Source organism: Tachysurus vachellii, chromosome 4 (genome assembly GCF_030014155.1).
Source record: "Tachysurus vachellii isolate PV-2020 chromosome 4, HZAU_Pvac_v1, whole genome shotgun sequence".
In the NCBI taxonomy this organism is placed as follows: domain Eukaryota; kingdom Metazoa; phylum Chordata; class Actinopteri; order Siluriformes; family Bagridae; genus Tachysurus; species Tachysurus vachellii.
The window spans coordinates 15,464,459-15,536,091 of record NC_083463.1 but is presented as its reverse complement, the minus strand read 5'-3'; the positions used below and the strand labels follow the sequence as shown (position 1 = coordinate 15,536,091).

Genomic DNA, 71,633 nt, shown 5'->3' with positions numbered 1-71,633 from the left:
TGACATTCAAAGGCACTCATTGGCTGTGACTGAATTCCACATTCTTACTTAGTGCCCCATATTTGTCAGTGTTGTCAGATTTTGCAAATAATATTTTTGGGATAGTTCAGTATATTATACCCATAGTGCACTGTAAATTGACTGTTTGTACAATCAGTGCACTACTTGCACTATGCCACAATGCATTGCCATTTCTTTTAGTGTAAACACTATACTTCTAAGGATGGATAGCTAACTTGTGTGTAAACATGAATAAAAACAATGTTTTATAACCAATAATGGCATCAGGTAGTGTAGTGGTGTATTTAATACACAAAACTCTGCTTTTAGTTTGATTTTAATTGGGAACATTCAGCTTGTTTATATAAATGCAAAGCACAATGATGTGTGTTCATTCTATTCATTGTCCCTGCTGCCCTTTACAGTGCTCTATAGACCTCTTTTCTTTATAGGTGAACAGTGATCAGGTGAGTGATGAAGCAATCAGAGACAAAGTGTCTATTTCTCTCACTACCCAGGGATGTCGTCTATAATCTTTCACCTCATGCACACTGATTATTCTCTCATTATTTTTCTATTAGATGTCACAATTTCCCACTTAATCAGCTGCTAATTAAACTAACTTCAAAAGCCCTTCTGGAGTTTATTTCCCCAGAAAACCCACACAGATTTTTATATCACATCTAATGAAGGTCTAATCTGTCAACTCAATTGGTGTACTATTTGGTCTAATTTAATGTCTTGAGTGTCAGCCTCAGCGGAAATGTCTTAGTGTGAAGAGGAATCTGCCACGTACTTCCCATCTCACGTGCTGTATAAAGACAAGCACTTATTTTCCATGGAAATTAAAATTTTCCTAAATAGGTTGGAGTGCCGGGGGGCACGGTGGCTTAGTGGTTAGCACGTTTGCCTCACACCTCCAGGGTTGGGGGTTCGATTCCCGTCTCTGCCTTGTGTGTGTGGAGTTTGCATGTTCTCCCCGTGCCTCGGGGGTTTCCTCCGGGTACTCCGGTTTCCTCCCCCGGTCCAAAGATATGCATGGTAGGTTGATTGGCATTTCTGGAAAATTGTCCGTAGTGTGTGATTGCGTGAGTGAATGAGAGTGTGTGTGCCCTGCGATGGGTTGGCACTCCGTCCAGGGTGTATCCTGCCTTGATGCCCGATGACGCCTGAGATAGGCACAGGCTCCCCGTGACCCGAGGTAGTTCGGATAAGTGGTAGAAAATGAGAGAGAGAGGTTGGAGTGCCCACTTCTCTGGTTGTTGGCCATATATTATAGTCAGTGTTGAATTCAGAACTAAACCACAAAATTAACATTCTATATGTGATATGCTATTAGGTACATTATACATTATTAGAACTTCTTAAACCACAGCAGTATGTTGTGTTGAATGCATAATTAATTTTACATGAGCTTGTTTATCATCACCATGGCTAAATTGCAGGGTTTGCCTATATGTTGTAGGGTAGCGGATCACAACGCCTGTGTCTGGTCTCAGGTTGTCATGGTAATGGGTATGAATGGCCGGATTTTCAGCGTTTGATGAAGGCTTAGCAGAAGTGGAGCATGGGTGAAATGCTGCACCAACATTTATGAAGAATATGGATGAAGAGCTCTAGTCATTTAACGTTGTTAAATATAATCATGTCGTTTACTTAATTTGCTCTTGGAGATCTCCATAACAGATTATTTATATGCTTTTCTTGTCTGATATAATGAAAATAAAAATACTGCATTTTCACTTCATACATATACAAGCAACAGAGCATTAACACTTTTTGGCCTGAATTATATTATATAGTTTCTATCTGGGGGGGGCACGGTGGCTTAGTGGTTAGCACGTTTGCCTCACACCTCCAGGGTCGGGGTTCGATTCCCGCCTCCACCTTGTGTGTGTGGAGTTTGCATGTTCTCCCCGTGCCTCGGGGGTTTCCTCCGGGTACTCCAGTTTCCTCCCCCGGTCCAAAGACATGCATGGTAGGTTGATTGGCATCTCTGGAAAATTGTCCATAGTGTGTGTGTGTGTGTGAGTGAATGAGAGTGTGTGTGCCCTGCGATGGGTTGGCACTCCGTCCAGGGTGTATCCTGCCTTGATGCCCGATGCCTGAGATAGGCACAGGCTCCCTGTGACTCGAGGTAGTTCGGATAAGCGGTAGAAGATGAGTGAGTTTCTATCTGGGTAAAGAATGTAAGGTAGATAGATCCTTATAATATTAAGGTTGAGAATTACTGTCGCATTCATCCAAAATAATATTGTTAATACATTTTCCAATGCACAGATCTGAACAACTTCTCTGAGTCATGTCCATTATAATTACCACATTATACTAAACTATGCACTAATTACTATATAAGTATTTAGATAATATGCCATGAAATGACATAAATTTCTTTGCCTATCAAGTTAAAGGTTTTGCCAGTGTGGCTTGATTACTAAACAAATGTTTTATGGTTATCTCTGAAAGAACACAGGAGATAAGACCCATTATTATTTGAAATCTGTTTAATTGGCAAAGTTGTCCAAATATAATTCACTGACTTGGCCACGGGAAACTAAACATAGAGATTATTGATATGACATAAATATATACTAAAGCCTGCAGCACTTTAAACAAAACCTTAAAGCTAAGTTTTTTCCTACCAAATAGTTAACTGGAGGCCAATGAAAAGATGTTGGCCCTCAAGATATTAAATTGTGTCCAACAATCCAACTTACATTTATGGCATATGGCAGACACCATTATCCAAAGTGACTTACATTTTTATCTCATTTTATGCAACTGAAAGTTAAGGGCCTTGCTCAGGGGCCCAGCAGTGGCAGCTTGATGGACCTGGGATTCAACCTCACAACCGTCTAATCGGTAGTCCAACACCTTAACCACTAATCTACCACATCCCCTGCTTTTCCTGATAATAACAGAGTTACCATTTGCATTACAAGTAAATGCTAAACATTCTTAGATGTTAGAAATATTAGATGTTTTTTGGTTGCACAGGCTGTAAGAGCTAAATAATTAAGATTGTTTCTATATTATGCTGTATAACTTCATAAGCATAAAAAAACTAAATATTTTTATTGATTATCACCAAGAAGTGTATTTATAGACATGATTTCCACAGTAGAACAAGCATTCTCCCAGAATCACAGTTCAGTCATATAGTCTAATATTGTAATACATTATGTTTTTTTGTGAAATATTTTTCTAAATACAACAATGAAATGCAGTTTGAATATGAGAATCCCTATAAATAGCTTATACTTTCTTTCTATGTTTAGATGGATTTTATAGAGGGTTTTACAGGCTTTATAGACACCTAACAGCATTATTGAGGCAGACATTCAAAGACAGTCGTAAAGACCTCTGTGTGTAAACAAACTGCCTTCATAAGACACTCTGTTTACTTGGCTACCAAATTCAGAAGGAATAACAACAGAAGGCTCTGCTTTCAAATGTGCTCTCTGGATTCAAAAAGTTGGAACCCATCTTGGCCCTGCAAATGATCTCCATGCCCCAGTCTCAAGTGCAGGTGTCTTAGCCAACATAATTAGCATACACCCATTACATCTTTTTTCTTTTTCGACTCCATAATACAGAACATTGTAAACACAAAAAGTGAATAAAGCTGGAATTTTTAAAACAGGGTTTCAGTAAAGATTAATCATTGCATTTTAGCAGAAACAAAGTCCCAATGTGCCAACGCCTCCTCCAGTCTGGCAGCATGGCCTGCCAGACACTTTAATCCGTGTTTTGATCTCCTAAACCCTGTGATGCCTGGTACTGAGTAAGGCCCCAGAGATCAGTAGCACAATGCAGAGGAAACCTAGAGTTCAGCAGCATGGTGAGAGGTGTAACTTTGAACCTCATCTTCTTGTCAAGGGAATGGCACAAAGATGAGAGAGAAGCCTTTTCCTTTGTAAAGACTGGGCTGTTAGGACACTTTTACACTAAATGCTTCAGCTTATAGAGCTGTCCTAAAGTAGACTAGCGAGAGCATACAGTAGGAATTACAGTGTAGAGTATAGGGCTATGTGAATTTTAAATTACAATAAATTCATTTTAAGCATTTAAGCAACTATTTAAGCATAAACAAGAATCCCATGGTGGCATTTCTAACAACATCTAAAAAAAAATTAAAGCTTCTCAGTAGTAGCAACAATAAACACATTCTGTGTCTAATCTATTCCATACTATGGTATTATAGATCCACAGGCAAATGAAATATTAAAAGTTACAACCACATTTACAGCTATCTTGCATTCCTGGAATATACAAGGAATATAGTAAGGTGAAGAGTGGGCATAAGACTTCACCTAACACCAACCCTCAGGCCACAAGCCCTTTATCAGGACTGCCTGATATCCTGTCTTCCCATGGTTGGAGCTACTAATAATGCTAACTGGCATACTGACATGTTGCTGATTGCTGCAGAGCTTAGAAAATGAATGGAGAGAGCAGTCAGTCACTGACTATTAAAAACTGACTTTAAAAAGTACTTAATAAAGCCAGAGGAAAGAAGTAAAATCACTTGAGGCTGCAGAATTTGCTGACAAAGCAGCACAGAGACAATAGGAGCACATGTGGCTTTTCTGAAAAGCTGATATTGGCCCAGATGCACCTGTGGTCTGTGACCCTGGAGAAATCTCCATAAATCATGAATATAATTGCTGCTATCTACAAATAATCAATAATCCATTCACTTATAGATACTGTATGGATTTTCCACAAGGGAACCTAGATCTGATTTGAGTCTGAGTCCTTCTTAATTCTTCTTATTAAAAATAAAACTCCACCCAGAAATAGTTGTTTTTATTGAAATGTTTCTTATGTGCTTAGTGTTTTGGGTGCTTATTTGTTGGTTGGTGCCATATTATCACTGTTCCTATGAGACGACAGTGGTAGTGTGATGCATACATCGATAGTGAAGTTATGACTCCATTTAATAGGAGAAGGTTTTTAAATGCTTTCAAACAAGTAAAAACCAAAAGCATCTTTTCTTTCTCATTCCCCACCTCAATTCAATTTCTTATTAATAAGAGATTCATCATAGTGGTGAAGAAATCAAAGGTTGGACTCCAATTTCTAGAAGGCAATTCAGTTATATGAACCTGGTTTGCTGATTTACTACAACATTAACATGAAAGTTGAAGATTTGGAACTGTTTGTGTTTGAGGTTGAATATACACATGAAGTGAGAGTACTGGATAGACTAAAGGATTAAAGAGCAGCTGCACCAATCTGTATAGGTAAAGACTAATTCCCTCAGGCATTGGGTATTTTGTATAATGCTCCAAAGCCAAAACAGACCAGCTTATTGATGAATGCTGTTTAAAACAATAAAGTATGCTTAAAATGCAATCATAAAAGAAATCTTTTGCACAATTGAAGATCACATATTGATCATAAATATTATTTTTCCTCTAGGTTGGTGAGAGTGCTATTCATGGTAAAAGTTCACTATTCATGTAAAAATCTATTTTGCCCTGTGAATGAACTGTATTCTTGTGGTATTGTTTTAAGATGACAGAACAAAACCTGTTTAATGTGTAGATAAGGGCACACAATCTCGCTCACTGCCTGTGTTCTGCTCACAGTACCTTCAAATGATTTAATGTTTCTTTTCTGAGGTTTTTATGACATGTATTGTGTATTCCAACACAAGTGCTAACTGGGCTACAATATAGCTAAATAACAGCCTGTGGGTGTATGATAGTAGTTACTGACTTTTCAATCTCCAAACAGCTCTGTCTTTAACCCTGATGCACTAGACTGTGTCTATGTGTTGTTCTTAATAACTGTAATAACTGTGAGGAATTGTTATGTGTCGTACGCTGTAAGCTCATCCATCTGAATTTATACGCATGGCTTTGCTGTCATACAATGTGGAGAGCAAATTTGAAAATGGAGCTTCAAAAGATCTAGATTAAACCCTTCCAGTGTTTTATCCATTACCGCATGTCATTACATTCTAAGATGTAGTTTTATAAGATTTGAGACTGTATTAACAACATTATTCACATGTCCACTTTATAAAAATGTTCATACGACAATAACGCAGGCACAGTAATGCAGATAAATAGGATTGTTGTGAATAATACCACTTGGAGACCATGGAGGTGTCTTTGGACTGCTTTGCCACGGCCGGGTCTATGTTATTGAACATTTGGTGGCTTTTTCATTAGGGATAAGTGTAAAGTTAAATTTTAATCTTTATCATTTTTGTTCCACTGTTATAAGTGTTATACAAAAAACATTAGATTGAACTGAAATTGTTCAGCTGCTATCAGAAGTGTAATATGTAAATGCATAGAACTAGGCATGAACTCCTGCTGGTCAGACCAGACCTGTATTACAGATGTTCATGTGTTAGAGACTATTGTATTATTGTTGGTCTGTCTTTTTGGAAAGTATAGTTATCTCCCACACATATCGCCTACAAACTTAATAGCAATGTTATGAACTTGATTCTAAATGCTGCCAACCAATGTTAGCGATGATAAAACTTACCCTGGAAATGGGTTCAGTTGGAATCCCAGTGAGTGTGTTCATATGCAAATTAATATCCAATCACATTAACAATTGGTTTAGGCTGTTTATTTAAGTTCTCATGTAAATTGCATCATCTTATTTAGTAAATCAAATTAAAGTCATTACTGCTTTTTTGAGTCATGTGAGTTTTAACCTAGTAAACTGGTTATTCAGCATATGTGTATATTGGTTGGATGCCTTCTGGTTTTCTACATTTTCTACATTGGTAAACTTGGAGAGAGGGACAAAACTTGTCTCCGCCACGTGCTCCAACCCACCAGAAATTCATAATCAGTATATAAATTAGCATAAAAACTAACTAGTCAGAAATGTAAACTAATACATTCACTACCAGTAAAGTACTATGTTGTTGTTTACTTTGTTTTGTTTTTCACTGTGGTTGGGGTATGGGGCAATGCAGTATACTAGATAGGATAAATAATCCAATTATATGTAGTTTATGTGGATTGAATAAGAAGCCATTGATGAATAAAAAAAGAAAAAAAAAAAACAATATAGTTTATGATAAAATTGTAACCAGATTCTTGTGAACAGGTTCTTGCAACAGTTTTCATCTTTAAAGGTTTAAAATTGTACAGTTCTTTCACAGAGTAGTGATGGATTCTTCCCTATTATGAAGTATATCATTTTAATTACATGAGTTGAAATTATTCTTGATTCATGATTCATTCAGTTTAAATTATTCTTGACTAGTTCCGATTCATTTATATTGAGCCTCATCACCACTGCTTGTTCTAAAATCTTTAATTCTTTGTAACGCATAATGTGCTGCTTGAGTAGTGTAAGAAAAATGATTACTAAATTGTTTATGAATGCATTAATTGAATCATTGCCAAAATCTTGCTATCGCATTAGTTTGTACATATAAATATTAGCTCTGGTTCATGGGACCTTATATAGAACATCTACTGATCAGTCAAGACAGCAATAACATGTTTTTATGACAAAGGTTCTTTTTATAACAAAGGTTCTTATTACATGTAATACAACTATAAAAAATAGATTTAGTTAAAAAATAGATTTGTTTAAACAAAAATAACAGTCAATCATTGGCATCTACATTATAATTGCAGCATCTTATATCGTAAAACATCCCTTATGTGCCTTTTTCTGCAATCTTGCTTTTCACCTGGTGCAATAAGAACTGCTGAACATTTACTGTATGTTTGTGACTAATTTATTAGTTTAATTGAGAAGAGAAAGAGGCATGGTGCCCCAAGCTTTTTTTATATGTTTCAAAAGGCTCAAAGGTTTTGTCTAGTTGAGTGTTCATAACCCAAAGGCAAAAGCAAGTCATTTAAATGCACAGTTTTAAGTAGACTGATAGAGTGGGATTTTTGTGGTGTTTTTTTTTTTTTGGTGTTTTAGATGGTGTTTTTGAGTATCACCATTGAACTTTCCTGTGCAATGCAACAATAGAATCCCCCTTGGGAGACACAAAGAAATAACACCCACGCAGTCCTCGCGAGAGTCACAAATGCTTTCAGACAATGCTAATCAAACAGTGCCTGCCCTCTATGCTATATCTTTTTATGAGGTCTTTATTTGTGTGAGCATTATAGCCTAAGGAATTGTACTGTTCACCACAAGAAGAGTCAGAAAATGTATACACAGCAACACTGCATATATAAACTAGGACACACAGAAATGAAAGAGCCAGTGTTATTGTGCCTGGAAGGACACACTGATACCGTGTAAGAAATTCAAATTGATATGCAGGTGGAGGTTTTTATATGGAGAATCAATACCAAGCTCTAATCAATAGCCGCTTCAAAAATGCAGGCCTAAATATAGCCGATCAATGTTCAATAAGGTTCAGTAGAATTGAAATTCTGAACTCTATGGGACTTATAGTGTGTGGCATCGTCTAAATCTCGCTAAATATGTCTTTATCCCATGCTGTGCTTGACTAAGTCACCTACAGAGCATGCAAAGTGTGAGACAGCAGCTGTGTGTACATGCTGCAGCTCCAAACTCCAAATCTATGGCTTCCTCTGCTCAGGCATGACGTAGAGATCTGGAAAACATCATAGAACCAGCCCTGGAGCTCCTACACAGCCAGCCATAAAGGAAGAAGTGAGCTTGATGCCATGTAGCTGTAAGGCTGTATGAAATAACATCCACCCAAGACCACCCCACCCCCCGGTGTGAGAATATGATGTAGCATCAATCATGATATTGCTCCACTGCTGAGTTATTGCCCCTGGAAATAGGGTTAAGAGTAATCTCATCAAGTCTGCAATCGGTCACCGCATTCTAAGATGTCAGGCAGCCTTTTCCTTAGCCCTGGCTTCCTGCTGTAATGGGCTGAAGTAGACTAGCTTTAGATTTATTCTGCCCAGGTTGAAATTTTAAGACTTCATTCAAACAAAGATAAATTTTTAGAGGCCGTTTAGTAAGAGCATAATGTGCGACTGTGTGACAAACTTCATATTACTTTTGTGCAATGTTCCAGAGTAAAAGTCACACTCTCTGATATTTGGTAGTCTTGAAAATGCTTTTTAATTAAAGGAGAAACTCACAGTATCTTTTCTTATATTACCATGGACAGTGTCTGAATGTAGCTTTTGTGGCATTAGAATATGTATTGTCATTTTAGTTAAAGTATTTGTAATATAGAAAATTATTGTCCCACTTTAAAATAAGATTTAACAAATTTAAACAAAATAAATAGATGAATGTAATATAAAATTCTGATATTAAACTGAACAGTTTATTCAGAAATCCTGCTGAAGCAGTAGAAAACTGTGGTTAGAGATAGAGGGCTGATATGAGACAGGCTGCAGAATCAAACACTAGGAATAACACCAGGATACATCATTTCCTTGATAATGGTAATTAGCAAATGATGAAGTTATACGTTTCTGCTCAATTTAATGTATAATGCTCAATACTTCAGTAAGTCTGCTTAAGCGTTGTGTAACACCTCTTTATTTCCCACAACTTACAGCATGGCAATGCTGCAGCTACATGATGCAATAAAAAGTGATAAATAACTTCAAAATATGCAGAGAGGTAAAACAAGTCTTAAATATTTTAGGAGACTCAGCTAGATGAAAATCATTGGGAAACAAGAGAGGTAAAAGCTCAACCCTATATAATGTGCAGATGTTTCCTTAACACATAAATTCAACTTGAAAGACCCCTAGCAATGTGAGCAGGAGGGATTTTGAGAATGTTAAAAAAAAAAAGTCTCTCAAATAATAAAAGCCAACATAATGAAAGGGCTTGAGGATGATGAAAATAATTTTTAAATGGACTTTCAATTTGAGCAACAGTCAATGCTGCCAAAGCGGGGTTGATGTTTTAGCTCTGTAGCTGATTTTTACAACACCATTTTACGAGGCTTGAGGATTTAAAGTTTGCTGCGAAACCACCAGTGTATTTTTATAATACATGTGTACAGATATGAACTAACAAAAGAACAGTACCATTTTTCAATATCGTCAGTATTGAATGATAATATCACTTGGGAGCTGAGACAGATGTTAAACTTTGCTTTTAGATTTAAAGCAAGTAAGAGGGAAGTAGGACTACTGACTACTGTGCTATTACTCCCCAGACTTTAACTAAAAATGCAATTGTTATGATAAATAAAATAAAGAAACTCACTTGTGCATAAATTAATAAACTTTTTCTTGAATAATTTCTTCATTCAAATACTAAATGAATAAAGAAATAGGCTAAATGAATTAAAATTGAGTAATGTAGTTTTTTGAGTTTGATTGTTAGAGATACTGTGTATGTAACGTGACAGCAATGTGCTAACCATTACATGAATAACACATTGCACACTTCCACTGTTCTTAGTTATATTTAATGTTATGGGACATCTGCAAGACCTGAGTTTTCAGGACAGAATAAACTGCACTTTCTCCAGTTTCTCCTTAACATGACATTCAGTGGGTTATTTTGTCATTATGTTTAAGAGAAGCTATGGAGATAACAACTATAATGCAAACAATAATAATAACAAATATGATATTATTAATATGTTCAAGCATATTGACAGCTACAGTGGCTTGGTGGTTGGTTTGGTGGATTCATTCCCACCTCGTGTGTGTAGTGTTCACATGTTCTCCCTGTGCCTCAGGGGTTTCCTCCCACAGTCCAAAGACATGCATTGTAGGCTGAACGGCATCTCTAAATTGTCCATGGAGTGTGAATGTGTGTGCAATTGTGCCCTGTGATAAACTGCCTTGTGCCCCAAGTCTTCTGGGATAGGCTTCAGGTTCCCTGTGGCCCAGTAGGATAAGCAGTGTAGACGATGGATAACATAATAAGTTATCCATCTTATAATTATATGATAAGCATAATATAATAATGGGTTTCCTAATGCAAATCTTTTTTGTTATATATACAATTTAATAGGTAATCCAGAAACTTTGCTAAAAGAAAAATTACTTCAGTATTATTTGATTGTGATGTCATAGCGCATGCTACATCCACGCTGCTTAATATTCACCAAGTAAAACAGCTCACTTTACAACTATAGAGAAGGGACTACAATAACAATTGCCTGAAAACAAAGTCATCGATTTGCTACTGCTGAAGAGGTAAAAATGTTCTAATTTGTTATGGTTTATTAAAAAACTTGTTAAACAATCAATGTTTGGAAAATTAAACACTCGTAAAATGACCTACTGAAATGTTCTTTTTAAAAAAGGATTCAAATTGTCACTTTGATTCACTCACAGTTTTACTTTGTCTGCTTCACAATAACATGTGGTTATGGTTTTTGCAACAGATGTTTTAAGACTGTGTGCCGTATGGCTATCTTGTGCTGTTCTGTGCTTCGGCTTGAACAAATGTGTGTTTATATCATTCCCTAAATGTTTAAACAAATAAAGATGCCACTTTAAAATGTGTTTTATTTTCTATTTTTTATGATCTTTATAAAGATCATGTCATTTTCATATAATTTCGTATATTATGCATAATATAATATAATATAATATAATATAATATAATATAATATAATATAATATAATATAATATAATATAATATGCATATTAGTGAGTATTAGCATTCATTTCACATACAGGAATTACAAAAGATCAGGAACCAATGAGAGTAAAACTACATATAATTTATTGTCAGTTTATTATTCAAAACATATGCTCTACATATTTACATTTTCCTTTAAACTCTGTGCACTTTCTCTGCTGCTGTATGATGTTTTTGCAGATTTTGCTCAACACATTCTCACTGGTTCCTGACATATGCATGTATATATATATACTGTATTATATACTGTATACACAGACATGGGAAAAAGAAAATTTGCCCTCCTAATTCTATTTTTTTTTTATCAGGGACTAAATAACAATTGTGTGTCCCTCACCAGATGTGAGGCCAGGTGACAAGAAAATAACACAAAATATTTCTATATGTAGTCATTTTTTAAAGAAAATAAGCATATAATACATACCACCAAGTTTAGCAAAAACCAAAAACAGTGTATCACTACAAACACGTCATAATAAGCTTGGCGGTGGACAGGTGATAATTAGGGTTTTGCAGCCACAGGACCTGAGAAACTTGCCTAGTTTCTGAATGTTGTTTTACTTTTTGGTAAAACTGACTACATATTCAAATCTGTTGTGTTTTCTGTGCCCTGAGGTAATTTGTTTGTGTATAGAAGATGCTGAGGACTACAATTATTACTTCAGCTCTGATAAAAACACAGAATTGAAGAATATAATAATAATAATGTTGTAATTGGAATTATGGAATGTGGAAAGGTCAGACTGATGTATAATTAATTACTGTGAACTCTTTCTTCCTTTTCTATTGGTCCACCTAATACTACAAAGATTGGCTGAATGATTTGAAAATCAGAAGACAAAGAAAAAGAAGAGGAAGAATCTCTCTCAATATAAATACAGTGTGTATACATATTATAAATATATATTGAACATATTGTCAAGAGGAAAATGAGAAACAAAAGACCAAAAAATGCAGATGAGCTGAAGGCCACTGTCAAAGAAACCTGGGCTTTCATACCACCACAGACTGGTCACCTCCATGCCATGCCAAATTTGCTAATACACAGATTGGCTGAACAGTTTGAAAATCAGAAGACGAAGAAAAAGAAGAAGAAGAATGCATAACTCATGTCTCTCTCTATAAATATATACAGTGTATATATATATATATATATATATATATATATATATATATATATATATATATATATATATATATATATATATAGAATATACATTTTTACTGTTTGCAAGGTACAATGTCAAGCGGTACTTCGTGCTCATGTCCTAACAAGCTTGTGGTGCACACAATATTGCATAAGACAGAAAAGATTTGTTTTCAAAAGATATGCTATTTTTTAAAGGTTTAGAAAATGTGCATTAAAAGCAGAATTCCAAGTTTGAATGGAGCTTGCCAAGTATTTTAGATTCATGAAACTGTGTGGATAAGTACCCTCTACATAATTCCCCAATTCCTCTAGCACATCCTAGTCTCACATCCATGCACACAGCACCCTGAAGAAGAGTTGAGAGGTCTGTCATTAATATCTCTGCGGTCTACTCTCCCTAGCAAAGCCATCAGTCAATTAGCATGCTTCCTAATACCTATAGCTGAGGAGAGCCATGTGTCCTTCTCCCCAGGTTGCCACCTTTGCATTATTAATTGGAAAGTTCAAAGTAAATAATTACATCTCATTATCAAAACCAGGGAATCTATGCTGGAGGCTCCATCTCTCTCTGTCTCTCTCTGTCTCTCTCTGTCTCTCTCTGTCTCTCTCTCTCTCTCTCTCTCTCTCTCTCTGTCTGTCAAGATGAGGTGGCTGAGAGCATGAAACCAGAGCTGTCACTGGCAGAGATTCAGCAGAAGATAAAGCAGTATACTGCTCAGATAAACAGCAACCTCTTCATGTCTCTAGTAAGGACGCTCTCTATCTCTTTCTCTCTCTCTCTCTCTCTCTCTCTCTCTCTCTCTCTCTCTCTCTCTCTCTCTCTGTCTCTCTCTCTCTCTCTCTGTCCCACTCACACTCTCCTGCTTTTTTTCTTCGCACTCGAACTGTCTCTCTTCCCCTTTCTATAATAAGTTTTTGAGCTGCCTCATTTTTGCAACGTTAGAATGAGGCAACACCTTGCAGGCTGTGGCATGCTACATGCTGAAACCAGAAACAATGTGAACGGCGCAATCCATATGTCGCATCTGTATATACATAGGTGAAATAACTGAGGGAATATTGGCCAAAAAACTTTTTTGTCGTCTAGTTTATTTGGTTCTACAAATTCATGGGATTAGCTCTATCACTGTAACTGAGGAAACAAAAAAGTCCCATACACTCTGACAGATATAAGTCACCAACAGCATGTAAAAGCCATGGTTAGTTCTCTATTGTGCAATGAATGATTTTTTCATTTAGAAACAGCACGAGGTGTATAGATGCAAGATCTCCCACAATGCAATTCTGTGAAATGAAAGGCCCTTGGCAAATCACTTATTGCACTCCTCATTCATATCTGAACATGAACTGCATTTGAATGAGAAGCCTGAATGCCCCCTTGCACTTCTCTAATTTTTTTGGATCATGGATTTGCTGATCTTTTACAGCTGAAATGTAGATATTTGTTCTTAAATTTAACTGTGAAGACCTCTGAAGATCTTTGAAGATTTCATTTGATTTGAATCATATGATTTTGCCTAAAGCTCACTGTTGTTTTATTTTAATGTTGCCTTACTGTGTCATCTGTTTCTCTGTGTGCAGATTGAAAGTGCGATTAAATGAATTATAGAAATGCTTTGTGTGAGACTGATTCCAGTGGCCTTAGGAAGGTGTGTTCTTTCACACTTTCTTTCACAGACACTTGCCATGACATGCTCTTCATGCTGTACAAGGACTCTATCAGATGCTCCATGTGATATCAAAGACAGTGCCTTTGTACTGGCTTAAGAGTAGAATAGTTGGTCTTTGATTGTGAGATGCCTTAATTCATAAATGATCAAAAACATCACACATTGCTGTGATCCAAAAGTATGAATTAATCTGAATTAATGCCAAAGGCAGAGTAACGGGAATACTGCACACTATAAAAAGTAGAGAAGATTTAGCAATGGGTCAGCAATGTTTTGTCTAGAAGGAGAGAGCAATTCAATTCTTATTCCTATCAATAAGGAATATAGCAGGCAATAAGTTAGCTGCGTGTTCATGTAGAGGAGTTCTCCTCTGTCCCAGTTGAAGCATTCAGTATCACAGTGTAGCTGGCAGGATGAATACATGCTTATGCAGGATTCATGCACATTAGACGATGCAGGTGTCAAACATGACAGGACAACTGATATAAAACAGTCAAGATATTTATAAGGATGAATGCTCTGTGAATACATACATTTAGGAGGAAAAATGGATATGAACAATAACAGAGTTTCTTCACATCTTTTTTGTAAGGCATCATGCTCAATTTGAACACAAAATCTTTTTTAGTCTTTTCATGTGTCATTTCTATCTGATGTGCCTCATTTGCAGTGCGGCATCTTCAGACACCATCAAAAGCATTTTAGGTGAAACGTGTGGTCCCTTTTATCACTTGTTTGTCAATGCACTGCCAGCTCACTGTTATGCTTTGTACAGTAACTAAGCATTCATTGCAAAGAACTTTCTTAAAATATGCTTTTCCTTGTCAAGCACATTTGAAATCAGCTGAAAACATGCAGTTGAACAAACAGACCTATTGAAGAGAAGAGAGCTTTGGATGTAATTGCAAACAAAGCCTGTGGTTTGCCTTCCAAATCCAAAAAACTAATGATACAAGAAGCAGACTTAATGGGTAGGGTCAAGCCTAATGGGTTCATACCCAGAAACCAACAAACCCATGAACCCTCAGCAACCACCCAAAATGAGCCAATGCAAAATGCACATCAGACAAAGGGTCCATTTATTTGGTTTTAGAGGCTACATTTGTAACATCACCTATCCAAAATAACGGCAAAGATGCCTTGCATTTGTGTGAGCACAGGGCAGTGAGTGGGTTTGCTCTTTACTCCATCTCTACTCCTGGGCTGTCATGTCTCTTACATGTCATTATTTCCTCAGACTAACATGTGTTTCAGCTCTGCCTATACTCAAGAGCAGAACATGTAGAAAAGGCTAGGATGGCCAATATAAGCATGCACATGAACATAAATGCACAAGTGAGTTTACAGCTTCTAAATATTGTATATCCAATGCAGAGCACCACATTAAGAAAATGGGATAGCCTAAATTTCAAAGGAAATGTTACTGGTTTTAGCTCACATTAGAGTCTGTAAAACTTTGGCTTTGTTTATGAACTTTGTTCTCTGCTAATAGGCTCTTTAATGTTTTAATCAAGTTCATGGAGTTATTTGTTGAACTAATGGTGATAGTATTTTCCTGCTGTAAACTCTCAGGCTTTGTGTGTGTATGTGTGTGTGTGTGTGTGTGTGTGTGTGTGTGTGTGTGTGTGTGTGTGTGTGTGTGTGTGTGTGTGTGTGTGTGTGTTGACAAGATTTTTGAGAGGAAAATGATTTCAAAGCATCATTGTCTGTAATAATCAGAGCAACCAACAAACCACTTGAGAAACCAAACAAAATCCTTCAGGTATGATGCACATTGACTCATCTCTGCTGACTATTACACAATTTTATTAACAATGATTCGTTCATTCAGAAGGATTAAGTGTAGAAAGACATAATTTCACCATGGATTTAAAAGCTTCAGTTAAATAAGCAGGTGTAAGAAAATAGACTTACAGGCTTGGGGTGTGAAGACAAGGAAAGAGTGAGAGAACTTCACATTCTGATGGGTGAGTGATGAGACTGAAGGAGCAACAGGAGATTGCACTACTGCTTAAAATATAAGTGTCACCCAAGTAACCTAAGCAACTGTTCAAACACTAGTTTTATTGTCTTTCTTTTTTAGAGTCATAGCTCATTTCAAACGTATGCACATTTCATTGAATACTGTGTTAAATAGCATAAAATATTTAGTGTTCTATGAGTAAAGGATCAGTGAGCAGATGGTCTCGGCCTGGGTGAACGTGATTGAGATGTGTTAGTGAGGTGCTCGTTTCAATGGAATATTTACACATTTGACAGATGTTTTTATCCAAAGTAAATTACAGTTGAACTTAAAGATTATAGTCTTGCGCAAAGGCCAAGCAGTGCAACTATCCGATCTTACAACCTTTTGATCAGCAGTCCAGAGCCTTCAATTCAGTTCAACTGCATTTGTATAATGAGATCTTTTTTGAATACATGTGGACCTTTATGACAAAAAATTCCTTAAGCTTGTAAACTCTGTCATTAATAAGCATTTACAACACGGTAGCATGGCAAGTTAATCAGGCCAATTCTCTATTATTAAGAGCTGGCCTGCTGAATGTTTAATGATGTGATTCAAACAGGGTTTCAGTTTGAGTCTGAACTTGGGTTCCTGTCTGTGCAGTTTCACATGTTCTCTCCATTCCAATGTCTCTCCATTCCCTCCTAAAAACATGCCTACAGGATAGACTCCTGAGCAACTGGATAAAGTGGTTACTGAAGATAGAAGATGAATGGATGAATGAATGAATGAATGAATGAATGAATGAATGAATGAATGAATGACCGGATGGATGGATGGATGCATGGATGGATGGATGGATGGATGGATGGATGGATGGATGGATGGATGGAAAGATGGGTTTATAGAAAGATGTGTGGATAGATAGATGAATGAATGAATGAATGAATGAATGAATGAATGAATGAATGAATGAACAGATGACCAGATGGATGGATGGATGGATGGATGGATGGATGGATGGATGGATGGATGGGTGGATGGATGGATGCATGGATGGATGGAAAGATGGGTTTATAGAAAGATGGGTGGATAGATAGTTGAATGAATGAATGAATGAATGAATGAAATGTTGAATAGTCTAACTGATGTGGGGACATTGATGAAATGTTGAATAGTCTAACTGCAGTGGGGAAATTGATGAACAGTCTTATATTTTTTATGCACTGATCTATAAGACAGTATAGGCAAAGTAATTGTGTAAAGATTCAATGTCACACTACCCCACCTGGGTCTAGTCAGTAAGTAACAGCATAATGGCAGAACATCATAAAAAGTTTTAGCTACAGAGTTCTGATCTCTTGAACTGATCCCTCAAGTGCTCATAAATATCTATTACCCAGAGGTTTTGATATATCGTTTTGTCAGACAATCAATTTAATTTCATTGGATTTATTTCTCATCCAGCTGTATTGCTCACTTGGCTTCCAATCTCATTATGATTACTGTAACTTGCCTAAAAGCAAGCAGAAGTCATAGTCTGCATTCAAATCAGTGCAAACCACACCCCAGTCAGCCTGATGCAGTCCTCTCTATATTAAATAATACTTGATCCTTATGTGGACCCATAAAAAATTGATTGAGAAGTAAAGAGTGAAATGCTTTTCAGCATTTTGGCTGCAGTTGAGTTGACAGAGTACAGTAGCTGTACTCAGTCATCAATAATAAATGTCAGATGTGTAGATAGGGCATGTGTTAAAGACAAAAAGCAATTCATCTATGCCATTTTCAAAATAGTACCATATTAAAAATTATTAATATAGCATTAGGTACACCTAAAATGTTTGATCTGTGTATGCATCAGGAAAATAAAACAAGATCTGTGTTCAATTCCCTTAGCCATATGTTTCTTTCTCTCCTCTCAGGGGATGCCTTCTTACCTAAGAGGGAGTATTATTGGAGAAACAACTCAACAAAATCAGTTTAATAAAAAGCAGTTTTAATAAATTAATAAATTAATCAAAAATGTTTTAATGTCCATGCTTTTTACATTTTAGTACAGAGAACTTTCACAAACTTTGCACACTTGGACAACAAGTGTGAACATTTCTAATTCATTATTCATTTGAATTGAAGCAATAAGGTCACTCAAGTCATTTTTCACTGTCCAGCATAAGCTTTAATCAAGACCATATGCTCCTGAGTGCCAAAACGCTTCAGCATCTGTAGCAGCGGAAAACAGACTCAATTGACTCAAATGTAGATAAGCTATGAACATGTACTGTAAATGTACATGTTCTCTTTCGCTCAGTCTTCACCCTGTTGTCTCAACATGTTTCGGGAATCCCTATGTGAACATTCTTGCAACAGTAGGTTTTCACACCCTATCATCCTCTCATCTATTCATTCACTATTTATTTCAAACTAAACAGATCAGTCCAACATAACCCATGATTCACCCATAGAGTTCTTCTGCACAGATACCAAACCCTGATGCAGGATTACCCCCTGTCCTGGACAAATTAGTGTTTTCCCTGTTCTAGCACACCCGATTCAGTTAAAGTGGGTGTGAGCAGAACAGGGGGTTCAACAGGCCCAGGTTTACATACCTGTCTTTTATTGCTATGATGAAACACTATAAAACCTGTTGAAAACGAGGATGTAAGATGTTTGTTGATTTTAGATTTAAACTAAATTAGATTTAGATTTATTATTTCAATGTGTATTTTCATGCTCTACCAGTATAGATCTACATTTATTACATATTTACAAATTAGCCTATTTCTAAAGCAACCGTACATATAATACTACTTTTCTGCTTTCCTTTGAATTTTGGAAAAGCTTTTCCAGGGCCATTGGGTTCGTATAGTACCACTGAATATACGATGCATCAAGAATGATATATTTACTGCCTATTAAACACATGCATGTGTTGGATTTCAAAGTTGACACAATTGGCACTTACCTGTGGTCTGTGGCTTGTGCGGTTTCAGTTCACAACTTAAACCAAGCGTCTGTTAATAGATATTTGTTGCTTTCTTGCCGTCGATTTCCCAGAAAGAAGAGAAGAAGAAAAAAAGACAAAACCCGGTTCGATCAGGGCAACTATAAGAAAAGCTGTTGCGCTGTCCAAAACAGAGGTGCTGAAAAAAGCCGTCTAAGACTATCGTTCTCCGTGTCTCTCTATCTCTCTCTCTCAGTCCCTTTCTTTCTCCTCTTCTTCCAGTCCGTCTGCATTCGCTCGAGACCGAACCGTCGCTGAGTCGCGCTGATCCGAATCCCGTGCAGTGAGGATGACTAATGTTAAGCAGCAGGACCGTTAATGCACACACTCACTGTACAGGAGTAACACGGAATTTTGTTGCGTTCAGCGCCCCCCAACACACACGCGCACGCGCACGCACGCACACACACACACACACACACACACACACACACACACAGGCATGGGCACAACGACACACACCACACACCAAATGAAAAAGTTTCTATGCGCACGCGGATTATAATAAAACCTGCTGTTTTGTTTAATTTGGTGCACACACCTTTGTGCCTGGAACAATTTCTAAATTATATAGCCAATTTTATTTCTCCTTGGGAAATACTACTGTTCTCCTACTGTTTTGCTTCTACTTCATCCAGTCAAACCTTTAATATGTGATTCATGGTTTTCCAACAATTAATTTCATATTCACACACAATATGCTATATACAGCACCACAGAGTAGCTAACATAGAGCAGGGGCAAAAAGAACCTCAGTCAAAAAGAGCAAAACATCATTTTTATTTTAAGGTTACTGCTACAGTTAGGAATCTCCAAAAGCAGATGCTTTTGCTGCAAATGATTAGCTTTTGGGTAAGCTCCAGGTTTTGTGAAATCCAGGACCTATGAGAATAAACAAGCACGTCAGGTTGCGTGCTCTATCTTAGTTATCTGTTGCCATCTACTGGTGTATCTGTTTAGAATAATTGCTTCTAGTGCAAGTGCAAATGATAATCATTAAAAAAAAAATTTGTCATTAGACAGAATCTGAAAGAATTTTCATCCAAGCGGAGTGCTTAATTCAATTCAATTCAAATTTGTTTGTATGGTGCTTTTTACAATTGACATCTCAAAGCAGCTTTACAGAAGTAAATATAAAACAAACGGTTAATAAAGAATATTAAATATTAATATAATAAAAAAATCAAGATCAATATTAGATATATTTAAATGTATTCATATTTATCCCCAATGAGCAAGTCTGAGGTGACTCAGGTGGCAGTAGCAAGGGAAAACTCCCTTAGATGGTAAAGGAAGAAACCTTGAGTGGAATTTACTAAAGATTCCACAATAATCTGGTACAATTCAAGAACTGACACAACCAACAACATGGAAACCATTTATTGTGAGTGGGTGAATAAAATATTTCCAGACACTGAAGTGAATGCACATGAGAAAAGGTCAAGCTTGAATACTTAAACAGGTGACTGACAGAACATACATATATATGACAAAGAAATGACAGAACAGGTTTATTGGAAATTTGAAGAAACAAAAATAAATAAATGAATACAAATAAAATCATAATCTATGTCATTTTCTTACCAGCTTGTCTGAACAGTGTGTTCCAGAAAAAGGCTGGATATTAAAAGCCTAAGCAGTGGATTTTTAAGTTTCTTTTTTTTTGTCTTGTTTCTTTAATGCTGAAGATATTTCATCACTCATCCAAAGGGCTATCAGTTCAACTGAATAATTGGGAACTCCCTGGCATTTCTCACACTCAGTTGTACTAAAGACGTCCAGCGGATGAGATATAAGACATTTTCAACATTGCACAGCGAGTCCAGTCATGAACTTACTACAAAAAGGTTTAACTGACCTCGATAAGAAAAGAAAAAAAAAGAAAAAAAAGGAGTCTCATAGCCTATAGAAGGAAGAAAGGAAAAGTAGATTTAAAACTTCAACGGCAATGAAGTCAGGAGAGTCCTGTGTAGTCTCCATAGAAACACACTGTTCTATCTCGAGGACTCTCTACACTCACTCGAACAAATCACACACCATTCACAACAAGGTGTTCTATTTTCACTCGTCCATTTCCCAGTATGCTTTCGCTCTCAGTCACGACTCATTCTCTCCACGTACGCACATCTGGTGGCGTACCTGCATTTCCACACTCGTTCGCACTCTCTCGCACTCTCTCTCACACTAATCGCACTGATGCTAGTCCATATGGCTCGTTGGACATGGTGAAGACTGAGGCCTCCTACTGGCCACTCGTCAGTAAGACATGCCTTACAAAGTGATCAGCCAGGATTGGTGCTGACCAGAGCTTGCTGGATGCGATCATGAGCGAGTGCATAGCGCTGCATGATCTGCTTTACATGCTCCTCTTCCTCTCGCTTCAGAATGCGCATGAAATTCTGCAGCTCCGGCAGAGAAAATGCGTCCCACTGGGAGAAGAGCAAATAATAAAGTCAGCAATAAGCAACCATTTAATTAATAATTCATGTGAACATGATAGAATTTTGTATGTCAGGTCCCTCACTAGAAAGAGAAGAGAATCTCAAGGGAAAACTTAAAGGAATCCAGTCGACCTAACGGACAAGAATTATGTCTAAATTAGGTGTTTCTACTGATAAACTTGCTTTGCTTGCTTTTTAGACATGAAAGGAGCCTTTGTAGCAATTACTGAGTATCTCTAGTAAGAAACCTGAACAGGACAGGAGATTATATACAGAGGTAAAACTGAATCAGCAGATGTGCTATTCATGTGAGAATAGTGTAGGATATGGAAGGTTTTTCTTACATTGACCTCTCCCGTCTCATTCTCCTTTAACACCAGACTCATCGCTTTCTCATTTGGACCAGCACACAAACGTAGGAACAGTGGACACTCATCATCAGGCAGCTTCCTTAGGTACACTGAGAAAGAGAGAGAGAGTCAATCAATTTTACCAAATTAATCCTAGACAAAACATATCTTTATACCAAAAATGAAGTGTTGTATTAAGCAAATATTCAGTTCAATTCAAATGTATTTGTATAGCGCTTAACAATCGACATGTCTCAAAGCAGCTTTACAGAACATAAACATAAAACAAAAGGTCATTATAAAGAATAATATAAAGATTAATATAATACAAAAATTCAAGATTAATATTAGATATATTTAAATGGGTTTCTCTTTATCCCCAATGAACAAGTCTGAGGTGACTGAGGTGATTGTGGCAAGGAAAAACATCCTTGGATGATAAAGGAAGAAACCTTGAGGGGAACCAGACTCATATTCCTGTTAGTACAAGCTCAATCTTTTTAACAGGCAGAATTTTTTGAAGCAGAATGGTCACACTGTGCAACACAAACTTTGGCTGTGCAACTGTCCCATCATTTGTACTGTCAATAAAGCGCCTTAAACAAAAATTAACTATGCGCATATATGAGGCATATTAATAAAATCATAATGTACTGTATAACATCAACTTAAGAGAATGACTAGAAATCAGTCTACTAATTTATAGTAAAACAATGCAGCTGAAGTCACTAAATAAACGCCATTCCCATTTTGTCAAAATTCACTCAAACAGAACATGGCCATACCTTGGTCATGGCGCTCTGTGTGTTCAAACAGCGCAAACTTTGCAGGATTGTCGATAACTGTGAATTTCTTGAGCAGGGCCTGAATCACTTCCTGTGCACGAGTACGAGAGCTGATGTGCAGATGTTTGGCTGTGTCCTTTGGGAGGTAGAAGGACGTGCGCCTTTTTACTGCTCCTCCTCTCTTCCCTTTGGCTTGCTCCTGGGATGCAGTACCCTTTCGTGGTGGTGGAACAGACACAGGCCGTACCAGCTTCAGATGAACTTTGATGAAACCATCGTAGGTGCCATCTTTGTTCTGTGCAAGACAAACAATCAGGGATCAGATTAGTAAGGAATGTGATGGCTTAACATTAAGCAGCATAATATGAGAAACATGAGTTAACTAGAAAAACTGGGCATGAATGTGAAACCTTACCAAAGACATGAAGAGGTTACTGTTTATCTGAGCATTATACTCCTTTATCTTCTGCTGAAGCTCAGAATTTGACAGCTCCTGTTTCTTGCTCTCAGTCACCTCATCCTAACAGACAGACAGAGAAATAATTATCTTGGTTATTTCCTACTTTACAAACAACAACAGCAGGAAGTCCATTACTTCATGATTTACTTTAATGCTAGGTGTTTAATCAGCTGTCTAAATCTTATCCAGAAAACAGATTCATGCCATCACCTTAGGGAATAGAGGAAGTGCTCATAAAGCCAGTGAGAGAGTCACAGCATGAGTCACAAATTTGTGCATGACTGACCGGATGCGAGTTCATGTGGAGGGGGGATTAATGAAACAAGCATAGTGTTTCCAAGTATTTGAGTGAGTCACACTTCTTACAAAACGAAACAACAAGATTATCCCATATTCCTTTATTATACATTTTAACTGATCACTAAACCACACAGCTTCAGCTGAAACGCCATGATAAGCACTGTCATATGATAGTCAAATGTGCTGTTAGAGGTAGTTTCAGAAGCAGCCTCTTCATGCTGTGCATCAAACAGCTGGGAAAACAGCTGGAAACAACTGAGACACAATCAGTTCTTCTTACAGCCAACTGCACGATCTCCACCATGTCCACACGAATTCACAGGAGCAACTTTTACTACTACATTCTTTTCACCTATCACTATAAAATGTCTGTTCTAAAATCACCCACAAACATAAATAATGGATTTTATGAGTCTATATTGGATTTTATTAAACCGACTATAAATATAAAGAAGCATTATTGTGATTCGAATGCCAAACATGTGGACTTTAAATATTTATTTATTTTACTTCCGATATTAATAACCTGTTATAAAACTTGTTTTAATTTGATATTCTTTAAATCTATACTTTGAATCGAGTAAAAGAATCCACAGTTGTTTGAAAGTTACATCACCCTCTAAACGCTTCTTGTCACAGGGCAAAACCATGATGTCAGCACCAGCCAATCACAAACTTTGGTCCATCCCATTATTCAAGAGAATGAAAGTATGTGGACGGTTCCACCAGTCAGTCAGGCATGTTTTGGCTTTAAAGCTGGAATTCCTGTATCCGGTTAGAGCAAAAAATAGCCTCCTCTCCCCCCAGTTTCACACCATGGAAAGAAAGCTTCTTTTGTGTGCCTTGTTCACATGTGGGTGTCAGATGGTGTCATTTTTCAACAGCTACATCATCATTCCTGATGGGTGTATTACCACATCTTATCAGAAACAAGTTCCTCCACTAAAAGTGTGGATTGTGTGCATTAAATTCTCACACCAAATTTTTTCTTATACACTTGAAAATGTACTCAGGGCATTACAAAATTCAAATGCAAGTAGTAAAGTCCTTCATAAAATCAAAAAGTAGCCTTTAAAAAGAGAGACGATTCAACTTATTGGACTGGTTTAACTTGCTCATATGGCACCGCTGACATTAAATGTTCCAAGGTGAAAGAAACCTGATGATCCTAAAAGAACAGCATGTCTTACAGGCAAAACGTACAACTTCTTCAACAACTGTGTGTAACTCTAAGCACTCAGGTTTATTTAGTGATAGTTTGTTTAGATAAAATGATTAGATTAGATAAAAACAATATCTGTAAAGCTGGAAATTAGATTTTTATCTGTAAAGAATAACTAATCAGATGCAATGTCTGGTGCCGGTAGTCATACACACAAGAAAGTGCACAATAATTTAGTTTGTGGTTGCTAGCTTTTATCAGACTGAATGGGAAGTGGTTTCAAAATGAGCATTAACTCATTGTGTCACGAAGGACTGTATTCAGTTGTTTCTGCTTTTCTAATGAATCATCCCACTGTTAACATTTCTTCACTTCCTCTTTCCCACCCCGCCCTAAAAAATGTCTGAAGGCCGCCCTGTTCTTCCCAAAAAAGTCTTTTTTTTTTTTTTTTGCCAACTTTTACCAAAAAAAAATATATATTTGGTTAAATAAATAAAGAACACAGTAGAAACACTGGCTGCAGTTGATCAGTAAATAACACACATTATTTCTAAAGACAAACTTTGATTATTAAAAAATAAAGCAAGAAATAGAAATAAAATTTATTTTTAAAAAATACTAAATAAAAAAATAGGCTAAAAAATGATATTGTAATAAATCAAAAACCTTTCGGAGGTATTGTAAACATGGTAAAATAAAAGCAATGATTGACACAGACATGGGAAGAAGCAAGTGACACCGTTAGAAGAAAAATCTTTTGGTTTACATTTACAGCATTTAGCAGACACACTCTATCCAGAGTGACTATTTAATTTTATACACATGAGCAATTGAGAGGAGTTAAGGGTCTTGCTCAGGGGCCAAGCAGTGGCAGATTTTGGTGGTGGACCTGGGATTCGAACCCATGACTTTCTGGTCAGTCAACACTTTAACCACTAGTCTACCACATCTAGAGTTCAGCAGCTTAATGTACTGTTGTACTGAGTTACTTTGTGCAAGTTCCATAAATCTCACCTTTTGTTTTTGGGGTTTGTGAAAGAATGAAGTGCGCGCGGTGAAATACTGCTCGAGCTCCGAGTCCGAGTCGCTGCAGTAGCCGCTGCTCGTCGAGCTGCCCCATGTCTTCTCAAAAGACGGAGTCTGGTCCACACAACTGTCTCCACTCATCGCCAAAAAGTCCAAAAGTTGCTACTAAACCGCTATTTAATTAGGGGGAAATAACGAAATGTCGCTTTCTATTCAAACCAACAGTATTTATTCAGAAACCTGTAGACTTTGCTTGGGAATCTGGCTAACCGTATTGATGTACAAGGCGTAGATGAAGTATGATACCACGTTGCTCTTTGCCTTTACACCGGAAGCGCTCCGCCCTGGCTGTTAAAATTGGAAAATATACAACCCATGCTGACGCGCGCTGTGATTGGTTCAACAACGGAAGTTCCAACTCGACGATTACGACATCGCAATGCGCCATGTTTACTCGGGCTGAATCTCAAACGGCTCCCTGTTGGCCATATAGTGCACTACAATCCTAGAATCTATTAGTCCATATCACTAACTAGTGCACTTCTGTTGGGTACAGAAAGGGTTTTGGAATTCAAACCAAACCCTCAATTTCTGATATGTTGCCATGTCCGTTTTTTTCACCCCAGAACCCCCGACTAAAAGAGCTACTTTTGAATAATTTGTTTTCCCCCCCACACCGGATGGAAATGGGCGTGTTGTAAACATTAGCTCACTGATTCGTGAAGCAGATAATGGGTGTTTTTTTTTTTTATTTTGTTATGAACTAATAAATTTGACTGGTCAAATGAAATGAAATAAAAAAAGTGAGACTAAGTGATATTATATACACAGTGTCACCATGGTGTAATGACAAAAGCTGTGTCTCTGATGTGCAGACAAAATATTGTAAGCATTTGAATAGATTTACTTTCCTAAAATGAACTGATGTTGCTGATGGAGTCTGTGGAACTATTGTTTTTTTTTTTCACTTTGAGAACCTTGTCATTAGGTCACAGCTATATCATAAATATATAAATATATATTAAAAATGTATTTATTGTATGCTCAAGTCATACAATAACATCACAAAAACACTCAGAAACCACCCCCTTTAAAAAGAAATATATATACATTTTTAAGCATTTGTGGTCACAAGCTCTCACATCTCATACTGACCTTCTCACGCTATTTTCAACATACAGGCATCAAATTAAAGGTTAACAAATAAAAATATCTCTGCAATGGGGATTTTAGCTGATATGGTTTCAGTCCATTTTTCCTCTTAATTGTTGCTGCATATCAATGGAAGGCTATTTGGATTAATAACCATTATCCCATGATTAAACATTTCTCCCCTGATGTAATGGAGCTAATGGATGTTATGGATGGTTCTAGGATGACAATATCCGATTTATAATGCATAAAGTGTTTAAGAACAGACTAATAAAGCAAACACTAATGAAGTACAGGACAAGGCTGCATTTGTAACATGGCTGTTTACCCCATGGTATAAAATCAATATTCAGCATAATGGATTTATGTAATAGCTTCATTGTTTCTCTATGTTTTTTTTTTTTTTTACATTTACAGGATCTATTTACAGAGTTATACATCTGCAAGACAAAACTGATGACTGCTGTAAACATAAATAGAGTTCAGAGGAAACAGATGACCCCTAACGGGAAAAGCCAAAAGTAGAAGATGTGTAGGACCACACCCTTTCGATCTTCAAGTGAGTACCTGAGATTTGTTAGGGGGATTCCATACCAGAGCCAGACTGTTTAACAACGGCAATACATTACTGTGTCTTTGAGGTATTAAATGACATGTATTAACATATACTTTTGCTATTACTTTGCCGCTGAACACAAAGTCATGAAAAAAATCTATTGTGCTATCTAGTTAATCCATGTTTTAACAAAAAGTTAAAAATTCATAACTATACCAACCCTCAATTATATATCTTACCACATTGGTGTCAGTTTCAATGCTGTCCTGGACATCACTGGACTGATCGGTAGTAGAGACATCACCCTGATTACAGTTGAGTTTAATGAGAGCTCTACAGCGGTAATGGCAGGTGAACCTACAGTCTGGCAAACACATTAAGGTGGGAGATAATGCGAAATTTGTTATTGGTTCTGTCACTGGATATCAGAAATATCCAAATCATATTAAGTGGAGTAAAGTGCAATTCTGGTACATGCAAAAAATTAAGAGCATTAAATTGATGACAGTTAAATAACAGTGTCATTTATCATAATATAACTGAGTGTATTTAACAAGAGAAACAAAGCTGCATTGTGAGAACGTGAAGTGTAGAATAAATATAACAAATCTCACAGAATGTTGTTAATATTGTTCCTTTAAGTTAATTTAAGTGTTATTAAGCTCATCAACTCTTATTCAATCGAAAATTTGTTTCCATATTGTTCAGATACACAATCAATTAACATTGTGTAAGTGGGTAAGTATTCATATGTCAAACAACAGTAGATAATACTGAGTGATAAAATATGGTTAATTATGTACTCTTGAATGTATGGGAACAAAGAAACTTCCTGTCCTTATATACATATTTTGTGAATATTTTAAAGAATGATCACTTCCAAAATAATTTTTTTTATGAAGAAGCACAGTATTTTCAACTAAGCTTTATTTTGCTTAAATATTTTCTGATAACATTTTGATAAAATGCATGTGAACTTTGGCCAATGAACTTTGAAAAAGCCCCAGTAAAGCAAGTGAGGACGATTGACCATTAATATAATCATGTTTGCATAATATTTATTTATGTTATGATCTTTTCGTCATGTATTGCTGTTATCAAATTACACAATTACCTAAACCAATTAATGATGTATTTTAATATTGCTTATGAATATGTTTACAGTTAGGAAAACCAACTCCAATATGTATTATCTGTAAACATTCTATCATGTGGAATCTACAACCAGACAGTAAAATCTGGAAACAACAAAATGAATTCACTTCTGTTGGGTAGAGAAAAGTTCAACTAAGTAGAGAGGAATTCAACCAACCTCCAATTTCTGACATGTTGCCATACCCATGGTTTCCCCAAAAAATTAAGACACTTTTGAATTATTTATTTGTTTGTTATGGTTGTTGATGTCAGCACCGGATTGGAGTTGGGCGTGTCACAAACACTAGATTTGCAAAGCAGACAAGGGGTCTTTCCACTGTAAAGAAGTAAACATACAGACCTTATTCAGTCTAGACACATTCAGACAAGTTGACAGATATGTCTGAATGTAGGGAAATGTGTAGCGTCTTGTGATCCAATCCTTCAGGCCACTTGTGGCGGTGGTCTATTTGGCTCTATTGTTATTTGTATACGGAATACCAATGTGTCCTGATGCATCTCTGAGGACATCAGGACAGCACATGCTTGTTTATGAAACGTAATATTCTTCTCTTTTTTTATTTGTTTGCTTTGTTGAAAGCACAAGAAATGTAATTAGCTGAGCAGACAGTACACAATATGTGGCCCAGCCTGATGCTAGTATGAATACAGCTTTTATCTTTTTAATTAGGAATTGCCATCAGCTTAATATAAACACTTCATTCAAGTTATTTTTTTTCTATTGGTTTGTGTTTGGAGTAACAATAAATAAAAACAATATGCAGTGCATGGTACATGCGACAGTTCACTGTATTTCTTTAACAAGTAATATGTAATAACCTAATTGGATATTAGAGACTGTACAGTTCTTCAGTTCAAATGCACTTATCACACCAGAAAGCTGTAGTTATTTTATATGCTAGGTTATGTTTGATCCATTTCCATTTTCATTGAAAAAATGTCTATGCTGAATTCTAAATCCTTGGTTATCTGAACTTGGTAATGAAACTTTCTGGTGGAACAGCAAATCCAATACCATGGCATTTCCTTTTTGGATGTGACTCTGATTATAATGAAAATCTCTAAAGCAGTTATAAAGGAACAGAGACAAAAATATGTATAGACTATTACACACACACACACACACTCAGAACAAAGTACAAATGAAGGTCAGAAATAAACGTTCATCCTACAGTGAGCCTTTGAACCACAGTTAAAGAACAACAACCCACAGAAGGGAGTTTTTTGTCTGAAGACTGAAGAAGTTTTAGAATGTGAGTTTCCTCTTTAGTTAACCTTCCTGATTTACACATTATCTAAAGGAACTATAGTCAAAACATTTAAAACGTCTATTCAAAATGTACAACTGCCAGACAGTGCCAGTCAAAAAGAGAAGTGCATACATCCTGTTCAGGTAAAAGTCTAAGCAATGCAGCTTTGACATAAAATGGCAGCTGTTTCGTGTTTTCTCAGACAGAGCAGGCAGCATAGAAGCAGCTGAAATAGAAACCATATGTTGAGGCTTAAAAACCTGAACAGGATAGTGCAATAAAAAGCAGAAATTCCATGAGTGAAATCAAATCTAAAATGTTTTACAAAGAGTTAGACAAGAAAAAGGAGGGAAATGAAGCATTCATACACAGTAAGTACTGTACATAACCATCACAAGTGGGAGTGAGAGGTACTGTAGGGGCAAGAAACTGTAGGAGAGAAAGAAGGCAAAAAAATGGCTCAGCAGGAAACATGTTGAATTCATAAGTACAATTCTGTGGTTTTACAGCTAATTTGTTCCACACCCACATCTGTGCTCAAAACATACAGTCATGTATAGAATAATTCCATTCCCACAAACGGACATAACTCTGTCATCAGGCTCAAACAGTTATAAACAAGTTATATGGTTATGGATATATTTTCACTGCAATTAATCTTACATGTACATGTACAAATGAAAAGATTATCAATGAGCAGTGTCAGGACAACTGCCTATGTTTGGTGACAGAAGCAGACAATGTGAGAAATTTTGATTTATCATCATGCCATTAAGGGTTCCTCCAATGCGGAAACTATTTTCTAACAATAACATGGTAATATTCAAATGTCTATATCAACACACAGAGAAGGTTTATTACAATTTGGATAATTATAAACATGTTCAGCATTTAGTTTCTGAAAAGACGTTAAATGTTGTGAGCTCAGTTATGTGAGGGGACATGTGGAAGCCTAATGGCTAAGGTGTTGGACTACTGATCAGAATATTGTGAGTTCAAATCCCAGGTCCACCAATCTACCACCACCGGGTCCCTGAACATGACCCATAACCCTCAATTGCTTAGCTGTATAAAAAAATGTGCTAAAAAATGTGAGTTGCTCTGGATAAGGACATCTACCAAATGCCGTAAATGTTATGTGTCCATTCTTTCCATTTCAATCTCATCCTATTTATCACTATATAAAAGACACAAAAATATTCACTTATAGCATCATAAAGGTCAATGTCTAAAATGGAAAAATATTTATGAATTTTCAAACAGCTCAGTTAGGTTGTCACTAAAAATCCACAGTCAATTAAGAATGGAAAATATGTTCAAAGGTTAAGTATGACACCAGATCTAATCCACCAAACCTACTGTCAAGATCCGACTAGAGAAATTTTAAATACCTGGTCGTGCAAAGAGCAATAGTACAGATAAGATGGTTGTGTTCTAAAAGTTCCAAAAGTGGTTGAAAGCAATATAGAAAGTTCTCAGACAGTAATGTCTAAGTGGGACCTTGTGCTTTAACTCCAACTTCCTAACAAATTAGAATATGAAAATTGGCATACACTTTACTGCATGCAAATATGTGATATTAATGGCTTTCTAATTCTATCAGCATGAACAACTTTCAACCCACTGTTTCAATATCAGTATATCATGGTATCTGTTGGGACTTTTTGTTTTTACTGATAACATTCTTGGACTTTTTTTTTAAATAATTGTAACTTTAAAGTAATTATTTTAAAGTAATTACTTCATTAATTACTTTAAAATAAATTCTGAAGTAATTCTTTTGGACATTACTGTCTATTGTAGCATATTTCTTCAGTCATCTTTAGTCACTCCTTTATCCTGGTCAGGGTCATTGTAAATCTCAAGCCAATCCTGAAACACTGGGACTACACCCCAGATATACTAGACACCCCTTAATTTACACCCAGGGGCAACTTCGAGTAACCAATACACTGGCATGTTTTCAGGAGGTGGAAAGAAACCGAAGAACCCATCAAAAAGCCATATGATTACAGAGCGAATGAAAAGTGGTCACACTACCTGCTGCTTCACTGTCCCACCCCTGTGGCAGTATAACCTAATGTTATCTGTATAACTGTGTCAGATTTCACTTCATAATGGAATACTGTTATAGTTATACTTTGCATGTCGAATCACAAAACACTCATTCAAACCTATATGAATATACACGTATACGTATGTACTGGACATTATCCACTAGTTCAACACCATCTTGTTTTTCACATTAATCAGTAATTATTTATTCAGTAAATAATGTGTGATTAGTAAAAGTTATGTAGTTACAGTATGTGTGTTGAGAAATATATGTCTGGATGACACCTGTAAGTCTATGAGTTCAAATTTGAGCTTATAGCTTTACATGTATACTGTTATCACAGACAACACAATTTTCATTAATGACAAACACAGTATGCTACTATTCCAACCTCACAAAGAGACCCAACACTTACTGGCACAGCGCAGGCTTTGCTTGTACACCCCCCAGATGAAGTCTCCACACAAATCACACCAGGTGGGTTGAGCATGGCTACAGGGATGGAAGTCATGGCCTTCTCCTGTGTCCTCCACTAACTGCAGGCCCTTCATAGTGTCTCCCACGAGCCTGATTATCCGTACACGATTTAAGATCTCCGGGAATTTTCCTGGGCTTATTCTCAAGGCATTGACCCTCTCTAATCGAGGGGTCCGTGGTAGAAAAGAATCAGTAAGCTCAATTCGCTCATCAAGCTCCTCAAGCTCAATCAATTCCCCCAATGACATGATCTTCACAGCTTTATTATACACGTGTTGAAATAAACTGTCTTCCAGGTCTTTAGGTCATAGTATGCTGTCTGATTTGGATTCAACTGAGTGCAGTCTGTCTCCAGGCCAATTTAAGACTAACGTCTTAACGAAATGTCTAAGACCTTTCATTGTTTCACAACTTGAGGCAGTGAAGGTCTATCAGGTGATGAAGGTTTGGGTCAGTCACTGGCTTTGTGCTTCTGAAGGTAAAAACAACACAAAAACAAAAACATTATATAATTTGTCAGCTGATGTGAGATTATTGCAAAGATTCAGTTAACAAATACTTAAACTACTATTTAAAATACTGTTTTAGGATGAAAAAGGAGAATTGAGAAAGTCCATATATCAGATTACTGAATTCAATAGGGGTTATAAAACAAATGCAGACAGAAGATATATATTTAAAACGTGAATTTTGTAATGACCTACCTAACTGAAAAAGATCTTTCATTTCAACTCAATAGATCCCTTCACAAAAACTGCTTGATTTGAAAGATAAAAAAAACAACAAAAAAAACAAAAAAAAAAAACGGAAATGTCCAGAAAACCCCACACAAAGCACACAGCTCTACATCACAAAACCCGTCTGCGATATAATCCTCGGAGGTACAGTAAATAAGTGTGTGGAGTGAAAACCGAACGGTTCACTGACATCACTTTAACTGTTGGTAGAAAGTTGCAAGTGAACACGCCCTGAGTTCTTGACGAGTTTCCCTTAGATTGTCTTGGAGCCACATTTTGTTTAATCCAATGAGGTGTCAATTTCTGCCACATCTGCAAAAAAAAAAATCCCTTTATCGTTGCAGTGCAGAATCTTACGCAAAAGCGGAGTTTGAATCACTTCCTGAGATGGTGTGCGGGTTTATTCTGACGCTCCTCCTTGCTTTATTTACCCGGGACCCCCCCTTCTGCCCTTACCAATGACATGCAAATGTACATGAGTCTTTAAATTAGGCTGACATGCTTCAAATCAGTGAGCATGCACTTTCTGTTGGAGAGCCAGAATGTCTCTCTCTCTCTCTCTCTCTCTCTCTCTCTCTCAATTCATTTTAATTTTGTGCGCGCTTGTGTGTGTGTGTGTGTGTGAAGGGCTGTGCTTGATTCTGTTTAATATGGCTATATTCACACTAGAGCAATATGCCAGAAAACCAGAAAGATCTTCTAAAACATTTACATGTAAACAAGGCACAGAAAATGGCTGTTATACACACAATTTCCTTTTAATTTTTAAACAGAAAATTCAAAAGCTCAATATAAATTACTGCAGTTAATGCAGTCACACAGAGTCTCAGGTTACTACAATAAATTGTAGCTCCTCCTCTTCCTCAATTCCCAATTCCCATCAACACCATAGCAACCCAAGCAATAGGTCATTCAGACATTGACATTTATAGTCATTTTATCAGAGGTGGAAGTAAGTCACACATGTGCAAGTCACAAGTAAGTCTCAAGTCATGAATTTCAAGTCAAAGTCAAGTCGAGTCTTTTTTTAATATTTGTCAAGCAAGTCTCAAGTCTCAAATTTGCGACTTAAGTCGGACTCGAGTTAAGTCATATGACTCGAGTCCCCCATCTCTGCATTTTATTCCTCTGATCCCTGTAAGAGTGAAAATAAAGTCTTTGTCTCTTTCCTATCGGTAAGCTGGTGGAGGCCCTCAGGTCTTGATGTTGAGCTCCTTTTGTAGTTTCTCTGTGGCTTCTGCCATCATTTGGCATGCAAGTTTGTGCTTGGGCCAGTGCTTTACTTGGCATTCTCTGTGAAGAAACACATTTCTTCATTACAGAGTAATCTAGAGTTATATGAAGGTTAGTGTTTTCACAATTCTTGATGGTGGATAATGATTTAAATTTATAACAACAGTTAACACAAATGTTTTATTCATAATACATGTTACAATAATAAATGACATACTCATACTTTTTTGAAACTATTATTCTTTTTACTGAGTGTATTAAGCTGTGTATGATACCTGTTGCAGTACCACTCTCCCTGGCAGCGGGAGCAGCGCTTGGCCCCGGCCTCTCCACAAGCACCACACTTTGGTCTATCTGGGATGAGGCACTCAATAACATCAAGATTATAAGTCTCTGCCAGCCTGGTGAGCACACACACACACACACACACACACTCAATTAAGAAGTGTTAAAATGTGAAATGATACTGGATTGTAAAACTTTTTAAACTGGAAATGTTCTAAATGAATGTTTTACCTATTTGCTTGTGCTCTCAGCTCATTCTCAGATTGATTGAACACATTCTTCACTTGGTGTTTAGCTATGGCCTTCCACTTCCCAGAATTCTTTGCAAGAATCTCATTCCAGATCTCTGGTACCTACATGTATGTGGTGTATTAACCACAGAATGTGAAATGTAAAACGTAAATATTTACTCTGACAGATAATACATTTTATTTTTGTACACATAAATTCTGTGTGTGTATGCTACCTGCTCAAGGATAAGGTCTCTTTTTGGAACCGCAGGGTCTGTAAAAGCTAAGTGACTGAGGAAACGCTGAAGATCAGCAAGATTTGGCAGCTGATCGATAACAACCTCTGTCAAAAATCCACGCAGCTACAAACACCCAAACAAATACACATCCAAAAGAATTAATGATTATCATAAAAATACAAAAGTTATAATAGTAAATATATTTGCATGGGGTGTTTGCACAATGCACAACTGTATAAGGATCTTTAAATACACAAATAATAGAATAACAAGAGGTGAAAATATGACAACAGGATAAAGAGTGGAAACAGTGCTAAAAATAAAATACAGCAGCCCCACACATAGTGTTATACTTATCAGCATAAAAAATGATCAGATAAGACTTCAGTAGACAATGACTTGGCAGAGGATGAGTATAACATACAGACATCACATCCTGAAGGATGTTGATGATAGGACAAAGATAATAATGTTCAGTAGGACAAGAAGGGGTCACATTTACTCTCACCTTTCCAATATGGTATTATATAATATAGATTAAACAGTATAAGTGAACATTTTTAAATTTGATATGGATAAATTTATAAATGTATACAGTTGTTTATGGATAAAACCATATCATATAAATTTTTTTTGACTTGATATCATTATTTCTTACCAGTTTAATTAGATACATCTTTAATACTCCACATACGATACAAACTACAATGCGTGTTGGTGAGTGTGTGTGTACTTGTAAGGGGATAAGTCTTCTGCATAGCGCCACTCTTTCACCTGTCCATGAATTACCATGAATTACCATGAATTTATCATCTAGGACATAATTAAATTTGTACTCAAATGCGTGCCTTTAAGAGCTGGTTTTTGTTGTAATTGTTGAAGTCATATTTCTTCTGGCAGGCTGGTTTAAGCAGAAGATTCAGCAAAGCAATCCACACCTGCCCTTCCAGTTTTGTCATTTTATCCCTGTCCTCAGCAGGGATATCTCTCCACATCCCACCTTCATATTTCTGCAGCTTACCTACAGAGGGAGAACAAAGTCAAATAATCATGTAGTTTCGTTTTTGAAAGTAGATAGTGCCTTTTTTTAATGATGATATTTAAGTAGACTACGTTGTTATTTGTATGCTAGTGGAAATTTAGTAGAGCAGTGGATGTTTATTTGGGCCATTTTTTTTTTCCACCTGAGAATTTTCTTTGGAAACAGGTGGCATAGCCAGAAATCCCAAAAAGCACCTGCAATCACAGGCTTTATTGTCATATTTCCCATTTTCATTCTGCATTTTGGTTAAGGAAGTGGATTCAACGGCTTGCCTTGATTCTTTCTTTTTTTAACTAATAAGTTAATACACTTGTTAGAGCTAATACTTCTAGTATTTAACAATGGAACAGAACTATGGCTTGTTTTTCATGTTCGCATTGTTTCTTTGGATGCAAAACATAGCTGGTTCGTAAAATGCTTCACAGTTGTCAAATTTTCCCCCATTTTCTCAACCTCTTTCATGGCAGGATATCAAGACATGGAAGATGGATATAAAAACGCTCACATTGCATAGGATATGAGCAGCTCATCTGACTGCAGCACAATGCTGATAGCAACGTCAGAAATAGGCCTTGCAGACTACAGGAATACAGTTAAGTGAACAACAGACATGGCAGCAGAGACAATGAGGCAGACAACGTTAGCCGGAACAGAAACAGGAAGAATGCTCAGTTCCTCAGTGTAAACATTTCTAATGCATTGGAATGCAGAGCAGAAGAGGTGATAGCACAGCAGGCACGAGTTAAATTCAAGAGCTGACAGCAACAAAGCTACTGTATAATAAATTTTCAAAGAATTGTTGTATATCCATGTCACATATTTGATTAATAAGTCCACCTTAGGGAAGAGTGCTGAGTGATGGGAAGGTAATGCAGGAGTGCCGCTCAAGAGCAGCAGTAAATTAGTCATAAATCATAGAGTTTATGCACTCATCATTCACACACAAGAGAATTTTGTTTTTGTCTTTCTGATGAAATACTACCACTAGTTGACATAGATGCACCAGTTCACTTCTTACATTCTTATTCAAATGTAAATATGTTTAAATCATTAATGAAAATTGATGGACCTAGTGTCTTTTCCCCACCCTAAAGTCTCAAAAATTAAAATGAGCTACTGGCAAATCTTTCAATATTTAACCTTTAGAGCAATATGAAATGATAAATGATAATGATAAAAAGGTGTCAACAAACAGTCCACTATGACCCAATCAAAATAAATTCTGGAACAGATGAAAGACAATCAGTCCGGCTTATAAAGTATTTCTAAAGCTGTGCAACTCCAGTGTACCATAATGTGCTATTGTCTCCAAATCGAGGACATTTGGAACCGTCATGGACCATTGCAGAAGGGGTCAGGCTGAAAGACTCCTTTAAGAATGCATCCATGACTCACCCAAAAAGTCACAGAAGAACCAAATGAACATCTAAGGAACAGCAGGTGCTGCTCACCTCAGGTAAGTCAGCATTCATAATTCCACCATTAAAGAAATACTGGGTAAAAAAAGTATAAGCGAAAGTTCAATCAGTTAAGTTAAGGAGGCAATCACTTTTTCACATGGGCGATATTGGGGTTACATATCATTTTACAGAGAAAACATTGGAGATGGTGGTAGATTTTAGGAAGAACCAAGCCCCTCCCACACCTGCCACTCTGTTTGACTCACCTGTCACAACTGTGGACTCCTTCCCCTACCTGGGAAAAACCATTTGCCAGGGCCCCAAGTGGGAGTTGAACATAAACTCTCTAGTTAAAAAAGCACAGCAGTGGATACTTTCTGCAGCAGCTTCTACACCTCCATTGTTGAGTCTATACTCACCTCCTCCATCACCATTTGTTACTCAAAAACAAGAGCAGAATGCAAAGTGTCATTTGCTCTCCTGAGGAGGTGATCTGCTGCAATCTACAGTACCACCTCTTCAAGACCTGTACACTTCTAGGACACTGAAGCAGGGAAGTTAAGATTGTAGATGACCCCTCTCATCCTATACACAATCTCTTTAAGCCATTCCCTTCTGGCAGAAGGCTGCAGTCTATAAAGACTAAAACTTCACTCCACAAAAACCATTCTTTACATTTGCAACTGGCCTAATCAACAACATCAAGGACTCAGCATGGTCTGTTATTCGCCACCTTGGACATTAATAAACTACCCCACCACTGCTCAGATACATTACATTAATGTTCACAAATCGGTTATAATGCACCTTCCTTTCTTACACTGGTCCACTATTGTATATCCTGCACTAATGTACAGTTATTTTTTTCTTTCAGTTGTAATATATGTAACGTTTCTAATTGTACTGTACAATTAATTTTTTGTAAATCTTTATGTTTATGCTACTCTATTATTTCTATGTGCCAACACACCAAGCCAACACATGTAGACCCTACAATAAACCTGATTCTGATTCTGATTCTGATTTTTCCTTTATTTAAACATAATGACCATTTAAAAACTGTTTTGTGTTTCCTTATGTTGTCCAAGTCCTTTTTACTTTTTTATATTTTGATCTGAAACTATTTAGTGTGACACAAAATAAAGAATATCAGGAGGGGGCAAACACTTTTAAATGGTAGTGATGTTATATCCTATTTGACTGGTGACATGAATTGATATAAATTAATATAATGAATAAAAATATAATGAATATAAACCTTCATGACCCAAAATATTAGAGCTACAAATAAAGATGAATTGAATATTTTAATTAAAATGCCTAATATTTAATTAAAATGCCTAAAATTGACTAATATTGTTGTGCATCTATAAATAACAAGTCTATTAATTGAATACTTAAATTATGTTTATAAAATTATACCGAGTTGATACGTACTTACTGTTAAAATTAAAAATAAATTGTTGAGCCACTGCTACAGTGTTACTAACCTTGGGATTGACGGCTCCAGGGACTATGTTCTACAAATTGAACCAGCAAACAGGGCAGGTTATAAGTATTCACCATCCTTGTGATAACACTCAAACTGTGTTGGACAGAACAATAAGAAGCATCATCAGCCATTAGCAGTAGATTGTATATCATTTTGAACAAGCCTAAAAGCAATATCAGGGTCTCCCACCTCTCTTCATGATCCGTAATGTAGCGTAGCACAGACAGAGCCTTAAGAGAGAGTTCAAATTCTAAACATGTGATTTGATTTTGCAGATCCTGTAAAGATAACCAGGTAACCATAAAGATATTAATGTATTAGCGTGCACATAGATTTCAATTCACATTTATAATGTGTGAATTATCTAGAATGGTGAAGCAGGTCACGTTTCCTAGTCGTTGCAGTGTACAGTACAAGCTACTGTGTAAGTAAGGAATAATTCAGCTATGTTAAACCAAGCTGTGATTAAGATACAAAAAAATTAAGATGATTTTATTTTTTGTAACACAACTTTTGCCCCTTTACCTGAATACTGTTCATGTTTGACATTTCTGTGATTGAGGTTCCCGTCTCCTTGTGGATTTCTCCCCTTGCACAGCGCCCTGCCAGCAGAGTCAATTTACGATGGCAATAATCAACAAGGTCCACAACAGCATCCTCTGCTGCCTGACATGTTTCCTGCAACATCTCAAACCTTAATATATGCAACTTCAAATCTACTTTTAGTAACCTTGTTTTAAACACAACAGGCTACATCATAGTCTGTACAGATTTATGCATTGGTTCTTTTTGTTACATGTCTTTAACATTTAATTAATGCATATCTAAAATAAAATGAACACAATAACAAAAGGTAAATGAACGCAATGTCTTATTAAAAAGCAACTTACAGTTAAACAACAAAAAAAAGAACAAATCAGAACAAATAAAAAAGTATGTAGTTTAGAAAGAGTTAACACCCATTAAATATATTAGTTTTACTTAGTTCTTTGAGAAATGATTTATTTTATTCACAAATCATAATCATTCGGGTGTAAAAAGTTTTAGACTAGTGCAGATATGTTGCTGGAAAATATCCTCAAAAATAAAATCCCTCAAAAAAGTGTAATAAAATGAATCTAAACTGCTTACTTGATGATATAAGATCGTCTCCAACAGATTTAGGACTGTAGCTTCATGGTAAATCTAAGAACATCGAAAAAAATGTATTTTGCTATAATTAATTTTAATGTGAAATTTTATTTTTAAAAGTTTGGAAATGTGCACTTACCACCATATACAATGGAAAAGTGCTCTTAGGGCTAAAGTCCTGAAGCTTGCAGATGATAGGAAACACGTTATCCTTCCAAATTTCAACGAGTATCATTTCATGAACCAGTGTAGGAATCTGTACAAAAAATAATAATATTTCCAAATCCAAATATCACTTAATATTACCCTGTAACTGGGAACTATACAGAAATTTAGAACAGCCACCCTACTTGAGTTACCTTTCCAAGTGACACAAAAAGGTCTTTGATAAACTCCTCTTGATTAGCACTGGCATGAAGAATAGCTTGCATATTGAGTTTCTCAATGTATTCATGCTGTTGAAACCACCTATTGCAGAGAATATGTTTCAAATATAAGTAGCTACATAGCAAAATATATTCCTTTTACAATCTGACCGATAAGGGTTACATGAACATGCACTGCCCCAACAAATTACAACAGACAACAATATTTTGAAATAAATCTGTGTAAATTAAAAAAAACATAAAAAACATATTGTTGTGAGTAAAAATGTAAGAAATCATAAAATCAAATCAAAATTTCCTGAAGTCTGTAAATTCCTTTTAATAAATTAAATTAAAAATCACTCTAAATGATCCCCCCTTTTGTCATTTGGAGTCTAGATTTATTCCTAAACTTTTTGCTTGCTTTTTATACTAGAACTCCAGTTAATAATTGATCTATTTCCCATTTTCTTTCATTTCATAATAGCGAATAAGCATGTGTCTAAAATTAACCCACAGGAACAGTACTTCCAAATTCAGCTAATATACTGTATTTCATCAGAAATCTGGGAACAACAAAATATCATGGCTGAACTTGTTTTGTTAGCCCTGTGGTTCTTAAGGTGGGTCAGGGGACACACTATGTCTATGAAACATTGGCATGGGGAAACTGTATTTACTTTAGTCACAGTATAACAGGTTTATTGTAATTATTACACTGCTTGGTTGCTCATTTGAATGGGTTTCCTTCAAACCTCAGTATCAAAGTAAATAGTCCTATAAATAATGTCAACATGTGCTTAAGATGTTCTGTATGCGGACAGTTCAGGAGGTCTCTAAGGCTGTAAGAAATAGGCAGAATATTAGACATTTAAGTAATGTTTATGAGGTAACCCTATACTGATTGGGGTTAGTGGATTTTGTTATCATTGCTACCAAAATGTTTGAGAACTCCTGGGTTTGAAGACGTCTAGTGATCAAATATTACACGGTGAAACAATAACAAAACGAAAATATCCATTGTTGTGAAACCAAACTCCAACACAGGGCAAGAGGTTAAACATATCAGACCCAGCAACTGTAGTGTAAGCAGTAACTAGCTTTTATAGCTAAACCGCTGCTAAAGCTCACCTGTGAGTCCCAATGTCTCGCAGTTCTAGTCTCTCCAAACCTTGAATATAAGCTTCAGCCTCTCCGTGCAGAAGCAGAGTGTCCATAACCGCTGTTTAATGATACAGGGTAACAGAGGTGCCAAATAAGATAGCAGAAGATAGAACTTCTTTTCTACAACGCAGAACAGATCTGCTTACCGCAGCTAGCGTCGAAGCCTTGTTACTATAGCAACGAATACACAGACATGTGCGCGCACTCAACACCAAGACTAGTTTATACACTTTTGGTGCGTCTAAAAAGAGGAAATCTGGAAGGGAATCCCATCGCAGATACAAACGTGCTCACACACACACTATTTCTAGGTCACTATTAAGATGTAAGCATTGGTGTGATAATCACCATGGTAACCGAGTCTTATTACTTCCAGTGAAGCACGTGTTCAGACGACACGTTTCACAAACTTCTTTTCACTCGAGTTATTTGTGATAATATCATTTGTGATGAAAAGTTATGAAAAACAATACAAAACAGAAGCATTTTCACTAATGTTCACAGAATCTCTCCTCTCCCCCCTCCCCCTCTCTCCCTCTCTCTCCCTCTCTCTCATGTTTCTGCCTGTATATGTTTGTATATATTTGATACTGAGAATTAGGATTGATTTCATAGAGTTCTGCGCTGTCCTATTTAAATGCCCATAATTTTGCTGTTACCAGTTTAAAATAATTTGAAGAAAATTACTTAACAAATTAACCAAATTTCATTTACACCTGCTAATGTCGTCTGAATATATTTATTTAACATGTTTTTTCTCACATTTGTAGATTTCTTTGTATATACAAGTGCTGAAAAATTGCACATAATAGCACTTATAAAAACATATGAAATAAAATATCCTTGAAGTACTAGAATATTTTATTCCAAAAGCAAGTTGCTTTTCCAGGAAGTATAAGGTAATGGCTTTAAACATGCACACACACATCATCCCTAAAAAGTCTGAAAACTACTCACAGGAGAAATTTATTTGAAAACAAAAGTTTACTCCAAGGGTGACTATAATGCAATTAGAAATGAGTACAACAATTTTCTATTAAGAATGTGAATTAAACTTTATACAAAATGTGCAAAAACAAAAAACATCAAGTGAATGACTGCTCTTTTGGCAGCTTTGCCTTGTTTATCTGATAGGTCTCAGGAAAAAAAATCCAGATCGGTTCAATCCAAATATTAGGATATATTAACTCAAATAATCACTCTTTATAACTGTGTAACACATAAAACATCAAACCTTGATTTGGGGTACGACAGCAGAAGTCCTCATTGGGATCTGGCCATTTTGCTCTGACCTCTCTCATTAACATTTCCACAAAAAGAGCTCTAACATATTTTAGGGTTTTTTCCCCCCAGAGCATTCTGAATGAACTCTAAAGTTTGTTGTGTGTGAAAACCCCAGGAGATCATCAGTTTTTAAAATACTCCAACCACCCTGTCTAAGGTCAACCACCATGCCATAGTCAAAGTCAATGAGATGTTTCTAATAAAGTGCTCAGTGAGTGTGTACATAGAAGAATAAACCTAGTGTGCAACTGCAATCTGTTCTTTTTTGCAGATACAGTATTTTTGAATAAATTGAAGCAAGGTACACAAAGTTTCTGTTTTTAACAAACATTTTAAAAAATTGTTTTTAAACTCTTTGGTAAACTTAAAAAAATCTAGGAGCCGGAGTAGTTGTGGTTTTGTTAAACACTGTATATAATAAAGATTACATTTCTCTCAGATATCAGTGTGAGATTAAGTTAATAAATGACAAAACTATTTTTCCTTCCAGGAACATTTCTGCCCAACTTTTCCAAGGGTGGCAATAATTCTGGTGCTGACTTTATACATTCTTGGATTTTGGGTCAGAACCCATGTGCGTTTCAGGCTGTGGTCCCACTGAGTTCCTTACAGCACGACTGCGTATGTGGGTCTACTTCATCAGATAACTCACTCCACAAATCCATATTCAATATTGCATCACTTCCAGCAGATGGTAATATTAGGGTCATTTTCTAATCGCTCATCCAGCTCCTTGTAACTCATTCCTGCAAACATGGACAAAAATAAACATCAGTATTTCCTTTTCTTAAACCCTACTGCATTTTAGGTGAAAAAACAACAGAAGCACTTGCCAGTTTTGCAGCAGATCTCATCATAACTGTGGCAACCAGTATAAAGTTTTGGAGGATGACTCCTCTCATCCCGAACAATTTTAACTGGATATTTCTGCAACCGGCGAATCAGGCCCTTCATTAAACCAAACTGGATCAGCTTTCTACAATACACAGAGCATAAGCATTCAAGAATGGCTGTTAAGTTTACTAAAGTTTAAAAAAATATGTGTAAGGTCCAAATGAATCAACTGTAATCAGTCATCTACTAAGCATATTTTCACCAAGTAAGAAAAAAGGAAATGCACAGAACCATAATTCTTAGCAAAGGTTCTTAGCAAAATGATTGAAGAATGTAAATAAAGTCTGGAGCCTTTGACAGGTTCCAGGAGGACAAGGGTGCTGCCTTCATAAGCTATCAGAATTATCTTAAATGCATGTTTTCCCACTGCTGCACATAATTGTCTCCTCATGCTGTAATTACATCATTTTCAGATCATTGAGATCACATTGAGATCATTTTGAGGAGAGTTTCTGCACAATGTAAACCATGAAAGCTTCACTAAGTTATGTGAACTTTTCTTTTAACTCCAATTGAGATGAATGGTTTTGGATATTGAACTATTACAAGTTTATAGATTTTCCAAAATGAAACTTAATGTATGTAATCTATGGAAATGAACCCTTACATTTGAATTGAAGCAAAGCTTATCTTCAAGTTTTCTTTAAGTTCTCACGTTTTTAAAACAGCAGGTGAAATTTTGTTTCTAAGTTTAGCCAGCTTGAAATGTCTTAAGTGTACAAAATGGCAGGTTTTGTTCATTTTTCTAATTGCAGCTGATAGCACTTGCCACTTTGGTCATATTCAATTATGTGCATCAAGAAATATCCTACAAATGTTGTAAATTTTGACACTGTGGAAATAGCTTGTATTTGATCATAATTCCATTAGTCAAAATAAAAGTCACAATTTGTTCCTTTTAACAAAAAAAATACACTTTAATAAATCTTAATCACATACTACACAATTACTATATGTACCAATAAAGGGAAAAAGAAACGCTCACCTCTCATCTACCCGTTGTAGTTGCTGAGCATAACGGGAACATAAGTCACGCACTGTAGTTCCTGGTGTTAAACCACAATAAAGCTGGAAAACATCTCGGAGGCTCACTCGCTGTCCTGACGAGCCACGCACGCACACAAACACACACACACACAAATACTTGTAAAGACATACATATATATTAAAGGGGGAAATTTCTATTATACCAAGTCTAAATAACTCCAGACTAAAACACCAGGGACTATTTCAGATACCAAATTTAATAAACCGAGAGTTTAACTAGAGTTGGGTAAACATGACACTTTTAGTAGATCAGACTTCCCATGATCAAAGTTAACCCTATCCTAAGTGCTCCACATAGTCAACATAAAATTCCCTCATCAGTGCAGTGCAGTTTAACAGATAAGGATAAGACAAAAAAAAAAAACATTTGCATCAGAAGTGAAGCAAAAGTCTGAGTTTGCAGACTAGAATTGTGTCCCCAATCATATTTGAAAGATACATTTTTATCATCATATTTCATCCATCCTTAGTCAGCACTTTATTCTAGTCAGGGTTGCAATCTGGTTATCCCAGGAACAATGAACATTAAACACAATTCTCCTGAACTCTAAACATAACAATATGCACAAAATACAATACTTGAATTTTTGAAAACAGGGAACCCTGGCCCCTTTAAACACGCACTTTATTTTAATTTGATTAATTAAAGCATATTCATACAGTCCCTTGCTTACCAGGTTTATTGACATAATGAAGGCATTCTTCTTGAACAGCTTTGTCGTCTATCAGGCTCTGGACTTTAGGGGTTGGGCAGTAAACGTTAGAATACTACAAAAGTCATAGATAAGAGTTAGCATGAAAAAAATTACGGCCAACAGATTATTACTGTAATTGTTATAAATCAGTGGCACATACCTGAAATATTGACACTAGTGTTACAACTCCATAATACCTGTAAAAGAAAGTGTTTTTCTGCTCAGGAATTTCAGAAAAGTGTAATATGTCTAACTTTGGGTTTGCTGGTCAACAGGGAAGTACTCACAGTAAGTTCTGTATGGCAATTCGTACTAAGTTCAACTCAACATCAGCTTCAGCTGAAATCTTCTGTATATGTCGATATCCATCAATGTAAGGCAGAATCTACAACACAATCCAGTGGCATAACAGCAACGGTATGAGTACTGCTTAAAGAGTCTCATCATTTATACTGTCCTTATGCCCACATCATTATGAAGCAGCGTATCAGTTCATTCAGCTTACATTTGTGTTATTACTTTCCTTACATTTTAAAGTCATTTCTGAAAAAAGAAAAAAGAAAACAGACAAGAAAACACACCTGCTGTGTGGTGAGATCCCACTGTGATTTGATATAACGTTCCTTGGTTTGAGTGAAGACCGGAACGTCATACTCCTGAACGATGAGGGGATCTTTCCTCTGCTCTATCAGCTTCAGGTGAATCGTATTTGACTCATCTGTGTTAAAATAGTACAATAATAACAATAAATACTTAGTAAGTGTGGGTCATAATTCTAAACACTGTGTAAATAGAATCCTGGATTATCTGCTCATCATCTGTTCACACTGCTCATACTTTAGCAACAATTAATGCGGAGTATGTTAATGAAATGTCTGCTGTAGGTTTCTAAGCCCTGTCTTTACCTTCTTATGGGCATAACTGAGCTGTCATCAACCATGCTGCAGCTCTCTTTAAACAACTCACACACTTTCATATCAGTGAGAAAAACTGACAGGGCTGCTGTTCTGCACCCGAGACATTATTATTGTCTTTCACAGCTTTATAATTTTTAAGTTTGCTATGTATTTGACCAGGCGTTCTTGATATTTGATATTTTTTCAGTGTCAGTTAATTCATTTATGCTCTATTCTGGTTTTCATGTGATTTGAAAGACACTCAGTTTCTGCTTGGGTCTCTGTTACACAGCATCTAGCTATAAGGTTTGAACCCCAGATCATTTCATACAGTACGTGTTTAACACCTTTGCAGAGTTAACTACAAATTGAGGTGTCAAACACTGTTTCTAACACAACACTGTTTCTAAATATCCCATGTAAACTATTCCTCTACTCAACAATAATGCTATCTACTTTTAGTAGAGATGACAAATTGTCTAAGCGTGGGATTATTCCAGCATGAACCAGAACTTCAGCACAAATTCTGTGTTCAAAACAGAGTGTTATACACACCAATAGGGAGAGTGCAGGCTCCTGTGGCATTGAGCTCCTCAAGTAATGTCGACATGATGGGCAACAGCTTCTGTTTACTCTCCTCATTTGAAATAAAGCCACTTTCCAGCTAATAAAAAGAAATCTACGTTAACACACTCTCCAAAAAATTCAATTCAACTTCAGCACTTTAACGCTTACATTGTCCTCTGTTTTCAAATTAAAACTTCACCTCCAGAGTCGTGAGGTATTGTGAGAGTTTCTTCACTATGGGCTCAAGGGCACATGTCTTCGTCTGAGCATCACACACAAAACCCAAGTTGAAGAGTAAGGCGTTACGACTGTATTTTTTATGCTCTATGCACACCGGACATCCAATGAGCTTCTTATCCATTGCAGTCCTAGAAGAGTCAGAGACAACACACGTTTTCAGTGTGAAGTTCGTTATGTACAGACATTTATACCATAGAACTGTTGAATGCTTGAACAGAAGATGACTGATTATTGTTCTAAAACTGCTTGCATCAGATATCAGATAATAGTTTCAGCTGCTTAATCTATTCAGTCTTTCCTGGATGACTTGTTTTTGCATTCAGGGAAATGAACAAAAAAAGAAGAAAGCTCACATGACAACAGACATTCACTCAAAGACCTCTTCGGTTCAAGTGGATAGAACATGTGTACAGTTATCATAGAAAGTACCATAAAAAAGTTAGATAAAAGGCTGCTGCAATATCAAGTATTTCTGGTTGCAACAATTACAAATAATCTTGAACAAAGTCTTATCTGTTATCACTTTTATAGTAATGACTGACAGGGATTTGTACAGCAAACAGTTGACATAAAACGAATTATGTGGAGAACTGATAATAGGGTGGTTTGATATAGTCTCTGTGTTTATTTTGCATTCTCTCCAGTGTCAGTGCTTTGTAACTGAAAGAGTCTTCAGGACTTTTCTATTTCTCTGTAAAATGGCAAGCTGTTTTTTTTATTTATTTATTTATTTATTTTTGTCTTATTCACTTCAAGAGACAGAAAAAAGTAGAAGTGTTTTTGTTTCATGGCAGTAAACAAATATAAGGTGTCATTCATGAATTAATGAATTTTGCTGTAGGAGAAAAAGTAAACAAATACTAGGGGACGTGGTGGTTTTGGAGAACAGGCAGCTTGTTAAAGGGGTCACATCATGTTGTGATTATATTGTTAGTGCCAGTGTTAGAAAACAACAACCCTGTGTGAGCAAAAACATGAACACATACACTGTAATGAGTTTATTCTGTAGCTCGGGTTTGGTGATAATGTAAACCTGCACTGTATCAAACAACTCCCTTGATATATATTCTTCAGGAACCTGCAGTAAGAAAAAAAAACACCATTTAAACTCACTGTGACTGTAAATACACTGAAACACCACATTCATTTTCTCTGCACTGTTATTAAATGCACGTCTTCTCACCTGATAGGTAATTTTAGGTCCAAGAGTTGGATGAAATTCACTAAAAAACACACACTCTATTCTCTTGTTAGTGCCCATGATCGTTAGTCTGACGCAGGCTACAATATTGACGGATGCGGTTTGCAGGAAGCTCTCAGCATTCAGTATTTCAAAATAAAAGTCTCTGCTCAAACGTTCTATATTACGATGTCCTTATCCATGTTATATACACTAATGTTTGTGGTCTAAATGTGTACTTTTCTGTTTCAGATTAAGTGCCCCTGTTTGCTGTTATAATAACATACATTTTTTTTTGGGGGGGGGGGGGAGGCTTTCCTATAGAGTTTGGTGATTTAGCCATGAAAGTATTAATTAGGTTGTGCACTGATGTAGGATGAGGAAAGCTTGTTTACAATCCAGTCCTCTGTGCATGCCACTTTATTTCATCCACACCAACTTAACAAACCATGTGTTCATGGAGCTTGCTTTGTACACTAGGTTAATTCCAGGTATGAGAAATTGTTAATGCAATGTTAAAAAGAACAAAGACTTTATATACAATTGTGTGCTCACCAACTTTGTGGCAGAACCTGTGGTGATCTGGTGTTCACAAACTTTTAGCCATATGATATGGTATTATACAGAATCAAGTACCTGCAATAGAGTAATTCAAGCTAAATTACATTAACTTTTGAGTCAATATTTAAAATTGCTGTCAGGGTGTGAAATGTGTCACTGTGTGTTCTGAGACACCTGAACCATTGTGCCACAGATGGAAAAGTGTGTTTTCTATTTTACATGCCACTGATATAACAATTGTGTGAAAGGAATCAGTCTAAATTAATGAGACAATGTCGTTTTACTCACATCAATATTTTTTCAGATTTTTATAACAATTCTTTTTTTTTCATTTACAAAAGGAATAATTGCAAAAAATAATTACAAATTTAATTTTATTAAAGATTATAGCAATAAATAAATGTGTGTACTGCATTATATTTTTCTACACTTACAGTACAACCGCAACATTAAAGATGGTTTAAGTTTCAAAAACTTGGCACAATCACGTCGTCATATAATCCATGAAAAGCTTTTATTCTATAATTTTCAAATCACGTCATCATGACATAAATAAGTCAACCACACTTACTGTATGAGAAAGATACATAAAATTAGTAGTAAAATGGGTTGTGTGGTAGAAATTGGTGTATTTGATGTGGTTTTTTTTTTTTTATTTTGAGAGAGATAATTTGGAAAGTAATGAACAATATATTACACATATTATATTACATTAACAATATATTATACAGCTATTTATTATATTAGGAAAGTACTATACACAAAACAAAGTGGGCCCTTTGTAAACCAAGTCTGTCCCATTTTATGAATGATTTCAAGTTATACAGTACTCCTAAAAAACAAAAAAGCTCAGAAAACATGTAATATTTTAAAAGAATTACATTTTTTGTATTTTTTTTTCCTTTATTCCCTGGTAACCTATGTGACTGATACCTCTTGTTTATGTGGCATTGAACAAAATGTGTATTTTGTGTTTGATGTTATGCGATCACATATATATATATATATATATATATATATATATATATATATATATATATATATATATATATATATATATATATATACACTTTATAATAAATATATATATTTCTTTTCTTTTCTCTTTTGTATTATTCTCATATTTCATCAAACCTTAACCCGGAAATAATATTCTTATTATTATTCTTAATTTTTGTTATTTATTTATTTTTTTAGCGTGACACACAGTCATAGATATCCACCATAGATATATACATCTATGGATATCTACACACAGTAGACATCTATGACACAGAGTGATGGGCGTCATAAAGTTCACATGACCCGGAAGTTTTGATTAAGGAGTTCAGCATTAAAGCACGTGTAGCCGGTAGATTCTGTGACTGTTTGAATTGAATGTATATTTGTTTATTGACAGTTTGTTTATTGAGGCTTAATGTTCGTTTTCTTAATCGAAACATCTTGTGAGGAGCAAAAAAAAGAAACAAAGCAGTGATAGTAATATCTCTATAATAAGTGTGCTAAATCCCCATGTAGTAGCCAGATGTGCTATTGCTAATGAACCGTAGTACAAAATGAATATAGTTGATCACTGCACGCTGATATCTGTATCTGAGACCACTGTACTTAAAGGAATATCTGTACACAGACAGAAATGCTGCTCTGCCATCTTCTGACCATCACATCCTATATTCCACAGGGCAGAAATGGCAGGAGTGTGTGTGGATGAGGAGAACGAGGTGCTCCAGTCCCTCACGGTCACTATAGGAGCTACTGTTCCTACAGGCTTTGAACACACTGCAGCTGAGGAAGTGCAGGAAAAAATAGGAGCTACTGCCAGAATTAGCAAAGACCGAGGCAGAATATATTTCGAAATAACTACGGATCATCTGCATAAGGTTAGTGTACGAGCTCTGCACTTATGTGCTGTTTTTTTTCTTCTTTTTAGTAATCCTGACCCAATTCCCTTTATATAAAACAACAGCTGGGAATTTAAATGCGTACTTACTGTACTGTACTGAGTATCCTTAGTAACTGACTGGTCAGGGTAATATTTGTTTATCCCTTGGCAAAAAAAAAAATAAAAATGTATTTCAGAACCATTCCTTTACATTTCTGGCATTTAGAAGACACCTTTATCCAGAGTGACTTACAAGTTTATTTCAGTTTATACAACTGAGCGTTAAGGGCCTTGCTCAGGGGCCCAGCAGTGGCAACTTGGTGTACCTGGGATTCGAACTCATGACCTTCCAGTCTGACGTCTTAACCACTAGGCTACCACATCCCTTTAAGATTCCTGTAGAAACTGAGTAACTGTCTTATAAAACCACCATCTCTGAGGGTAAGAGGCAAGTGTACTACAAGACTCTTCTCTGTACTGGCACCAAGGTGGTGGAACGAACTTCCCCTAGAGGTCCGGACAGCTGAGTCACTGGCTATTTTCAAGCGGTGGTTGAAGACCTACTTATTCAGGAAACACTTCAACTAGCACTTCTTTCCTTATCTTTTGCATTAAAAAAAAAAAAAAAAAAAAACACACCTTTGACACTTTCATTGTAACTTTGAACAAATGTTTTAAACTCATGGTATCTTAAGTATGTAACTTAGTGAGCCAGCATTAATGTATTCAATGTTAGAGATTTAAGCACTTATGTACGTCGCTCTGGATAAGGGCATCTGCCAAATGCTGTAAATGTAAATGTAAAACATGACATCATAAAAATCCTTTTAGGAATACTAAAATATGTTGTTTTTTCCCTTAATCTCCAAAGTATATTTTAAAGAAAATGTCTACGTTTTTTAAAACTCCCAATGCACCGTCTGTAAGTTTCAATAACATTTCAATAACAAGACATTATTTTTTTATAAAATACAAGTTCCAACATATTTTTTGAGTGGCAGTAAGAATACAAAAACCTAATCGGATCCTTCAGGTCAAAGTGAAATTCCAACAGGATTTTCTGACAAGGAAATGTTTTGGAAGAGAACCAACTGGATTAGAAAATGCTATGGATGTGTACAAACACTAGCAACAAATAATGGAGCTGAGGTTGAGGACCTGTCAGGGCCAGAAGTTACAGCCCATGATTACATTGCTAAGGTTTCTTTCATTGGGCTTCTGTTTTTCAGTGTTTTCTGTTGTTTCCAGGCTCATGGAGGTAAAAAAAAAAAAATACCTTTCAGCCTAGGTCACACCCACATCTGATTATAACATGAATACAGATATGAGATATGATTTGGCACACTAAACTGATAAAGATGAAAACATCAAAGCTGTGTAGGAGTTTGAATCATATGTGAGGGGATGGAAACTGCAACAGGTCATTCATTGAATTGTTGGTTCTTCACATACAACATGCCGTTATCAGTGGAAGTTATCGGGGTTGAATGATAGCAAATTGGGCCGAAAATAAAGTAATTCAGTGCTGTATGTGAAACAGCATATGTGCATTAAATCTACACACTTGTTTGACATTACATAATAAATGGATAAGTGTATATTACACAAAAGATTTGGCTGGATGAGACGTCCAATACATATTAGCTACATTAGACTTATAACCTTTTGTGCTCCAGTGCCAAATTAGAGACGCATCATACACGTAATATGTGCTGTGAAGCCATACATATCTTCGTGCCTCAGAATGTTGCCATAAGTAACCCTTATGTGTCCTCAAACTTGACCATATTTGACTTCGCCTGCTCCTGTGTGTGTTTATTAACTGGCGTCAAAAACATACAATTTAAAGTGCTATTTTGTGAAAATATTTACAAATAGGATGGCTGTTTATTAATGAGGTTAAATGATTCCTGCTATAATAGTTAAAGTTTTGTGTACTTTTGTTTAAACTGCAAGAAATCCACTCAGAATAATTTTTTTGTCCTAATCAATATTATTACAAAGGAATGAGCTGTGTTTTATATTTTAGGTGCACCATTTGAAGTCTGTGGACAATTTGTTTGTCGTGGTTGAACATTATGACAATTATCAGTTTAAAGAAACAAAGGTAAGCATTTTATTGCTGTGATTTATATTACATGTGGTTATATCTAAAAGCAGGTTGACAAATATATATGAAATGTATGTTAAACAAAAACAGGTAATTTGTGTATGATGACAGGATGATGTGTTCTTCATTGACAAATACTTTGTTTCGATAGGAAGAAGCTTTATTAGACCTCCAGCAGCTTGCTCCTGTGTTGCCCTGGAACAGTGCTTTGGAGGTCTGGAAGATAAACAACTCTCTGAAGAAGAAGAGAAGTCGCAGGAGAGGAGCTGCAGCCCCCAAACCGAAGCCTAGCAACACTGCTGAACCTGAGAAACCTCAAGCCGAGCCTGATACGTCAGAGCTCAAAGAGAACCCGGGAAGTTCCTGTGCTGAGCAGGAGCCGGGTCCTGAAGGAGAACAGGACTCCGATATTCAGGAGACAGAAGCTAAGCCTTTGAAATTCCGTGTGACTTGTAATAGAGCTGGAGACAAGCACAGCTTTACTTCGAATGATGCAGCGCGGGACTTTGGTGGTGCTGTGCAAGATTTCTTTCAGTGGAAGGCAGACATGACCAGGTTTGATGTGGAAGTAAGCCTAAAAGTGCATCCATTACACTGCAGACTGTAGTGTTCTTGTTGTCTGACTAAGGAGGCTTTCATACTGGCAGTTTAGTCTGAAACAGAGCGATGAATAATTGAAAGCTTTGATGCTGAACGGCACGATGCCGGGACAACCTGTAGGAGGTGGTCTGAGTTCATTTGTACTGGAACTGTGCCGCACTTGTTCAGGAAGTAAGGTAACCTGTGCATGTGCTTTAATGACATATTAGAGTCCTATTGTGTTTCTTATGTGCTTTTGTGATGATGTAAGATAAACACAAATGCACCAGTGTTTGACAGAATCAAGCGAGTCTGAAACCAGATCAACGCTGCAGAGGCACCATGAACAATCACACTCAGTTTTGTACCAGCACAAACACAACTAGCGTGAAAACCTCCAAAGAAGTTACATTTGTTTGTAAATAATGATTATAAATCCATATTTGAATAATAAGGTATGATTAAGAGTAAGAAATGATTGAGATATCTCTTAATGACTTGTATAATGGCGTTTCAAGCAGGATTAGATTTGCATGGGTGACACTTGGTGATTGTATTTCTGTTCAGATTTGCAATGTCTGTATTGTTTTTACTTGTCCCATTTAATGACGAAATAAGGATAAGGAAATCAACAGTGTTCTGATCATTTTACAGTGCTTCCACACAGATTTTCTGAAATATGACACTTCTACTACCTGCCCAAGTAATTTTCCCTGCCGTATGTAGTCGTTTTTTGTCGTTCTTACAATCGAAAAATGGTGACTGCATAATGCCAGTAAGCCTCTAAAAACATATCTGCAGGTGGTCATATATATTTCCATGTTCCGTCTTCCCTGGGAGCTTGTTAAAGGAAAAAAAAGAAGTAATAAAAGGAAAGAACCCAACCTGCTCACTGATTGAATTGGCCTTCATAGTGACAGCTTGTATAAAGCTTTACCTTGTGTTCATATATGCCACAATATCAGGACTGTGGCGATCGTTCTTTAAGAAACAAATAAAACAGGAATTAAAGGTATTAATATAATTCCTGAATGACAGATCATTATTTTAATCTTTTTGTTTATCTTACATTTAATTTAATACATTGAATGTCCGTGAGACAAGTTAGTTCCTGTTTTCACTTTGCAGCTGTCTCTCTTTAAGTTTATAAAATAAACGTAAATTACACAGCTTGCATATTATAGATCAACCAGCACACTTGTCCCTGATTAAATCTTAACCGTCTTTATCAGAAAGGCGTACAAGAGTTTATTACAGATGTCATGCTTCAGATTTCAATCTCAACAGGGCTTTAGTCTGTCTCTGTAGTCACTTTTTTTTTTTTTTTTTTTTAAATACAAATGTTAGGTGCTGTTGAATATCCACAACAACGAGGTGGTGATTGGCATTGCTCTCACGGAGGAAAGTCTGCACAGAAGAAACATTACTCACTTTGGTCCCACCACTCTGCGCTCCACACTGGCTTACGGAATGCTAAGGTCTGACAAAATTAACAAATCTAACAAATCCAAAATAATAATACCAGGCATCAGTTACACTGAAACAATGGAATATCTGGTCTGACAGATTTAAGAAAAAATATTGAATTCTGTGTAGTTTACATGTCCCCTGATGGCCCAGCGGCAGGATCTGGGTTGATGCAGACACTGAAAGGCTAACTCTTAGTACCAGTCCAATCCAGATAAAATGGGAGGGTAAAATCAGGAAGGGCATCTGGCATAAATCCTGTTCCAAATCAAAAACCAGTCGATCAGCTGTGGTGACCCGGAACAGGGAACAGCCAAAAGATCAACAACAATTACATTATAGTTGACATGCAAATATTGTGTTTCTTAACAAAACCTGATTTCAGTTAACTTATCCTGAAAGTGTGTGATCACACAGAATGAACATAAACCAATTGCAAAGTGAAAATTCTTGGCACTGATGGGAAAAAAAATCAGTGATTTTTCACAGTGATTTTTCATCAGTGATCAGTGCAAAAATTGGCACTGATGGGAAAGATAACTGTAAGTTTACATTTAGGAAATTAAGACAAGAATGGTAGAGTAATGGAGTAGTGCTGTGTCTGTTGCAAAACACAAGTTTGTGGGTTTGATTCTCAGCTCCATTTTATTCAGGGCTTTGAGAATACATGCTCGAATCGTGTTGGATGTACGATGACTTGCTGTGTAATTCAGGTTAATCATGTGAATCTGATTTACACTTTTTTACTTAGTAAATTCACTCAGTTGTTTCTTGTCAGTGTACTTCAGTGTACATTACGGCAGCTCCTTTATTTAGAGTCTGTGAACGCTATGATATGTCTCTGTACACAACAGTGTAAACATTCTAGAATGTTGTAACTATCAATGTTGTTTTTTCTTTCTGTTTATAGACTTTGTAAACCACAAATATCAGACATCATAGTAGATCCCATGTGTGGCAGTGGAGCCATACCTTTAGAGGTGAGTAGTTCACCGAACTGTGGGTTTTGCAATAATGTTTTGTGATTCAAAAGACCTCATCATTTAAACCAGTCTGAACATCTTAGGGAGTCATCGAGTGGACAAATTCATTCTTCCTTTCCGGAGACAACAATGACATGGCCATCAGTCGAACAGTTAATAACATCAACCACATTGTAAAGAAAAAGCAAGATGGTGGCAGGTAAGCCTGTAAACACTACCCTTTCACATAGTGAAGATGATTGAAGTTCGGTGTGATGGAAGAAATCAGAAACCTAGGTGTTAGCTAGGAATCAGATATTAGTAGAAATATTATAATTTTCACATGACACTGTACAATAAAAGTAACGTGTAATGTGTCCCGTGTTTTCATTCAGCGCTTCTCCAGGATTATCTATAGACACTGTGCAGTGGGACTTGTGCCATTTACCCTTGAGGACCAGTTCTGTGGACATCATCACTACTGACATGCCCTTTGGAAAGAGGTAGAGTTATTCTATATTAAAATGTAACCCAAATCTATTTATGGTATTTTTATCTGTTTTATTTTATGTTACAGTAGTACAGTATGGTTTAATAAACAAGTTTTTTAAGTTGCTTAAACTGAGACACTGAGTTTTTTTTTTTGGAGACCTAAGTAGTCACTAGATTTAGTTTCTTATAAATCTATTTGAAACAAGTGGTGCATGGGAGTCAAGTCTTATCAGCAAAGGGATAGTGTGGGTGCAGGTTTTTATTCCAACCAAGCAGGAGCCACACCTGTGACTCGTGAAAGGTTAGATCAACTGATTAAATGTGTAGACTGCGGTGTGGCTTCTGCGTGATTGCATTGAAAACTTGCGCCCACACAGACCCTTTCCAGATAAGATCTAACACCACGGAGGTATTGATATCACGTTCTGGTACAGTAGTTAATTGATGAAATTTAGCAGCCACTTTAGAGAGGTCCAGCTTAGAAATCTACCCTGATAATAGCTACAACTGCATGCATTAATTGCTCATCATGTGTATTATAGCAACTGTTATAGTGCTTCTGTTCAAATAAATTTTTGTCACTATATATCCTAAATAAACAATAATCTATGGATTATCAGTTATGTATAATATATTATTCTAAAAGAATGGGCTCCAGGAAGAAGAACTGGAATCTATATCCGTCCTGTCTTCGTGAAATGGCACGTGTCTGCAGGCCAGGTACAGGACGGGCTGTATTGCTCACTCAGGACAAGAAATGCTTCACTAAGGTATGAGTAACAAACATGTTTGTACAGTTCAGACCTTAGGTTAACATACTTTGACTCAGGACATTCAAACTGAATTTTCCACACATTTCAGGTTACCAGACATTTATTGGCAATTCAGTCAGACTATTTAACTTTGATCACATTAACAATTGAATAAAGACAGATTCATTTAAGCTTTAATTATTTCAGTGAGCCAAATATTTAACTACACCAATCTCATTGTCTCTTAACAATTCCTTGTTTGATCCCTTACTACAGAAACAATAACTTTTAAGAATTGTGCACAATCATGTTAGAGCCAGAACTACTGTCCAAACCACACTGTTATACAAAAAGAACGAATATATCCTTCTGACCAATCAGATTTAAGTATTCATACCACACAGCCAGTGCATTGTTCAGGAAGGAGGATCACATCACCATGGAGTATTACAACAAGGAAGTAATGGAGGCCCCGTCTCAAAGACACACATGAAAATAAGTCCGACTGAAGTTTGCATATAAAAAAATTAAAATTAAAAAATGTAAAATAATTAAATGCTTAAATAATTGTGATTATTATTTATTATTTTGAAATGACTTATGGAAATAAGGTAGATAACTTGAATGGCTTAACACAGAAAGAGTATGGTAACCTTAAATGCATGGCGTTAAGGTTGAATGTCTTCAGAAGGTAGGTGTATGTAAAGTTTTGACCTCGGCTGTACATTTTCTGATAGACTGACAGAAACCTGACTGTTTGGTATGATGGTAACTTTATAAGGCACGTCATAATATCAGTAAATCTTGGGGAAAATAACAAGTTTCAGATTTCATGCCTACATGTTCCGGGAAAAAGACTGTCAATGTAATAAGGTTGAAATCAAAATTGGTTACTTAAACAAATATTTAGACTTTGCTACTGTGAGATAACTAAGAGTAAACTTTAAATAACATAAGCAGTCAAGAATGGTGTATGCAATAATGGTAATCCCATAGTGTGTACTTGTGTGTCTGTTTATCCTGAACAGGCCCTGTTGCAAATGGGAGGGCTGTGGAGGAAATCACACACGGTTTGGGTAAACGTAGGAGGGTTGCATGCTGGCGTGTTTGTGCTGCGCCGCACGGCAGCCCTTTTTGGCAGCACTCCAGATGTAAGAGAGCCTCTCGTGGGATGTGACTCACAAGAGATCAACATGGAGGAGAAGGTTCAGTCAGCAAGATCTGAATGAGATACTGTTCAAGTAACTGACAGTATATGATGCCTGTAAAAGTTTGACTCCACAGTTTGGTCATATTCAGTTAATACTGTTGGAATACAATTTTCTTTTCCCATATCAGCAACACATGTTGTCTTTGTTTGTGGAAAAATGAAACTATAGAAATTTCCATTGTATGTTGCTCTCAGACTGAAGTGCCAATCAATAACCAATAAATGTTGAATAACTTTCAAGTCAAACAGTTGTGTGTTTGTGCCCCAGCATTTCCATTGTATGTTGCTCTCAGACTGAAGTGCCAATCAATAACCAATAAATGTTGAATAACTTTCAAGTCAAACAGTTGTGTGTTTGTGCCCCAGCATTTCTCCCAAAGTCTCTGCACAGAATACAGGAAGTGGTCTTATTTACATAGTCATTTCTTCTCCCACACAATGTAAGATGATATCTTCCCCGCAAGATACGTCATTGTTTGGGTTTGTTTTTGGTGGTGGGAAACACTGACTCCATAAAAACAATAAAAAAGGATTAGTTTTAAATCATTATGAACAGTAAATTTGCCCTGATATCTTAAGCATTTAGAATTGGCTTTGTTAACAGATAAAATATGAGTGAATGATGGATGAATCTCTCTCTTATTCTTCCTCTGCTTTTCTGCATGTGTCTTTCATGACGTTATGTTCGTAATTATCTTATTTTCTTAATTAACGTTCTTAAAATGAATAAACTACAAACATATACATGACTTTTTTTTTTATTTACCTAAAATAATACATTTATTTAAACACATTCATATTTTAGGTATAATTTGTTTGTTTTAATAGCAGTGTGTATTTTTCAGAAATGCATCCTATTATATGTAATACAGTATTAAAGTACAGTATTAGTCATGACAATTTTATAACTAACCAACACTTGCTAGTTTCTTAACTTCAGATGTAAAGGTTGGGTGTAAAGTTTTGCTGCACCCCCATATAGGATGTATTATGTTAAAGAAGGTATACAGTAGTTCCACTCCACCCGTATAATCATGTATTTGGGCTTTTAATCATCTGTAATCTTTAGTATTTGATCTCTAGATCTTAATTTTTTACTCTTATTGGCTCTATTTACAAGTACACTTCAGAAAGGGCTACACATTAAGGGCTTTCCTTATTCAGAAAGGCTGTCTTAGAATGCGCAGCATGTGGAGAGATCAGGTGGATGAGGTAGAACAGCAGAAGACCATATGAGGTTAAAACAATATAAGGCTTAAAATAACTTGTGAATGTAAATGCATGTTGATCGATTTGAGTGATTTAAGTCTGCAAAAAGAAGGAAGTCAACTGACAGTATATGATGCCTGTAAAAGTTTGACTCCTCAGTTTGGTCATATTCAGTTAATACTGATGGAATACAGTTTTCTTTTCACATATCAGCAACACATGTTGTCTTTGTGGAAAAATGCAACTATAGAAATTTCCATTGTATGTTGCTCTCAGACTGAAGTGCCAATCAATAACCAATAAATGTTGAATAACTTTCAAGTCAAACAGTTGTGTGTTTGTGCCCCAGCATTTCTCCCAAAGTCTCTGCACAGAATAAAGGAAGTGGTCTTATTTACATAGTCATTTCTTCTCCCACACAATGTAAGATGATATCTTCCCCGCAAGATACGTCATTGTTTGGGTTTGGTTTTGGTGGTGGGAAACACTGACTCCATAAAAACAATAAAAAAGGATTAGTTTTAAATCATTATGAACAGTAAATTTGCCCTGATATCTTAAGCATTTAGAATTGGCTTTGTTAACAGATAAAATATGAGTGAATGATGGATGAATCTCTCTCTTATTCTTCCTCTGCTTTTCTGCATGTGTCTTTCATGACGTTATGTTCGTAATTATCTTATTTTCTTAATTAACGTTCTTAAAATGAATAAACTACAAACATATACATGACTTTTTTTTTTATTTACCTAAAATAATACATTTATTTAAACACATTCATATTTTAGGTATAATTTGTTTGTTTTAATAGCAGTGTGTATTTTTCAGAAATGCATCCTATTATATGTAATACAGTATTAAAGTACAGTATTAGTCATGACAATTTTATAACTAACCAACACTTGCTAGTTTCTTAACTTCAGATGTAAAGGTTGGGTGTAAAGTTTTGCTGCACCCCCATATAGGATGTATTATGTTAAAGAAGGTATACAGTAGTTCCACTCCACCCGTATAATCATGTATTTGGGCTTTTAATCATCTGTAATCTTTAGTATTTGATCTCTAGATCTTAATTTTTTACTCTTATTGGCTCTATTTACAAGTACACTTCAGAAAGGGCTACACATTAAGGGCTTTCCTTATTCAGAAAGGCTGTCTTAAAATGCACAGCATGTGGAGAGATCAGGTGGATGAGGTAGAACAGCAGAAGACCATATGAGGTTCCACTCCTTTAATTCAAGAACAAGAATCCCAGGCTACATTGTACACACACACATATAAAGATTTAGATCTAATCTACAAACGGAAACACTGCGTATCAATATAGAACACAAACCCCACCAATTATGTGATCTCACAAAATCTGAATTCACCCTGCACAATGCGCCCTAGACCTGTTTTACGCGTAATAACTGCGTAAATTGAACCTATGATTCCACATTCTTACATCTGTGATTGTTTCTGGTAGCCTGTGTGTTGGGTTAATTTAAATCTACGTCATTAATCAAGTGATCCTGGTCAAATGGGTTTTGGAACACGCCTTTGCACCGCGCACAATCCTCTCCATCGTGCGTTAAAGAAACAACAGTGACATATCTTCCGGTCTTGGACTCGAGCATATAAATCAGTGCAAGTTACCAGCAGTGGTTATATCTCCTACTCTCTCGTGTTTGTTACTACTCTCTCGTGTTTGTTGCTGAGGGACCGTCATGATTTGGACAATCCTTCTGCTACTCAACGGTATCCTGTTCTTTTATTTCCTTACTAATCGTACTCGGTGAGTCCTGAATCGTTTTTCTTGATCTTGTTTAAAAAGAACTGCAGTTTATATAATGATCATTTCTATATAATGATAATGATGTGAACTGAAATAGAGTATTTACCAGTGTATTTTTAAATGAACTCAAATATAAAGAACCTCAGATGAATTAAAACTCCATCCCTGATCACTGTGGTTCATACACCTAAATACATTTGTCTTTTAAACTTGATTTCTGCTGTAGGTTATTAAAGGAAAGTTATTATATTACATTGATAAGAGAATTCAGACTACACTGGAAAGAATTCCTCATGCACATCCCCCATTGATCTTATATCTATTGTTTTATTTCAATAACCTACATCAGGTTAAATGCAATGCTGCCATTTAAAAAACAATATAAGGCTTAAAATAACTAATGCACGTAAAAACATGTTGATCGATTTGAGTGATTTAAGTCTGCAAAAAGAAGGAATGGCAAAATAAAGAAAAAAATAATAATTTTTCTTCTTGGATTACGTGGTATATAGCATATAGCATTATAGAATGGTTTGACATAAAAGAAAAGTTTAGAATTTTATTAATGGTGGAAAAAACTGATTTTCCAACTTAAACTAAAATTGGTTCTGACTTCAGTTCCAAAAGAGAACCGCCTCTGGACAAAGGAGTTATCCCGTGGTTGGGACATGCATTGGATTTTGGAAAGGATGCTGCCAAATTTTTAACAAGAATGAAACAGAAACATGGAGACATATTTACGGTAATGCACAAACCTTTAAGCACATATTTGCCCTCTCACCATTCTAGCACCATTTTTAATACTTTTTTACATTTGAATATTCAACTTAATGCTGTGTGTTTAATGTACCTGCAAACAAGTTTCTCTCAATTTCATTGTAAGTTTCTATGATTTTCCAGGTTCGTGTTGCTGGACGTTACGTTACCATCTTACTGGATCCCAATTCCTATGACTCTGTACTTCATGACACAATGTCTCTAGACTTTTCAAGCTATGCTCAGGTGCTGATGGACCGGATTTTTAACTTGAGGCTCCCAAATTACAAACCTGACACAGAGAAGGCCATAATGAGAAGGTACAGCTATAGTTATTAATTCCTGTTTCATTTTTAGTCACTGTTCAGCATAAATCCTTGTTGTTCTTTCACTTACACATTCGATTCGAGAAATTCCCCGTTTCTAATAACCAGATTGCATATTGGGAAACCTCTTACTGTTATAGTTTATTATATTTGGTTGACATTCCTAATTCAGGGTTTGTGAGATTTCCCAGAAGTGACAAGTTTTGCATTTTTATCTGTATGAACACTGAAATTAATTCTCCAATTCATTTAAGGACACATTTTATGGTAAGACTGACATAATTATTTTAAATGTGCTCTAAAAAAAAATAAAATAAAATTCTTTGACATGAATGTAATCCATTTCATTACAAAATAAACATTGAGATAAAAGAGTTCAGAGCTATAGGTATTTCTCATTTGATATCAAATTGGGGAAAAAAACTTTATTTTCATCTCTATATGATGGGAAAAATGACAATATTATATATTTAAATTTTATGTCTGTGTAACAGCAGGCCAATTTAACATTATATGAATTATTATTCTTCTCCTTTTCTCTCATACCTTGACTGAATTCATTCATTATTTATGACTTACACTGTACTTTTCCTCTCAGTTTATCCCAGTCTGAAATGTGTTCATGGAAGCGTTAATGGTTGAATCTTGTGAAACTGAGGGAATTGTGTAACATTTGTCTAAATCACATCCATGAAGTGTGACCTTGCACAATCCAATGATTTTTTTTTTAACTGTGGCTGTGGTTTACTGGTAAGTGATTTAAATCTGGAGCTGCTACAACACCAGACAATTGGAGGGATGTTTTCCCAGCCCTAAACACCCACACTGATTGACTAGGCTACATTAAATTTGTTTGTACAATCATTCTGTCAGGAATTACTCATCTAAACATTTGCACATTAATAAATTACTCAGACTCAATAGCAGTACCATAGACATTGGCAACATAATCTAGGTGTTAAAAGTGACTGCTTAAGATAAATAAGAACTGATGTCTGTGGCAACAGTAAAAGATCTGCAAACTTCCATAAGATTATTATTGGATGTGAATGAAAACAAAACATTTTGTTGTTTTGTGCTGTTAGTAACTCGGACAGTGATGAATTCACAGCTAAATTTAGCAACATTGAGCTTATATGATGTCTTGATGCACATTTGTGACTGTAACATATAACTGGTAATTAAACTTAACTAATGTATACTGAATTGTATGTATTATATATACAGACTCTAGGCTCTAGACTCTAGGCTCACACAAGCAATATTATGAGGTTAGTTTTACCATTTTAAATATACTTAATGACGAGCTATTTGCCTACTGAAGGAATTCCTTATTGCTTTTATGAGTCTATTGTCTAATTACTTTGGCACTCTCACTTTGTTGTGGTATTTTTACGCATGCACCGAAGGTGTGCCCTATGACGAAATTCGTTTTTCAAAGTGCTTTCACCATTTGTTGTCTCCTAGCTGTTTTTCCCCATAGATAACATACAAATTTTCTAACATTATAGATAATGTTTTAGAACAATTGGATTTGGACATCGAACAGCAACATGTAATGCACATGTGATTTCCTAACATATCATATCAGGTGTGTTTAGCTTCCTAGGGTTACAGAAAACAAAATCCTCTTTCTATTTCGAGACCAAAGATGCAAATCAGGGAACATGAGCTGAAGTGTTTTTTTTTCAATTTCTTTGTGCACATTCCTCAAATCTTTAACACTTTGCTGTCTGTAGGCATTTCCAGGGCGAGAGCCTGTTATGCATGAACCACGTCATGGAGAACCACCTGCGAACACTGCTAACGTTGGAGACAAGGGCTCTAAACAAGTCTGACTGGAAAAAAGACGGGCTTTTCCACTTCTGCTACAGCCTGATGTTTAGGTATATCCCATGCCAGTAGTTAATACTAAACTGGACAAAACGGAAGACATAAAGCAACCTCCAATAAACAGTTTATACACACAGATTTTTTTCCACATTATACTGTTTGTAAATAGGGGACATGACGAATATGGGATGAGTTTTAAAAGAAACAAGTCATCAGAATGGAGAAGAGAACTTAGGACAGAGTTTACGTACTTTTTGTGAAGCCTATTAGATTTTTTTTTTTGTTAGTTTATTTAGTTGTGCTGTTATGGTCTGTGTCAATACCACATGTAAAATGTATGCTAATTTATAGTAAACTGCAAGACAGAAGAACAAACAGTGAAGCCGTTCAACCCTTAAGAAGATTAGCAGAAAAATTCATGACTACATTCTTCTATGGGAAAAGTTAAATAATTAAAGAACATCAAAAATATCTTCAATTTGTTTTCCATAAGTGTTCAATACAGGGTCCAACTAAAATGACAAAACGTCCCAACTAAAATGCTTACTAAAATATTGTACACACTAAAAACTATAGATACTATGCATTTAAATAACTATTTATGATCTTCGAAGGACACGGACACTTACTGAGGTTGCTATAATCATTTTTTTAACATTGTTCTTTCATGTTCACTCTCTCTTTTAGGGCTGGATATCTCACACTCTTTGGTGGAGAACAGAACAACAATTGCGCTGATGCTGCCAATGTATATACAGAATACCACAAATTTGATAGTCTCTTGATGAAGATGGCTCGCAGCACTCTAAAGTCCGGTCAGTTAAACTCTACTCCATCTGTTATCCTTAAATACCTTTATGTTGTTTGTTTGTAGGAATATAGTTTAAAGCTTTAACATGTGTAGTGGATTTTCTGTGGTTAGTGTTATCATTGTTAAGCTCACAACAGAATTAATTGTTTTCTAATGCTTGCATGGCAACCTTAATAAACATTACATGATGAATACGGCAATTTCTAAACATAGACAAAAGTCATGTCAATTTTAAGGAGTGCCACCATGTTCTCTAGACGATGTCGATCTGGGATGATGTCATCAAATATAGTTGTTTTTGTTTTGTTTCCATGGCATCTAAATGAATTCATTACAGAACGTAATACACTGTTACATGACACCAGCAGTAACACCCTATAAAGCAAAGCCACATTAGAAAGACTTTTCCCTACAGTTATACACTCACAATGATCTCAGTAAATTTATGTTTTTGATATGACTGTTGCTTCTATTCTGAGTAATGATATAACTAAGCAGTTATTATTAAGGGCTTTGCACCTGGACCTAACAGTGGCAGCTTGGTAGTGCTGGGATTTAAAGCTTTGAATGACTTTATAGCTCACAACCTTAAAAGTCACTACTACTGTTCTCAGATGTCTACAGTTTGCTCCCTGTTTGCTTTCCCTGTCATACTGAATAGATTATCTGGTTAAAATCTCGGCTGTGTCACTACAATCATTTCTGATCTTGACTCTATTATAAGGAGACAACCCAAACATTTTCTAACCTTCATGCCCACCCACTCAATTACATAACAGTCTGTTTTCTGGAAGTCTCTCTAAGCTAACCAAATGTCAGTCCATTAGTACATGACACAATGTTTTTTCAACCATCTCTTCAATTGTTCTTAAAGTCATCTCTGTCATCATTACTCTGTCATAATGACTCTGTCATAATGACTCTGTTACATTAATAGCTAAAGGCATAAACACAAAGTTGTTACTGCTTTTGGTTTGATCACAGTGTGTAGACAGTGTGTATTTTACCATAGATGCATCATGCTGCTGTTTCCTATCCAAACTATGAATCAGTTGTTTATAACTCAGAAACTTCCACTTGCTTTGTTAACTTTCTTTGTTAAGTCTCACTCTAGTCTTTCTCTCACCCTCACACACACTCTTAATCTCTGTAGGGGAGAAGCAGACTACAGGCGTGGCGAAGCAAAGGCTGTGGGATTTACTGGCACAAGCTGGATTGAGGCAAGACTCCAGTTTCTGGTTGCAGAGTTACAGACGTCACTTGCAGGCAGAGGGCGCTGATGAGGAGACACAGAGAAAGGCCATGCTGCTACAGCTTTGGGCCACACAGGTCAGTGAGGAACCATAACCAAAATCTTAACCCTAAATCTAACCACAACTAACAGGTGCAGCCATGATATCAATGTAAGCCTTGTTTAGCTGATGGCCCACAGAGTGTATGACATCTTTTCTTTATTTAGTTGGCCTCAACCTCAAACAAGAATATTTAAGTTGCACTGTGATTGGCTATAGACACTTGTGTATGACGTATACACGTCTACGTACACATTCAGCTGAACATTTTCAAAATAATTCAGAATTTCTAAAGACATGAGGTAGGAGCACTTCCTGGTTCCATCACACACACACACACACACACACACACACACACACACACACACACACACACACACACACACACACACACACACACACACCCACTCACACACAAAACTGCAGAGTTAACATTATCCATCAGGTCACATATTTTGCAATCTTTATTATTAACTATAATTATTTATTATTAACTATAATTAGTCTGAACTATAATTGTACTGTGTACATATAACCCAGGTGATGCCTGAGTTATTTTAAGCGTTTGTACAGACCTTTTGATGTGTGTAAGCCCTTTGTTTTCATGAATGCTCTGGGCCATTCTTCTTATTACACTTCTATTTGTAAGAAAGCACTGCAATATAAGCCACCCTAATGTCAGTAAAGCTGTCAGAGTCGGCATGCCACAGAATGCTTCATCAATCACAAACCACACCTAAAACGAACCCTGCAGAAGTGATGACGAGACTATGAGCACATTGCAGAATGAATGGCGCAAATGGAGCAAAAATAAAAAAAAGTATTTTAGAATTACACCAGTGTTACTGCACCCAGAAAATACCTGAGAGCATTAGGCTTGCCTTTGACAAATTAAGCTTAGATTTATTAAGAACTTTAAACACTGATTATTAAAGTCGATATTATCCCTATCAATATTATTTATTCTTTATATAGATTTATATAACTCATTCTTCCACACACTCTGAGGGAAATCAAGAAAGATGGGACAAATCTGTGTAGTTATATGTCCAGTGGGAACTACACAGATATCTCCTGTCTTTCTCTATATTTCTCAGGGAGAGAATGTGGTAGAAATGAGATACATAAATCTGAACAGGAGAGAGGGACCTTGCCAGAGGAGAGCAGTGTTGAACAATATTTCTTTATTTTCTTCTAGTTGAATTCAAGTGATATTTTACTCTGTTCATGCATTATATTACATCAATGTTTGTTAGTGCACTGCTGTATTAATCTTATATTATCCACTATATTCATTTATAAGCTATACTATTTTGTCCTTTTTTTTTAGCTTTACCATTGTCAATATGAGTTTGTCATTTAGTCCATACCTCCAACCAACAGTTCATAAATGCATAAAATGTCTTTACTATTCCACTAGTGGATGTACTGCCTGATTGAAATGATTTTTCTTGTTTAACCATAAACTTTTTTTCTCGTTTACAGTTAATATGTTGTAGTAAATCAGCCTTTGAAAGTCAGCTTTAATTTATTCATGGTCCATTTATCCAAGTGCTAGTAAAAAAAAGTGCTGGCCATAGTTATGTTCCATAATTTTAACATTCTGTCCTTCATTTGCTCTCAGTGGGCCTCCTTTTATAGTAAGCACTTTGACATTGGTGCTGTGAGGCTAACCAGATTTGAACACTACTGTAGATCATCCCCATTGTCCGAGGACACGTTCTTTTCCTGGCTCAACTTATTGCACTAGCTAATATACAGCATACTGTGCTTATCAGCTGTTAGCTTCCACTGTTAATACAAAGAGTGATTCAAATTGTCTTTGGTCTTATGTAATATACCTATACAGCTCAGTGTTACACTAGTTGAGGAGGACAAAAGCCAGAATGAAGTAATGAAAAAAGTGTTAATGATAGTTACTTAATGAAAAAGTCAAGAGAAGAGCTATAATGTTGCATTTTGTTTTCATGCTTTAGGGTAATGTAGGCCCTGCTGCATTCTGGCTCCTGGCCTTCCTGTTGACCCACACACAGGCCATGAGGGCAGTGAGAAAGGAATTTAATAGTGTCACAGTGCCTGGAACCAACACCCTCAACCCACAGGAGCAGACACCTGTATTTGGTAAGCCTTATTATAGTCTTTAGAAAAACAGGGATAGTGTTTGTTGGTCTGTTCTGAGTAAAGATTCAATTAAAGAAAATGCATATCTAATTATGTATTAAATGCCTTATTACTGAAGAACACAAACCACCTTCTGTGGTGGTTATTAACAAGTGATCAAGTCTAGCATTCTCTACCATGGTATCCTCTTTCCTCTGATTTGCTGCACTCAGTTTCTAAAATTACTGGAATAAGGAAGTACAATACAATAAGATACATGACGCTGTTGTAACAATGACGATAGCGCACCGTCATATCGCCCACACTACACAGCTCTAATGTGTCTCCAGGAGATTAACCTGAGGTACAGATTTAGCCTGCTCAGAAAAGAACAGTGCAAAAGCGTCTTCAAGGTCTGACTCATGTAAGACCAAAGGTTGCACCAGGCAAACACTAGAAAATAGTCTATTCAAGAGTGTCTGTCTGTCTGTTTGTAAAATAATATGTTGTATTTGTAGGGATTTAATACAATGCTTTGTTGTTTGAAGGTTGTATATTTATGATTGCTTTTTAAATGTTAATATAGACAGTGTGCTGGAGGAGACTCTCCGCTTGACTGCTGCCCCATTCATCACTCGGGAGGTCCTGCAGGACAAAACACTGCACATGGCAGATGGACAAGAATACGATTTAAGGAAGGGTGACCGCATCTGTCTGTTTCCTTTCATAAGTCCACAGATGGACCCAGAAATACATCTTGAACCTGAGGTACACATAGAGTCAAACATATAAACACAAGTATACTCATGCTGCAGATCACAAATAGAACTGTATCAGTAGCATTATTATATTCAAACAGCACTGCACTGACCCCTTCATTAAGAGTGACTACATGAATAGATACTGTTGTCATCACTTCATGCTTCAGAATAACTGAGAACGGCACTCACAATTTTCAGCGGTTACTAAATGAGCACTTTGAGCTGTTTCTTAGTGTAATTTAAACACACCATTGTGTCCAAAAGATTGTGAGTTTACACATTGTGAGACACATTGTGAGACTTTCTTATCATGGATTACCCTTTGGAAAGGTTTAACCCAGGACCCATGTGTCAGCCATTGGATTAACGTGCAGTGATAATAGAAAGACACTAATTGGTGGAAAAGCCTTGTTACATGTCTGCGTCATTGCGACTATTACCTTAACAAAGCTATCGGTTCGGAAAATCTCACCTGGTGTCAAATGTATTGACAATGTCTTGGGTATCTGACTGCAGTCCTAATTGATTTAACATGGAACATTTTGTCAAATGCTGATCTGTCACAGATTAGGGAGAGTGCTTGTGTGTGCAAATCCTTTCACTTACCTGTGTCTCTGCTATTTTCTTTACAGAATTTCAAGTATGACAGGTTTCTAAACGTAGATGGAACAGTAAAAAAAGACTTCTTTAAAGGTGGGAGGAGGCTGAAGTATTTCACCATGCCTTGGGGAGCAGGGACCAATGTGTGCGTGGGAAAACCATTTGCTGTTCAGTCCATCAGACAGTAAGTGTCCTGTATCCTCTGAGACAAAATGCATTCCCCAAAGCAAGGCAAAAACACCCTCACCTACTGCACCTAAACAAGGGCCACAGAGATTAAGGTTAATACACACACACACACACAGAGTGCAGGAAGGGGGACTCACTACTTATGATGATGTAAAGAGGCTAATCTAGCTATTTTACATGCAAAGGCCATTTAAAGAGTTATGCAACAATCCCACTGTAGGCAAACACGTCCCTACTTCTAAACTTGCATTTGAGTCAAACTTTTTAACCACGAAAAACTTTCCTTATGTATGCCATTTTGTCTCTGTATTATCCAGGTTTGTGTTTCTGGTCCTCTTCCATCTGGACATTGAGCTACATGAACCTGAAGCTCAAGTGCCTGAAGCAGATGTCAGTCGCTATGGTTTTGGAATGTTACAGCCGAATAAGGAGCTTCAGATCCGATTCAAACGCAGAGATCTACCTTGTTTCCTATAACAATACACCTGGACTAATTACCCAGCTCATCTATACATATTTATTTAACATTGTTTAATACTTTTTTTTACTTATGACTGTAAATAATTTTGTATATATTTGAAGACTTTGTATCTTATATTTTTTAAGGATCAACAAATGTGAAATTATTAAACAACCTGATTCTGGAAATAATGTAAAACCTTCCCCATGGCTGGTTTTAACACAAAGTTATATATTTATAACTATACTGCCAGTTCTCACCATACATAAAACACAAAAGTTTGATTAAATGCTTATCACAGAGCCGATGGTTCTAAAGCCTGTACCGTTTCAGTACAGTCTGTCACTGTGTCCTTGTAGGCACTAATCCTAAAGCTGCACTAAATAAGAACATGAGGATTCCCCAGTTAGACCATTGTCAAGATGTTTCTTGAATTATAGAGTTAAAATTAAAGAGTTTTAACAGAAACCAAAATGTTTCTTTAAACTTATACCTTCTTTATACATTCTTAAGCATACCTAAATTGAATTTGGTCTGGCCCTAATTACTGCCAAATATCAAACAACTGAATACTGCATTTGTACATATTTCTCTTTTTTGTTCCAGGATACCACAAACTGATTAAAAATGAAAGTTTTTCATTATATGTTTGTCAAGGTGCTTTATTCTTAAGTGCTCAGTTATAACCTGCCGTTAATTGCTGTGGATTAAAAAAAAATCATCAGCTAAATGGCATCAATGCAAAATTTTAAAATTATTTAGTAAGGAGGTTTCCCAAATAAAAGGTTTTTCATGCACATTTCAACACATTCAAAATCAAAAGAACATTAACACTGCAAAATAGATGAATCAATAGTACATCAGTGGTCCTCTGTGATTCAGTTGGG

General features: G+C 36.2%; 5 protein-coding genes across 7 annotated transcripts; 2 read left to right on the top strand and 3 right to left on the bottom strand.

Moving 5' to 3' along the window:
• Positions 1 to 20,691: 20,691 nt before the first annotated feature.
• On the bottom strand, positions 20,692 to 33,544 carry LOC132844502 (ras association domain-containing protein 1-like). 2 transcript variants are annotated; one of them, XM_060868000.1, is made up of 7 exons: positions 33,201 to 33,544; positions 32,435 to 32,968; positions 27,798 to 27,922; positions 23,318 to 23,422; positions 22,903 to 23,197; positions 22,112 to 22,227; positions 20,692 to 21,755 (listed from the first exon to the last, which is right to left on the bottom strand). In XM_060868000.1, the coding sequence occupies exons 2-7, from the start codon at positions 32,742 to 32,744 to the stop codon at positions 21,609 to 21,611; spliced, it is 1,098 nt and encodes a 365-aa protein (XP_060723983.1). In that variant the 5' UTR covers positions 32,745 to 32,968; positions 33,201 to 33,544; the 3' UTR covers positions 20,692 to 21,608. The 2 variants fall into 2 exon arrangements, with proteins under 2 accessions (XP_060723983.1, XP_060723984.1); XM_060868001.1 differs by lacking the exons at positions 27,798 to 27,922; positions 32,435 to 32,968; positions 33,201 to 33,544 and adding an exon at positions 25,839 to 26,200.
• A 479-nt stretch (positions 33,545 to 34,023) lies between these two features.
• On the bottom strand, positions 34,024 to 41,921 carry zmynd10 (zinc finger, MYND-type containing 10). Its single transcript, XM_060867097.1, has 12 exons — positions 41,782 to 41,921; positions 40,645 to 40,753; positions 40,425 to 40,541; positions 40,286 to 40,339; positions 39,680 to 39,832; positions 39,344 to 39,432; positions 39,153 to 39,247; positions 36,069 to 36,241; positions 35,218 to 35,343; positions 34,983 to 35,104; positions 34,742 to 34,867; positions 34,024 to 34,526 (listed from the first exon to the last, which is right to left on the bottom strand). Exons 1-12 carry the CDS (start codon positions 41,865 to 41,867, stop codon positions 34,427 to 34,429), a joined length of 1,350 nt encoding a protein of 449 aa, XP_060723080.1. The 5' UTR covers positions 41,868 to 41,921; the 3' UTR covers positions 34,024 to 34,426.
• Positions 41,922 to 42,654: 733 nt separating this feature from the next.
• Positions 42,655 to 48,740, bottom strand: nprl2 (NPR2 like, GATOR1 complex subunit). 2 transcript variants are annotated; one of them, XM_060867998.1, is made up of 11 exons: positions 48,621 to 48,740; positions 48,424 to 48,515; positions 47,397 to 47,565; positions 47,186 to 47,294; positions 46,316 to 46,452; positions 46,022 to 46,119; positions 45,895 to 45,931; positions 45,714 to 45,807; positions 44,978 to 45,092; positions 43,932 to 44,074; positions 42,655 to 43,844 (listed from the first exon to the last, which is right to left on the bottom strand). In XM_060867998.1, the coding sequence occupies exons 1-11, from the start codon at positions 48,696 to 48,698 to the stop codon at positions 43,777 to 43,779; spliced, it is 1,140 nt and encodes a 379-aa protein (XP_060723981.1). In that variant the 5' UTR covers positions 48,699 to 48,740; the 3' UTR covers positions 42,655 to 43,776. The 2 variants fall into 2 exon arrangements, with proteins under 2 accessions (XP_060723981.1, XP_060723982.1); XM_060867999.1 differs by lacking the exons at positions 48,424 to 48,515; positions 48,621 to 48,740 and adding an exon at positions 47,791 to 47,880.
• Positions 48,741 to 50,478: 1,738 nt separating this feature from the next.
• On the top strand, positions 50,479 to 58,866 carry thumpd3 (THUMP domain containing 3). The gene is made up of 10 exons (XM_060867997.1): positions 50,479 to 50,529; positions 50,860 to 51,058; positions 53,090 to 53,167; positions 53,322 to 53,738; positions 55,097 to 55,227; positions 56,127 to 56,196; positions 56,283 to 56,398; positions 56,574 to 56,681; positions 57,317 to 57,440; positions 58,451 to 58,866. The coding sequence occupies exons 2-10, from the start codon at positions 50,867 to 50,869 to the stop codon at positions 58,649 to 58,651; spliced, it is 1,437 nt and encodes a 478-aa protein (XP_060723980.1). The 5' UTR covers positions 50,479 to 50,529; positions 50,860 to 50,866; the 3' UTR covers positions 58,652 to 58,866.
• Positions 58,867 to 61,412: 2,546 nt separating this feature from the next.
• On the top strand, positions 61,413 to 71,390 carry LOC132844499 (prostacyclin synthase-like). Its single transcript, XM_060867996.1, has 10 exons — positions 61,413 to 61,618; positions 62,237 to 62,360; positions 62,519 to 62,694; positions 64,440 to 64,586; positions 65,221 to 65,348; positions 66,498 to 66,673; positions 68,613 to 68,757; positions 69,323 to 69,504; positions 70,130 to 70,281; positions 70,604 to 71,390. Exons 1-10 carry the CDS (start codon positions 61,551 to 61,553, stop codon positions 70,761 to 70,763), a joined length of 1,458 nt encoding a protein of 485 aa, XP_060723979.1. The 5' UTR covers positions 61,413 to 61,550; the 3' UTR covers positions 70,764 to 71,390.
• Positions 71,391 to 71,633: the final 243 nt, after the last annotated feature.

Bases quoted from the DNA above. Each gene is read 5' to 3' on its own strand.
- LOC132844502 (XM_060868000.1), bottom strand. From the start codon at position 32,744: ATGTCATTGGGGGAATTGATTGAGCTTGAGGAGCTTGATGAGCGAATT. The intron at 27,923-32,434 runs GTAAGTGTTGGG...TGTGTTTGCCAG, and splicing joins GCAAAGCCTGCGCTGTGCCA to ACTGTAGGTTCACCTGCCAT. The intron at 21,756-22,111 runs GTAAGAAAAACC...CTCTTCTCCCAG, and splicing joins ATGAGACGGGAGAGGTCAAT to TGGGACGCATTTTCTCTGCC.
- zmynd10 (XM_060867097.1), bottom strand. From the start codon at position 41,867: ATGGACACTCTGCTTCTGCACGGAGAGGCTGAAGCTTATATTCAAGGT. The intron at 39,248-39,343 runs GTGGGAGACCCT...TGTCCAACACAG, and splicing joins ATTACGGATCATGAAGAGAG to TTTGAGTGTTATCACAAGGA. The intron at 35,105-35,217 runs GTAGCATACACA...ACATACATGTAG, and splicing joins GAGACCTTATCCTTGAGCAG to GTACCAGAGATCTGGAATGA.
- nprl2 (XM_060867998.1), bottom strand. From the start codon at position 48,698: ATGGGCACTAACAAGAGAATAGAGTGTGTGTTTTTTAGTGAATTTCAT. The intron at 48,516-48,620 runs GTGAGAAGACGT...TTCTTACTGCAG, and splicing joins GACCTAAAATTACCTATCAG to GTTCCTGAAGAATATATATC. The intron at 46,453-47,185 runs GTGTGTATAACA...ATTTTAACACAG, and splicing joins AGCCTGCACTCTCCCTATTG to ATGAGTCAAATACGATTCAC.
- thumpd3 (XM_060867997.1), top strand. From the start codon at position 50,867: ATGGCAGGAGTGTGTGTGGATGAGGAGAACGAGGTGCTCCAGTCCCTC. The intron at 56,197-56,282 runs GTGAGTAGTTCA...TGAACATCTTAG, and splicing joins GTGGAGCCATACCTTTAGAG to GGAGTCATCGAGTGGACAAA. The intron at 57,441-58,450 runs GTATGAGTAACA...TATCCTGAACAG, and splicing joins ACAAGAAATGCTTCACTAAG to GCCCTGTTGCAAATGGGAGG.
- LOC132844499 (XM_060867996.1), top strand. From the start codon at position 61,551: ATGATTTGGACAATCCTTCTGCTACTCAACGGTATCCTGTTCTTTTAT. The intron at 61,619-62,236 runs GTGAGTCCTGAA...TTCTGACTTCAG, and splicing joins TTCCTTACTAATCGTACTCG to TTCCAAAAGAGAACCGCCTC. The intron at 64,587-65,220 runs GTATATCCCATG...TCTCTCTTTTAG, and splicing joins TGCTACAGCCTGATGTTTAG to GGCTGGATATCTCACACTCT.